This window comes from Bidens hawaiensis, unplaced genomic scaffold (assembly GCF_021521415.1).
Source record: "Bidens hawaiensis isolate Kalapana, Puna unplaced genomic scaffold, B.hawaiensis_p1.1 tig00012076_1, whole genome shotgun sequence".
Taxonomy (NCBI): domain Eukaryota; kingdom Viridiplantae; phylum Streptophyta; class Magnoliopsida; order Asterales; family Asteraceae; genus Bidens; species Bidens hawaiensis.
In genome coordinates, this window is record NW_027491970.1 from 504,241 (window position 1) to 576,329 (window position 72,089).

Consider the following 72,089-nt stretch of genomic DNA (forward strand, 5'->3'; position numbering starts at 1 on the left):
ACTACTCGGCTGTCCGGGTGGAGCTTCCTCCACCTCGGTATAACTTCATGGTCCTCCAAGAAACTACATCACGATACGACCACTCACCAATCTTATTTCAGTTATCTCCAACTTCTCCAAACTCCATAAACTTTTGCGGACCACCACCACTCTCTCCATCAAACTCTATCAACTCTCGAGAACTCGCGACCTCTCTCTCATCCTCCAAACAAACTCTGACGTAACGGGGGTGAACAAGATGTGGATCCATGCCTGGAATAAAAGACTTGATTGCATAAACGGGATGACATGGATCAATGAGACCGTGTTGACCACTCGGGTGTCTCATGGATTTAGCAACATAAGTGACACTATCATCACCGGCTTAAGAGTGATCTTACCTTCAAATGCATCAACGAGTGCCCAAGCAGTACGCAAGAATGGACGACCTAAAGTAATAGGAACTCTCCCATCGGCCTCCATATCTAAAACCACAAAATCTACGGGGAAAACCAAATTATCGACTTTCACGAGCAAGTTTTCTATGATCCCCCTAGGATACTTCACCGAACGGTCAGCTAAAGGTAATGACATACGGGTGGGTGTAAGTTCTCCTTTGCCTAGCTTCTCAAACAACGAATATGGCATTAAGTTTATGCTAGCTTCTAGGTCCGTTAACGCTTGGCATAAGGTATCCCTACCAAACAAACATGGAATGGTGAAAACACCGGGATTAGGTAACTTTTCCGGAACTTTATTGAGTACTACCACAGAACACTCTCCGTTCAGTGGAACGGTCGAAATCTCCTCCAGACTTTCCTTTCGTTTAAGAAGATCTTTCAAAAACTTGGCATATTTAGGCATATGCTGGAGGGCCTCGATAAACGGAAGGTTAATCCTAAGCTGCCTAAACATATCTAAGAAGTTCCTGTACTCTCTACTAAATTTCCGATTCTTAAGACGGACTGGATACGGGACGCGAGAATGATCTATAAATGGTGAAGGCCTAACATCTCTCGGTTTCTTTTCATCACTTCCTCTAACTATGGGCTCACTGGTTGGTGCGGTACTTGCTGGGCCTAGTGTAACGTCCGTTAATTTCGGTTCCAAGAGTGAAAGCTTGTAAAGTATGTATAATCCTCGGGATTTAACCGACGTTTCTCGGAAGCCTTTACGTCATCTCGGTACGTTAAACCACTTAACTTTATTCCATAATGCCTTATACTTCAATTTGGAGGGACTTGGATGTAACTTCTTTTATTATATCATAAAACAAAAAATAAACTCTAACTTTAAATCCCACCAGCGCCGATCGGAACTCAAGACCCCCCCCCCTCGCGAAAATCTTCTGTGCAGCCAAGTTTGAACCGTAAAAACTTCAATTCAAGTTTGGTTTTATGATTCCCCATGTCTTTTACTCCTTAATTGATCTTTATATTACGCGTATTGATCGTTAAACGACTTGTTTTAGGTTAACCGGGTGGCTGTCCAATTGAGAATTTCCGGGACTGTTTTGGTTGAGGTTTTTGCACCAAAATCTTCCTAGGTATGTCTAGTTTAACATATTTGAGAATCATGTTCGTTGGTGTTCGTTAGGTCGGTCAACTAGTTGTAGTTTGGTTGTTATGTTCGGTTGACTAGATTTGTAGTTTGGTGCGTTTAACGCGAGAGTTAAAGTGATTAATGACCAATTCAGCTTGGGGACACTCGGTTTGATGTACGGGCTGTTTAAAATTCATTTTTATAAGTTATGGGGCTGAATTGGTTGTCGGTTGCTCCAACAGGTCGGTACAACGCGCAATTGCGTTTATTGAATAATTGGTGCGTTGTACTTGCGGGTTATCGACCCATTTGACTCGTGAGGCGTAGCGTGGACTTGTTGGTTGTGATTTTATCATAATGGGTCCACACGGGGCTGAGTTGGGTGCTAATGGTCTAAACGACTCTTAAACGCGCGTATTGGTATCACCTAGTGCTTCCGGGGTTAATTTGGGAATTCTTTATTCCCGGGAGTACTTAAGGGTCGTTTTGGTGAATGTGAGACCTCGGGGGCTGTTGTGATTAAGTTTGATGAGGTCGAGGGTTTAGGTAACTCGAACCATGTTAGAACGTCTCGTAGGATAAACGAGTCACCTTGATGTAATTAGTATTGATTGAATGTAAATCAGTAGGTGTTTGAGTTTTGGGATTACTTAGGGATTCTCTAGCTCGTGGTGAATCCGCGTCTTGTGTCAGGTGAGTTCATGATTGCCCCTTTTTACTCTTTTAAGTTTTGGGCTAGCATGCACACTATAAGGCCCCGAACCCCGGGAATCCCACCGTTGGTAATCATTCAAAACACTTGTAAAAATAATTAAACTTAAAACCATTCTTTTCATTAAAATAAGCATCAAAGAGTATAATTCGGCAGAAAACGTAAATAATAAATAAGTTCCCAAAACCCGGGAATTTTGCCCAAAACCAACATAATTATCTTTAAATAAAATTTTTAAAAATAAATGTTTAATAATAAAATCTTCAAATCCCGTATGCCCTTCACCGTCCAAGTAGCTTCGTGCACGTCCAAGCGATAAGGCATCCTCTTCCTAACCTGAAATTCACACTAACATGCACACAAAGTCGGCTTAAGCTGAGTGAGTTCAAGTTTTAAATAAGTAACAAAAGTCCTAATAATCATTCCAACGGTTTTAAAACTATAAACGGAAATACATCAGTTAGATCACCACATTCAATAAATAATCATCCTTACGTATGAGTATCTCTATACGTGCATTCCTATATATATAACTATATATATAAAACATTCAATAATAACATTCAGGGCCGAGAAAACGTACAACCCAAACACGTAACATTCAGCGCATGCAAACACAAAGTAAGCATACACAACATTCAGTAGTTGAGACGACTACAACATTCACCAAATATTGGCCATTCTAATATATATATATATATATACATACATACACACATTCTATAACATTCCAAGGCCTACCAATACTAGCAAGCCTATGTAAAATCGTTTAAAACATTTCATCAAGCAAAATCGCTTAGGTGTGCATGCTAGCCCAAAACTTAAAAAGAGTTAAACGGGACATCAAGAACTCACCTGACACAAGACGCGGATTCACCACGAGCTAGAGAATCCCTAAGAAATCCCAAAACTCAAACACCTGTCGGTTTACATTCAATCAATACTAATGACATCAAGATGACTCGTTTATCCTATGAGACGTTCTAACATGGTTCCAGTTACCTAAACCCTCGACCTCATCAAACTTAATCACAACAGACCCCGAGGTCTCACATTCACCAAAACGACCCTTAGGTACTCCCGGGAATAAAGAATTCCCAATTTGCCCCCGGGAACACTAGGTGACACTAACACGCGCGTTTAGGAGGCGTTTAGGCCGTTAACATCCAACTCAGCCCCGTGTGGACCCATTATGATAAAATCACAGTCAAGAAGTCCACACGACATCACACGAGTCAAATGGGTCGGTAACCCGCAAGTACAACGCACCAACTATTCAATAAACACAATTGCGCGTTGTACCGACCCGTCGGAGTAACCGACAACCAATTCAGCCCCATAACTTATAAAAATGAATTTTGAACAGCCCGTACATCAAACCAAGTGTCCCCGAGCTGAATTGGTCGTTAATCACTTCAACCCTTGCGTTAAATGCGCCAAACTACAATTCTAGACAACCGAACATAATGATCAAACTACAACTAGTTGCTCAACTTAACGAACACCTATGAACATGATCTTTAAGTATGATATACGGGACATACCTATGAAGATTGTGGTGCAAAAACTCACTTCAAACAGCCCCAACAAGAACACAATTGAACATCCACCGGTTAAGCCTAAAACGAACTTATCAATCAATAACGAGTAAAACGTGTAGATTTTAGCATGCGAAGATGCATTTAATTACATAGGATAACCTTTGAAATAAATTATTAAATTTTTACCAGACTTTAATAAATATCTTAGGTTTATAAAAATATTTTTATTATATTTCTATTGGACACAAAAATTATAAAAATTCCTCCAACACAGCAAGGTACGTGCAGCCATTTCAGTGTGCAACAAAATGGTTTTATTTTTATAAAATTCATTACCGAACCAAATTAAACGATTCCAATTGGGTTTGGTTCCTAACTCAAAATACTAACTTACAGAAATGGAACCAACCAATTTGAACCTGTCAAAAAAAGGTTATGACGTTGGGAAGACAGACCAGAATCCGTCATCCCGCATCAGCTTTGACACTCGATTTTATAAATTCATAAAAACCACTCAAATCTCGTCCAAAAATTACGTATTATACCTTTCTGGAAACTAGACTCAAAGTAGAACATCATGGAATCAAGAATCGATCAAAAACAATGGATTATCATCGCATTACAGACCCTACAATAAACGTATACGAATATATCAGCAAACTGTAACTCAACCTTAACGACCAATAAGCGCATTAATATGATCAATTAAGGTGTAAAAGATATGGGGAATCATAAAACCGACCTTGAATTGGAGTTTTCATGGTTGAAACTTGGCTGGGCAGAAGAAAAACGAGCAGGGGGGGTTCTCCTTGCGATAGGCGCCGCTAATGGGTTAGGGTTAGGTTAATCCAAGTTTTATGATATAAATTAGATGTTACGCATTAGCCCTCGAAGTTTATGGGATGTGGTAACTTGGGAAAAAGGTTAGATAAATTAACGTACTGGGAAGATGGTCGGGTCAACGAAAGATGCCAGACAAATCCCAAGAAAACATGCATACTCTACAGGCAGAAAATCTTTAAACCGATAAATTAGCGGGCGTTACATTTAAGCATAGCAAATCTGGTCTCAAGAGGAATTACATAAAACCCTAGCCTAGAATGAACAAAGGACTTAGCCGAATATAATCATAATGTCAAAACACTTATCTTTGATGAACATGCAAACCCGAGATGAACCGGAAGCCTTGGAATGTTGAGAAGTCGTCTAACACAGCCTCTTTTGCCTCTGGAAATCGTTATTAGCCGAATGCGGAGGTTAAGGGGTTTATATAAGGCAAAACCTAAATTTTTGGCTGATTTAAGCATCTTCGCGTATCGCGAAGATGTCCAGGCATGCTTCTTCGTGTATCGCTAAGGACAAAATAGTCGCGACCGACATACTGCAACTTCGCGTATCGCGAAGTTGCCCTTCTTTGCATCTTCGCGTATCGCGAAGATGTAAAACTTCATATTTTTCATTTTTCTTTTCTTGAATGCCTCGTGATGCGTGCACGTCCAATCTCTCACTTCTCGATCTTCGTTCCAAGCCCGTAAATATCCTCGTTAGGCTCCATAGCCTCCAATGTCCTGAAACACGTAAACAATGCTTGAGGTACCAATGTTCATTCATTTATTTACTTAAATATAACTAATCAATAGATAATAATAACTAACTTTTACCCAACCATCACATCCCCACACTTATCTTTTTCGTCCCGAAAAAGACTTTGCAATGGAATCAGAATCAAAGATCATTCTCAACATACTTCATAGATTATCTTAATTAAGCACAAGAACACAAAACCACGATTGAGACCCACGCCTTAATACTTACCGGGAAAAATAAGGTGCGACAGCTTTATAAGTTCATATGATTAAAATGGAACCCACACCTCAAAGCCCTGAAGCCGCTTTACCATGCTTCATTATAGTTTTACCGAACCAGACCACCCCAACTTGACTTAAACCTTAAGATTAGACGATCAAAATTTTGCACATTTGTACAATTTTTCAAGCCCATATGTAATAGCTAAGACAATCTTGGATATTTTTATCGAACAAAAACCCAAACTTAAATATTAAAGTCTACCAAAATAGCCATTAGATACGATTAAGGTGAAATTAGGTAACCAACTAGTAAATAGCCCCCACTACATGACATACCCCCGTTATCAAGCAATACCCCGAAGTCCATCACCATACTTGAGTAGGCACGAATTCATCTGTAGGGCTTACATATGACGTGTCCCGTGTGGTCCGTTTCTTACTGGTAATGAGACGCGAGCACAGGGACCCCATATGACTAACAACGTGGATGATCAAGTCAGTAGTGAATTTTTACTTTTAAAGCACTTTTTGTGATCATGTTTATTGACTTATGAATTGGCAGACAAACTGCGGGTTTGCTCTTTTTAAGCCTTTTTAATATGAATAAATCCACTTAGGGTTTACGCATACCAGATGATAAACCGCATACCGACCCATGGTCTCCGTTCCCCGGGGCTTCCCATCAATACAGGATTTAAGGCCATAAAACCATACGTCTATGAAGTGTTAGCCACTTAACTAGCAGTTTTTTCATTTATGTTTATATCTCAAGCCATTTAGCATACTTTATTGTTAAGCCTATCCAACCATTCTACTATAGACTATTCATATTAAAATATATTTTTGGTGATCAAATCTAATAGTAAGGCTTGAGTATGGCCTAATATTTCATTCCAGTCCTTACACAGGCTTAGCTAAACAAACAAAACCCTGAAGGCGTTTCCCACTAAAAATCAAGCATTTTAGGTTCAATTATGTCAACAACCAAATTATCCTTTCATTCTCATGACTGAGCCTACCAATACATCTCAAATTACGTGTATTCCCGTTTTATTTATCTCTTATTATATAATAATTTTGAATAATAACCCCCGATTTTTCTATCATTTTGCATTATTGTGCAAAAATCTTAATTCAATGAACATTAAAACTTTTTAAATTTCAATTTCTCCTCCATCCCCACACTTGAGACAAACATTGTCCTCAATGTTTAAAAATTTTGCAATTAAAAAGAACATTAATAGGGACGGGGTTAAAATTCACTTCGACAATTTTCAAATCGGGCCTAATGTGATGGCGGTTATTAAATTTACAAAAATACAATTACACTTTTAACACAAAACTGATAAAACAAATAAGGTTATGAAAACAAAATCATCTAATAGAAAATAAAACTCTCATGTGCAAATCTCGTGCCCTCGGTGATCTCTCGGTGAACCTACCTCTTCAACTCTCAACACAAAATCTGCAAACTCTCAAATATGTAGAAGCAAGCTTCTCACAAATGTTAAAAATATAGGTCTTTTAAACCGCTTGCAAAACCCATTAATATTAAATTAGCAACCAAGATTAATTAATTTCATAACCAAATTTGTTAAACGAGTTAAAATGTTAAAAGACCTAACTCACTTTCTTAGGAATCACGGGTTGCATTTAGCGTATGCAACAAGCCCTTTAAACCCCCCCCCCCCAGTAGCCCAGATGGACGAGTATGGTCTCGTGAGGGTTTATAGTGAACTACACCCACAAAGTTCAACTACAAAATATACACAAACAACCACCCATAAGAAGAAATCCTATCAAGTGTCCCAACCAAACCGCCCATAACAAAATAATAATAATAATATCAGTACAACCCATAAGATAATGAAAATATAATAAAATAAAACCCAAAATATTGATCGGGACAGCTGCTTCCATCAACTCCTACTCCTCGTCTGAATCCTCCTGGTCATTATCATCACCATCTTCACCAGCTCCTGATCCTCCAGTACCTGCATAATAAAAATCACTCGACCCATACTTTCCATAACTGCCATACCCAGATCCTCCAACACTAGCTCCATACCCACCAGATCCACCATATCCTCCTCTATACACATGTCCAGCATCAAACCCAGAACCACCCATGTCAAAGCCACCAGTAGTAGGCGGCGGCGGCTGCAAAGTACCTGGCAGTGGAATATGCCAGTGATCAAACATGGTTCTGAAATAACCCCGTGACTCATCCCTGTACTCTCTGAACTCGTCCCAATACCCATGCAAATCCTCCCGCATCTGCAACTGCTGCTGAAACATATAATCCAACGTCATGGGCTCGGGGTGCTGCTCCTGTGGTTGCCTTCTCTGTTGTGGTCGGGCGGGTGGCCTCTTTACACGCTAGCCCCGTGAACTACCCTCTGCTCTCAACTCCGCCATCCGAGGCGGATCACCATAAGTCATAATGCCCGCTTTTAGGGCATCGTCAAGTGTCACAACCTCAGTATCCGGTCCCTCTGTAAAATACTCGTCCGGATAACGTCCAAATACACCCAACGACTGCGCAATCCTCGTAATCATGGGCCCCAACGCCAACTGAGTCGTGGCCACACTTGCTCTCCGACCACCCCTATTAAATGAACTTAACAACAATGTAGCCAGATTCACATTCATACCTCCAATCATAGACATCAAACACATCAGATCAAGATTATTACATTTATCTTTCCCCGAATGCTGTCCCGTAAACATAGAAGCAACCACCCAGTGTAAATACCGGTGCAGTGGGTCCCGAATATGTGAAGCAACAACACTACTCGAATGATTACCATCACCAATCGTACTCCAAAACGTAGCCAAATCATTCGTCGAAATCCAATGAGCCGAGAAGCATTTGACCCCGTGGTTAAAACCCCTAATACTCTCCCGAAACTCGGGAGTCTCAACCTCTTGCGGCGCATACAGACCCGCAATTACCGCAAACTTGGGCACCGTAAGCTGAAACAATTCTCTTCCCAACGAAAAACTAACCGCGTATGGTTCGTCAAAGTCTTTCGTATTGTACCTGTAAGTAGAGTAAAATTCGTAAACCAACTCCTCGTACTACTTCTCCCCAAAGCTTAAAATATCTCTCCAACGTCCCGGTAACAACCTATTAAGTCTCGGAACTTGACCAATAGTTTCCAACACCTCCCAATCAAACGTACGGTGTCGGAATATCTCCAAATCACGAATCTGTCTAAACAACTCATACTCGGGGGTACCGGGGAGAAATCGTAGAATGATGTGGTCCACATCTTCTCCCCCAGTAATATCCTCGATCCGCGGCCCCAAAAACCTCGATCTCAGGAACAACGTATTTGATCGGTGCACGCGTGTACTGCTGAGAAGTGTTGTCAAACACCTGCTGTTGTTTCGACCGTTTCCTCGACATCTGTAATTAAATATATCAAGTAAGTCCATGTCAATTGTCACAACGGGCGACAATCGTATAACATTTCGTTCGCGGTTGTCCCAAATAATCTAAATCATACCAAAAAAAAAAATTTTAAAATTTTTATTTTTAATTAATTTTTTAAAGCAATATACAATGCAAAACAAATAGAGACTCAAACTAAATTCCTCAAAATCGCATATGTAGTTCGTGACATAATCCTACCCGACAAGATAATCAACAAATCCACAAATACTTGTCATTTCCAAAAACTTTTTACAACCTCCCTTTGCCGGAAAAATTCTTATTTTTCAAAAACACACAACCTCATCGACACCTCGCAAAATACCATCTCAAACTCATAAACTTTTGATAAACTTTTTCAAACGTCGACTCGAAAAGTCGTCGGAAAATTATTCCGGTAACCAAAAATATTTCGAAAACACTTTCCCTTACCAAAAACCTTAACATTAATCTCAAAATCCCAACCATAACTTCAATACCCCGGTAATCCCGACCCGGAAACTTTCATCAATTACCCGTAAATTTCAACAAGACCCGCAAACCCCGACCAAACATCAACCCACTAACATGCATTCCATACCAATAAACAATATCTGTAATGCCCGATTCAAACCCGAAATAAACCAATTGCAAACAAATTTAAACACATACCTTTCAATCGGGCTAAATGTATTTGAAGAGAAAAAACAATGAAAGTGACGGTGGCGATGGTGGCGACCAGCGACGGTGGTGACACGGGTGGTGATGGCCGGATTGTAAATGTGTGGATAGGTTAAGATAAAAAATCTATGGTGAAAGTGATAGGAGAATCGGATTTTTATAAAAAAATTTTCGTCAGATTTGTGCATCTTCGCGATACGCGAAGATGCACAGCTTTGTGTAACATCCGAAAATTTTATAACCCGATGTTATACAATGTGGGTGTAAAACGTAAAAGTCATCTTTTTAGTGGGGACCAAAGAAGAACACTCATATATTAATAAAAAAATAAAAAAAATGTATATAATATAGATAAAAGTTAAAAAGGGAAATCCAATCTTTAGTCTTGAATTGGGGATGCAATCTGTGGCTAACAGTTAGCCGAGGAAACCGGATCCCTGCCGACCTCGCACCTCAATATAATCCGAACCAGCTCTGCAAATTTTTCACATTAATTTAGAGAGCATACAAGATAGGCGGCCGTGCATTAGGGTTTTTGGATATCGATCAGAAATTCAAGTAAATAAGCAACCGAAAGTAATCCAAACCCTAACATGTGATTGAGATTTGTTTAGTAATCTGCGTTGAAGAAGAGTTTTGGATTGGTTGAGTTTAGGATTAACATGAATTATGAATGGGGTTAATTATCCATGAAAGTGAAGTAGGTTCTTAAAATAAAAAGAAGTGTTATATATTGCATCACAGCGGTTTCACGTTGGTTAAAAGAGATGTCGATACCACTGTAGATTAAAAGTCGAAACAAGGTTTTTGTTTGGATGGCTGAACTATATTAATATTATCACTTTCTAGAGTTTTGGGAATTTTGGTTGACTAAGGAAGTGAGAGCTAGTAAAGTTGACTTTAGTGTTCAAATGAAAACATATTTTATTGGCTTTCTTTCAATCATTGAACCGCAACACCTGTTGTGATTTTCTAGCTTTCATATGGACCCTCAACCTATTTTATTACATAAAGTGAATTTGTTGCAAACTTTACTTCAACAAATTAGTATGTTTAAAAATTCGTAAGAGGTCAGTTTTACAGAATATTAATTGCATAAGTTTTATTTTATTAAAATTGACCTTATATTTAAATGTTTTGGAGAATGGTAAAAGTATATATATCTATAGCTATCTGTCTATCTATATAGTATGTAACGTTTTAAGAATATTAGAGTGATGAGAAAAGTTTTATTAATTATGGAGTATATTACATGGATCAACATCATGTACTAGAACTCAACCAATTGACACATCCTCCTACGTAGATTGCGAAAGTGTTATATATATATATATATATATATATATTTATTTATTTATTTTAAGTTGCTACGACTATAGGGAGTGGTCTTAAGTGAAGAGGTGTTTATCATCACCCAAGTAAGAGGCATTAAGGCCAGTTCTACGAGCCCACTTTTAAATGTTTACCACTTATATTAATTTTTTTGGGCTAATATATATGCTTAATAAAAGTATGGTCTATCCCTTCTTCACAGCAACATGGAAACAATTTATTATATGCATGTGTGTTTTCACGTTATAGCTTACGTTTGATTTTTAAGTATATGTTTTACGCATGATTGATGTATGGGTAAGGATGCTTTATGAGGATATACCTTTATGGTTATGCACGGGTTGGGTCAACCCATAGAGTCCTCTCCATGAGGCAATTTCATAGAGTCCTTTAATGAGGCAACCTTAGAGAGTCCTTGATCGAGGCAAAACACATAGAGTCCTTGATCGAGGCAAAACACATAGAGTCCCCTAACGTATCACGACTTGGTGTTTGATATGTCCTTGGGGCAAATGATGGACCCTTATAAACCCCTTTGCATTACCTTATGTTATGTTATGATAAGATTATATAAGTTATTTTATGAACTGATTGCCAAATTATTATGTTTTAAGTGTAGTTTATAAAACTCACTCAGCGTTGCTGACTTTTGCATTTATGTTAGATTGATTTTGAGGTTGAGCAGATGGGAATTACCGCTTGGACGTGCTCGAGACTACCTGGATGGTTGAAGGCATATCTAGTCGAAGAAATTAATAAAGCAAACCGTTTTCTTTTCTTTTATTACTAGACATATTTAAATTTGGTTTTTGGGCATATTTCCTGGTTTTGGGTTTTGTACTTGAATATTTTCCGTTGCATGTAACTCTAGACTTATTTTTAATAAATTGAAACTGTTTTTGACATTACTTATAAATATTTGGGTATGATGACCAACTGTAGGACTCCTGGGTTTCGGGGTCTTACACTTTGCATCTTCGCGTATCGCGAAGATGTAAGTTTGACCGTTGACTGTTTGACCATTGACTTTGACTGGTATTTTAACTTTTTGGCATCTTCGCGATACGCGAAGATGCACTTTCCAGAAACCAATTTTTTTTTCAGCTTGAAAAATGAATTTCTTGTGTGTTATTTCAGCTGATTTCCTCCACCACCCGCTTCGGTCGCCACATACCAATCACGTACGTACCTGGGGCTCCCTCTAGTGACGTATGTGTTCGCTTCCCCACACTCGATCCTTGCTCTACACTGCATGATTTGAGGAAAACTATTAGCTAACAAGACTCATTATACAAAAATAAAACCTACAAATGCCGAGTTGCCTCCCGGTAAGCGCTGAATTGAATGTCTACAGCTCGACATTCCTTGGTTCTTTAATCAACCGAGTATGTCGGCTCGTCTGCCAAAAAGCAAACTTCCGACTCGTGTATCTCTTTGTTTAAATCTACATCCTCCAAGTAAGGCTTCACTAGATGACCATTCACGGCTTGCCTTAGATGATCATCAAAATCTTCAATCTCAATCTCTCCAAACTTTCCAACTCTCTTGACTTGATAGGGTCCCGTCCACTTGCTCTTCAATTTTCCTGGGAAAAGCTTCAATCTCAAGTTATACAACCACACTCGTTGCCCTTCCTCAAACGTCCTTCTTCTTAGCTTAGCATCGTGAACCCTCTTCATCTTGTCTTTATATGCGGATGCACACTCATAAGCCTCATCTCTCAATTCTTCCAACTCACATATGTTCAATTTTCTTTGTTTACCTGCACACTCATAATCTAGGTTAACATTCTTAACAGCCCATAGCGCACGATGGGCTAGCTCAACAGGTAAATGACACCCCTTCCCGTAAACCAACCGATATGGAGTGGTTCTAATAGGTGTTTTATAAGCGGTACGGTAAGCCCATAAAGCATCGTTTAGTTTATTTGACCAATCCTTCCGATCGGGTCTTACCGTCTTTTGTAAAATCTCTTTGATTTGCCTATTAGAAACCTCCATTTGCCCACTCGTTTGAGGGTGATATGGAGTGGCAATGCGGTGGTTTACGCCATACCGTTTAAGTAATTTGCCAAAATTAAAAGTTTTTGAAATGTGAACCCCCATCGCTAATGATAACACGGGGGACACCAAAACGTGAAAAAATATTAGACTGGACAAACTTACAAACAACGGTATGGTCATTCGTCTTGGTGGTGATTGCTTCTACCCATTTAGACACATAGTCGACCGCCACCAAGATATATAGATTACCAAATGAATTAGGAAACGGGCCCATGAAATCAATCCCCCAAACATCGACGATGTCGACAACGAGGATTGGTTGCATGGGCATCTCGTCCCTCTTTGAACTACCACCCATCTGTTGGCATCTAACACAATTTTTCACGAAAGCTGCTGCATCCTTAAATATAGTAGGCCAATAGAATCTGCATGCAAGCACTCGATACCCCGTCTTCTGGCCGTTGAAATGGCCTCCACAAGGTGAAGAGTGGGCATGATACAAAACACTCCGCATCTCCTCCTCCGGTATGCACCGCCTCATTACTTGATCCGCTCCAACTTTGAACAAATCCGGATCTTCCAATGCATAGTGTTTTGCCTGCGAGAGAAAATGTTGCTTCTTCTTCTTCGGCCAAAACTCCAGAATTGTATCTGCAACAAGAAAATTAATAATGTCAGCATACCATGGCAAGGTTGAAACAGAAAACAATTGTTCATCTGGGAAAAACTCATTGATAGCCCTCTCTTCTTTCTCCTCTTCTTCTTGTCCCACAAGTCTCGATAAATGATCCGCTACCACATTTTCGCTTCCTTTCTTGTCGTGAATCTCCACATCAAACTCTTTGAGCAATAAAATCCACCTGATCAAGCGCGGCTTCGCGTCTTTCTTCTCCATTAAATATTTGACTGCGCTGTGATCTGAAAAAACAATTACCTTGCTCCCCCAAATGTAAGATCGAAACTTATCAAGTGCATATACTACCGCGAGCAACTCCTTTTCCGTAGTGGTATAATTAATTTGAGCATCGGAAAGGGTTTTGCTTGCGTAGTATATGGCAACGGGCTTCTTATCCACCCGTTGACCCAACACGGCCCCGACCGCGTAGTCACTTGCGTCACACATGATTTCAAATGGAAGTGACCAATCAGGTGACAACAAGACCGGGGCTTCAACCAATTTGTTTTTAAGTACATTAAATGCATTAAGACACTCCTCGTTAAAAACAAATGGCACATTTTTTAATAACAAATTACACAACGGTTTAGAGATGATACTAAAATTCTTAATGAACCGTTGGTAAAAACCGGCATGGCCCAAAAATGCCCTTATCCCTTTTATATTAGTAGGCGGTGGTAAATTAGATATAACTTGGATTTTTGCCCGGTCAACCTCAATCCCCCTACTTGAGATGACATGTCCTAAAACCGTCCCCTCTTGAACCATAAAGTGGCTCTTTTCTCAACTTAAAACCAAATTCGTTTCCACGCATCTTTTTAAAACTTTAGTTAATTCATTTAAGCATTTTTCAAAAAATGAACCGAAATTGAAAAATTGTCCATAAAAATTTTAAGTGAATCCCTGACCATATTTGAAAAGATACTCATCATACACCTTTGAAAGGTGGCCGGGGCATTACACAAACCAAAAGGCATTCGCCTAAATGCGAAAGTACCGTATAGACACGTGAAAGTGGTCTTATGTTGGTCGTCGGGGTGAATAGCAATCTGATTGTACCCCAAATAGCCATTTAGGAAACAATAAATCTTCTGACCTGCGAGTTACTCGATGATCTGGTCAATGAACGGCAAGGGAAAATGGTCCTTAGATGTTGCCGCATTCAACTCTCTGTAGTCAACACAAATCCGCCACCCGGTTACAGGTCGAGTGGCGATTTCCTCACCTCTCTCATTATGGGTTATCTGAATACCCGCCTTCTTTGGAACTGTTTGTGACGGACTTACCCACGTGCAATCTGAGATCGGGAAAATGATACCTGCATCCAGCCACTTCAAGACCTCCTTCTTCACTACCTCCCGCATGTTTGGATTCAACCTTCTTTGTGCATCATGAGCGGGTTTTGCCTCGGGATCGGTGATGATCTTGTGCATGACAATGGATGGGCTGATCCTTCTCAAATCCGCTATCGTCCAACCAATTGCCACGTTATGCTCTTTTAGGACTTCCAACAACGCCTTCTCTTGCTCGTCTTCCAAATTTGTAGCGATGATGGTCGGTAAAGTCTCTCCTTCCTCCAGAAACACGTATTTCAGGTGTTTCAGGAGCTCCTTCAATTCAACAGCCGGTGGACTCTCCAATGATGGACTTAACTGTGAATCAATGGTATCGGGTAACCGCTCCATTTGCTGAGACCATGGTGGTTTCCCAATACTCGCAACATACAATTCCACTGCTTTCTCTTCTTCTTGTAACTCTAAGACATGCTCAACGGTTTTCCTGCAACAAATAGCACACTCCTCTGTGGCATCATCCTCACTTTCGTGAGGGTTCAACCCGTCAATGACTTCAGCCGCGAAGAATTCGTCACTCACCAAAGGGTTAGACACGTTTGAAAACACATTAAGCCGAACATTCTTATTACCAAAAGCCATGTCCACTACCCCAGTTCTACAGTTTATCAATGCATTTGCGGTTTCCAAAAAGGGCCGACCGAGAATCACGTTTGGTTTCCGTTTCGGGTCAACCGTCACGTAGTCTAGAACCAGGAAGTCAACCGGGTAATAAAAATCTTCTATCATCACAATCACATCGGTCACAATTCCTTTAGGAAGCTTGTGTGTCAAGTCGGCCAACACCACGGTCGTGTCGGCTTTTCTAAGTGGACCAAAGTCGTACTGGTCATACAAGCTTCCCGGGTGAATACTCACCCCAGCCCCAAGATCTAACAACGCTCTAGTCATTTTAAAATCGCCCACTTGAATGGGTATAATTTGCGGTCCCGGATGTTGTATCTTGGGTGGGAGGATACCCGTCAAAACCGAACTCACATTTGCAGTTAAGTCAACTTGTTTGGGCAACTTGTGAGTTCGTTTTTGAGTACACAAGTCTTTTAAATATTTAGCATATGCGGGGACTTGTTTAATTGCATCTATGAGGGGTAAATTAATTTTTACTTGTTTAAATATTTCCCACACTTCCTCCTGCTGTGGGCCCCTCTTTCTAAGTGTCGATGAGGTTTCGGGTTCACCAATGCCCGAGGGAATGGAACGGTTTTACTCGTTGAGCCCGTCTCCTTGGCGGTTGGTGTTCCTGTCTGGTTTTATTTTCAATTTTATTTTTATTTATTTGATTAGATTTAGTTTTCGGTTCAATTTCAACCTCATCGTCACTTTTCCCATCTTCCCCCAAGTCCTCCACAACACCTCCAACAAAGGGTGGTGGAGTCACCCCATTATTATATATCTTACCGCTTCTAAGGGTACTTACCTGGCTGACATGGGCATTCTTAACACTCGAAGAGCTGCTACTCTGATGGCTTGGGTTCTTCAAAGTATCACTCGGCAGCTTGGATGGATTTCTTTTCAAACTCCCCACTTCCTTAGCTAGCTGGCTCACCTGTTTATCCCTCACAGCATTAGCCTTCTCTTGGAGCTCTAACCTTTGGTTTACACTTTTATTCTGAGCCTCCTGATCTGTCTTCATCTGCTTTAGAAAATTCATCACGTCCTTAATCGACTCCTCCTTGTTACCAGAAGAACTTCCTTGACCTTGTGTTGCCCCTTGACTTTGCTGACCCTGCTAATAACTCTTCTGATAAACCTTATTATAACCACCCGACTCTCTTTGATTATACCCGCTTTGACCGCTACCCCTTTCGTTCCCATATTGACGCTGATTCGACTGATAACCTGCTTTTTGGGAATTACCTTGGAAGTTCGGGTTTTGCTGCGTGTTTGGGTTTCCATAGCTGAAATTGGGGTGGTTTCGGAGGCCGGGTGATAGGTGTTTGAATTCATATTGTTATTTTAATGCTTCTCACCTTGAACGAAGTTCACCTCCTCTTCTTCCTCTTCTTCGTCTTCCATCACAACCCCACACGTCGCCACTACATGGCCTATTCCTCCACAGCCCTCGCAATCTGGGTACGCCTTTCCTAACTTGCCTTTCTCTTTCACTCCCACACCCATCAACTGATCCAATTTTCTCTCCAACCTAGTCATACGATCATCCGACTCACCACTATCCACTGCTTTCACAATCGCCCTTTTTACCATGCGATTCGACTGAGCTTGCCTTTTCGAGTTCATTGCATGTTGCTCTAAGTGTTGCCAATCTACATTCTCATCATTAGTCTGAAACGACCCATTCGTGGTCGACTGAAGATCGCGCACATCGTCGCTCGTCAACCTGTCATGAAACGCTTTGTTCAGCTCCCACAATGCGATACCATGATGCGGACACGTTCTCAACAGCCTCTTGAATCTCGTAAACGCTTCATGAAAATTCTCACCCGACCCTTGCTGAAAATTTCTAATGGAGGTTCGGGCTTCGGACGTTCTTTGCGGTGTGTAGTACTCGTCCAAAAACTTCTGAGCCAGATCTTGCCACATGTAAATGCTCGGTAGAGATAAGAACCACTGCTTCGCTAGATCTTTAAGACTGAACTGAAAGACCACTAGCTTGACTTCATCAGCAGTGAACCCTTGACTCGAGATAGTGGCACAAATTGCATTGAACTCGCTCAAGTGCAAGTACGGTTCTTCTGATGCTTTCCTATGAAAAGTAGGCATCCCAGTCAGGTTTCTTTGCCTTACTGAAAATGTTCTTCCTTCTCGGACCGGGATTACAATGGGAAGCGGGTTCGTGGCCACTTGTGGAATGAAGTGGCTTTGAACCCCCGAACGGGCGGTGGAACAAATGCCCTCGGAACACCATCATCGAACTCATATTCGGAAAACTGCGGCTCGAGAATCTCTTGTCGTCTTTGGGCTAGGCGGTTTCTCGGTTGTTGAACGGGAAGGGGTTGTTGTTGTGGTCTTCTATAATACTAACCCCCCCGATCATCCTCCATCTCTTCTTCATCCTCAAACTCATCAAAATCGTCAAATCCCCTCTGCCAATCATACTCGAACTAGACTCTATTGTGCGGTGGTTCGGACCTGATTGAACGATCATCTCTCATTTGATATCTTTTTTGAGCTCTCGGGTTTCGGTTTTGGTGAATGGGTGGGTTGAATGGTGGTAGGTCATGGATTGGTGGGTTTTGTGGAATGTTTTGTGGGATATTTGGTGGAATGGTTGTTCTCGATTGTGCGGCGGGTTAAGGTTATCGGGTTGAAACATAGGTGGAACCGGGTAGGGGTTATCTTCTTGATGATTCATGTCTTCTTCTTTCGGTTTTGAAGTTTCACCCCTTCTTTGTTTTGCTCGGTTTCTTCTCGCGGCTTTCTCAATCTCGGGATCAAACTGCAACACCTCATTGTCTCGAGAAAATCTCGTATGCATCAACCATAAAGATTAACTTCACACCACAAACAAGCACACCTCTCGTAAAATCAACGAAGAAAAGAAATTAAACTAGAATTAAACTAAATTACGCTAATTTAAACTAAACTAAACTAGCACTAAGCGCGTTGAGTCCCCAGCTACGGCGCCATTTTGACGTAGGCTGTCGCGGTCTACTCAAACAATTAATTTTAAGACTTAAATACCTATAATAAGTACGGGTAAGTAAGGTCATCTCCTCAGGGACTCAAGGAAAGTGCAAGTTTATTTAATTTATAACAAATTATTTAACCTAAGCGGACAGACGATGTCAAGCGGTTTTTATAAAAAGATTTAATTAAGACTAATTATTACTTAAAAAGATTTGTAAACAATATTAATTAAAAGTATTCATTCTAGGTTCGGGTAATGTGACAGTTCAACTTAATCACAGATTTACTTGTCTTGATTGCGCAGTAATTACTAGACCTAGTACTTTGATTGTGATGACAAACGATACCCTAACCGAATTGTTGACACAATTGAACTCGATCTACACAATTACCGATTTATGTTTTATGACAACTAATTAAGTAGCATGAACCGATGATTATAAGTTCAATGACACAAGAGCCTAACCCTAAGTGTTGATGAACAAAACCAAACAAGTGATGCACTAATCAATAATCGCAAATATAAATTGTTTAAACAACCAAGAAATCAATTAAACAAGATAAAAGCAATAACTCAAATCAAGTTCATAACTTTAAGCATAGCAAATATGGTCTCAAGAGGAATTACACAAAATCCTAGCCTAGAATGAATAAAGGACTTAGCCGAACATAATCATAATGTCAAAACACTTATCTTTGATGAACATGCAAACCCGAGATGAACCGGAAGCCTTGGAATGTTGAGAAGTCGTCTAACACAGCCTCTTTTGCCTCTGGAAATCGTTATTAGCCGAATGGGGAGGTTAAGGGGTTTATATAAGGCAAAACCTAAATTTTTGGCCGACTTAAGCATCTTCGCGTATCGCGAAGATGTCCAGGCATGCTTCTTCGAGTATCGCGAAGGACAAAATAGTCGCGGCCGACATACTGCAACTTCGCGTAACGCGAAGATGTAAAACTTCATATTTTTCATTTTTCTTTTCTTGAATGCCTCGTGATGCGTGCATGTCCAATCTCTCACTTCTCGATCTTCGTTCCAAGCCCGTAAATATCCTTGTTAAGCTCCATAGCCTCCAATGTCCTGAAACACGTAAACAATGCTTGAAGTACAAATGTTCATTCATTTATTTACTTAAATATAACTAATTAATAGATAATAATAACTAACATTACCCAACCATCAACAGGCAAATGAACCGATCGACTCTAGTAAAGCTAAGTAAGTCCAGATATCGAACCCACGAGACTCTTTAAACTACGTTTATTTAGACTCAATTACAGACACAACTTTATTAATTTATATTTATTTGAGGGGGGGGGGGGTTCTTAATTAAAATGCTAATTTAAAATTATTATTAAAAACTAATTTAAGAAAACAAGTAAATTAAACGAAAACACAAGTTTGACTAAATAAGATGATGATGAGAAAACTACCTAGGCTAGAATCCCCTAAATTTCAGTTGTTTAATTAACCGGGAAAATATTTAGTTATGAACTGGGATTATAAAATAGACACCTAAGAGAAAACCTGAACAGGACCCCTGACCCTTCTCAAGAGACACCTAACGGTTTCTAATAAGTTTAACGCACGTCAGTATTAAAAATCAAGTTTCCTTACGGTCACCTAATTATTTCATACGAAATCTTACCTTACAGTGTGGAAATCAAAGGCACTTTAATATATTTAATTGATTCAATAGACAATAATTAAATAATCAAACCTAGACGGACTCCTTACGAAGAACTAAATCTAGCAAGATCAAATAATAAAGATCTATCAATAACCTAGCACTTTACAGATTTAGGTTAGCAGTACACTTAGGTTTATTTAACTAATAATTATTATTCCTATGATCTTATTGCAAATCAATCATAAAATAATCAAGAACACAAAGTAATTGACCTAATAGCAACCTATCATAATGACACACAATAATCAAGGTAACTATGGAATAATAACAATTAATCAAACAATCCTAAGTATCCTTATGCATCAATTCAATATGATTAAACCTTTTACTAAATCATAAAACCATAACAATAAATAAATCCCAAATCAAAACAAAACATCAAAGTAGGTTCATCATAAGCCGAGGCAGTCTATAATGGTTAGCGTAGCATCTTAAAGTAAAACAAAACAATGATAAATGAAATCATGGCGAAAATAAATAAGAACGGAAGATTAAAGGCGATAAAACCCGTGGTCTTCGTCCTTGGATGATAAGCACTTTGCCGGCTGATTCCTTGCCTTCAAACCAGCCAAGTATTGCAATCCTAAGCTCCGGGAAACTCCAAATTCGGCTCTGGTTCGCAGGGTATGATTAGGATTAAGTTTAGGGGTGTTTATATAGGATTCCTAGGCCCAAAACTGATAAAAAAACCAAGAAAATTCTAGAATCTGGGTGCCCAGAGCGCCTCGCAGCGGCGTTTTACGCTCCCGGTCATGCGGCACCGCGAGCTAGGGATGGCTAACCGGTCCGGTTCGATTCTGATGCTCCGGTTCACCGGTTTGGCTTGTTTTTGCTCGTTTTTCGCCCTTTTTAACCACGATAAACCTCCGGAACCTACATTATTCAAATATAATATTAATATACAAATTCTAATAGAAACCGAACAAAAACTATTAAAATATTATATAAAATATACAAGGGATTTATATATATTAAGCATTATATCAGTTATCAATAAACTCGTCATGATTATAAAGCGCTTTTATAATACTTATGGGCAATAGACCTTTACTTATAGGATCCTTAAGCATATCGTGAATGCATTCATTACGAATATTTATTTTCCTCAATTCATTCTTAAACGAATAATTAATTTCATATCAAATTTTAATGCGGCACCTCTCAAACTATTACTTATTGAGAAAACATAGTAGCTGACTTTATCACAATAAATCTCCAAAATATAATATATATATATATATATATATATATATATATATATATATATATATATATATATAGAGTTAATAAACTTATGGGTGCATTGATAAATTTTCAAAAAAACTTATTGATAATTGTGTTGTGTTTAATCAACATGTTATGTCATCATGACTTAGGTTTTTGTTATCAACTCACTATGATTCCTCCATGAGATAGATTTATATGCCGACATAAGAAGATATCTCGAAAATCACATTATGTTTCTTTGAATATAAGAACGTTTAGAGTTATCAACCGGTTTGAGTTCTCACTTCTTTCTTTAAATTATAGTCTCTCATTTCCTTTAAAGATATTTTAGTACTCTTTTAGATGCTTCACATTAATCTAGTCATATATATTGTGTTGCAATTTTGAGTAATATGTGAACGAGTGTAGACCTTAAACCTATTTAAGGCTTCTACTAAATGAAGCATAAGATAATTTATCTCATTGATCATATTATTCTCTAAATAAGAACAATATTATGTGTAAGGACCCATTTAAGGTCAAACTTATGGAATAAAACTAGATCCCTATGGGTGTATCTCGGTATGTTATGATATCTTTCTCGTAAAGGATATCTCTAAAATCTATTATATCAAAGTATGTATGAACAATGCTTTGGCTTATGCAACATGTACTTGTCAAAATAATGTCATCTATATAAGGACAAGTTTGGTTTTTAGTTGCTCCCACTAATCTTGATGTAGGCACATTAATCCACTTGGTTCTTGAAAAAAAAATTGTATAAGGATTTCATCATATTTTATTGTTTCCATTAACCCATACTAAGTGTTCGTTGACCTTAAATTTAGACCTTTCAGGTTGTTTTATGAACAAATAAATATGCAAGTCAGTTAATTGTTTTAGTATTCATCTAATGCAGCTCTAAACTATTTTAATCTACTTGAATAACGATGATCCTCAAAGAAATCTTTTTTAATATATGTGAGAAAATTCTTTGATGATATATATCACTATTGAATATAACCTTTAACAGTTGTGCTTCTTAGTGTCTATAACGTTTGTACTATAGTTTTGTTTAGTTGTGAACACTCTTACGTGAAACATTATTCTGACTTATAGAATTTATTTTAGTTTGGTAATAATAGTTTAATTCTATTTAGAAGACAAATTAATGCTAATGATTAAATTAGAAGAGGTAGGATCAATAAACTTTCCAACATTCATTCAACTTTAGTTAGGAAGGTTACATGATTATTAAAGTTTTTAGGTTTTAAAACCTAGATGATCTCTTGAGTTGATTATTAGGTTATTAGAAGTTTCGGTTTTAAAGATTAGCTCTTGGTTAGGTTGCTACCAATTACAGGATTCTAAGTGTCTAAGAGTTGGTGCACTATAGTGTACAAGAGGTGTAATCGAAGTTCAATTCGGAGCAAAATTTAATGATTCTATTTGCCCACCTCTAGTACTTATGACAAGTGATTAAAAGGAATTTTACTACTCCCACTAGCATTACAACCATTAGGAATTCAGCATGCTTATGGTTAATGACATTACTCAATGTAGTTTTCCTTGGTTTGGGGATTTCTTTAATATTGGTAAGAAATCTAATTAACCCACATTTAAGCAACAATGAAACTTTTGTAATAGTAGTATTAAATTCTAAGAAGATAATTTTTGATGGAACATTGTCGTGATGGAGCAACATCTTGTACAAGAGATGTTAATTAAGATGATATCAAGTTTTCATTCCCCACCTCTTACAAATCTTGCAAGTTATGATTATGAAACTTTATGCTCCCGTTGATTTTCGATAGCTCTAGGAAAGTTACAAGGTAAGTTTCAATGATGTACATGACGTGGGAAACTGTCATTCATATGTTAGACTTGATTTGATTTCCTTAAAATCCAATTGTCATAATAAACTTAGGAACATATTAATAAGAAACTGTATTAAGTATATATGGATGGAATTCTTTAAGATCGAGGACCATAAAAGACACATTAGATATAAGTGGTCAGTCTTTTAAATGATGCAAGAATTACGTCTGAATAATCCATTTGGAATAAGTTCTATGAATGTGAGCGAAATATAGCTTCTGTGAACCCATACTTATTCCTTAAGCAAAGTAATGTTTAGCGCTTCTAACACATGATATAAAGTTGCTGAGAATGATTTTGATGAAAAATCATCCTCATCTATCATGTTATAATTTTTCATGAAATTTGGTTTCAATGAATGTAATTTATAGATATAATTTTTCTTGTGTTAAATTCTCATTTGCATGATAACAAAAGTTGTGAAAATGTTTAATATCATATAGTTCTATCTTCTAAAGATTTCTATCCATATATTGAAAATAAATAATATGAGTGTTTAAGTTAAAAGTGACTTTATGTTGGCTATGCAAACATCAGAACTGTCATAATGTAGGTTAAGTATTGATACTAAATTACGATTTATCTTCTAAATATGTTAGGTATCATAAAGCATAACTAAAAGACAGATTATTACGGTTCTTATAGACTTAACATTTAAATTTATCACTAACACTCATTTTAGTTATTTGTTGAATTTTGGTAAGGAAACGTATATAACTAGACTCAACCTATCATGTGTTAATTTAGAATATTAGCATTAGTAGACTTAAATATCATTTTGTGTTCTTGATTATTGTTTATTAGAAAAAAAATATTTAAAGTAGTATTAACATTATATAAAAGGGGATTACGTATTTGCATGTATAATCCTTTCTTGTACAATTTACACAAATAAAATTCCTTTGCAGACACTTACCAATTGAGGTTGGTATCAGAGCTAAGATCTCTGATTCAGTGTACAATCATTACTATTGCATTCATATATAAAATCCTATCACAATCACAAGTCATTTTTCAGCTAGGAGCCTACTTTCCATCCACAATCACCAGAGTCTCCTTCCACCACTATCGAACACAACTACTACTAACCATAAGATTCTTCCTTTGATTTTATACATTTATCTTCTCTATCTCATTCAAATTCATGATTCTAAGGTATTTTCTATTTAATTTTATCAAAACAAGTGCCCACCACCGGCATAACTAGGATTTCACCAAAGTATTCGCATACATGGTACTTGCATCATAGTAATTTCAAAATACAAAGAAAGCTTTAGAAAAAAATTGAAATCATAACCTTTTTAGCATCCCTTCAATTTTATGACATAGTTACTAAACCGAATTTATCACTCAAACAATTATGATGAGTTATAGTTAGCCCTTCGGTAAAGATATCATATAGATGATCATCAGCCAATCTTAAAAGTTCAAATAACTCTAGTAGAAAAGAAAATTTCCCTTTCAAATTTATGTTACCTTAAAAAGTTTCTCTTTTATCGTGGAAAAAGATTTGATGGTATCGTAATAATAACGTTATTATCACATACTAAATCTATAGGAAAAGAAACACATAACATGTAATTCACATAGAATATTTGGTGAACATTATTATTAAGTGATGTGCTAAAAGTAATCTAATAATTATTAACTAATTTAACCTAAAATAGACACTAAGTTATACTCTACACTCTCTAAAACTCGACTAAACTACTAACCGACAAGTGAACCGATCGACTCTAGTAAAGCTAAGTTTGTCCGGATATCAAACCCACGAGACTCTTTAAATTACGTAACTAGCTAATTATACTCGAATAACTAACACGACTATTTAATTTTATATTTATTAAGGGGGGTTAATCAAAAATATATTTAAACTAATTAAGAAAAAGCAAAAGAAAATTCAATTGATTTAAATCGGATGACAATGAAAAACCACCTAGGCTGGAATGCCCAAAGTTTCAGTTATCAATTAATCGGAAAATGCTTTGTTATGGAACCGGGATCATAAAATAGTCACTTAAAGAAAACCAACAGAACCCTGACCATTCTCAAGAAGATACCTATGGATTTCTATTAAGTTCTTAAAAACAACAGTTTTAATATTAGACTTCCTTACATTTATCTAATTAATAATAAATGAGTACCTTTAAATGAAATCCTACCTTGCAACACATAAATCAAATGTAGTTTAATAAATTCAGTCGAATCAATAGAAAGCTTACAAATCAAACCTAAACGGACTCCTTACAAAGAACGAAATCTAGCAACACATAAATCAAATGTAGTTTAGCAGCACACTTTTATTTATTTGATTAATAGTATTGTTTGTATGATCTTATTATAAATCAATCACAAACTAGTCAAGAATACATATTAATGACCTATAGAATCTTATTATATGAAACATTCACCAAAGACACTGTGAAACAATAAAACTTATCAAATAAACCAAGCACACATATGCATCGAATAAATAATATCAAGCTTCTTACTAATTCGTAAATAATAAACAAAAGCAAATCCTAAATAAAATCAAACATCAACGATGGTTCATCATAAAGCCTTTGCAGTCTATAATGTTTAGTCTCGCATCTTAAAATTAAACGAAACAATAATAAAAAATCATGTTGAACATCATATTTAAAATTGAAACCAATAGACTATAGATGATAAAACCCGTAAGTCTTCGATCCCTCTTAATTTAGCACTTCAACGAGCGATTCTCAACCACCAAAAGCTCCAAAATACGCAATACTGACTCTCAAATTCGTCTATGGTAGCTTCTTATTCGTATGTTCTATTGGGTTAAGGCTAATCATGTTTATATAGGAATTTCCAAGCCTTAAAACTCTACAGACGACTAAAACTTTGTGGAAAAATAGGATCTCCGCATCACGCATAGTGCATATGACATTTGGACATGGGGCTCAACTTGAACAAATTACACAAAACACACGAAAATACACCACGTCGCGCCACGCGGTGTGCATAAGATTCCTGTTTGTGTGGCGCAGCGTCCCATTGTTGCCTCGACTTTCATAATTTTCAAGCTGGTGTACTTCTAGATCATTCTGGCTCCATGTTAGCTTATTTAAACTCCAATTATTGCTCGTTTTCTCCACTTTTCAATCTCGAGACCAATACAATGTAAATAGGTTAGCAGTATACAAGTTCTAATCAAATACGAACTAAAACCAACCAAAAACAATACAAACTATACAAGGGAAACATGTGTATTTATCAATATATCAAATATCCCCACACTTACTCCTTTTTCCTTTCTGAAAAGACTTATGTAATGGAATCAAAATCGGAAAATACAATTTTAAAAGATATAAGTTATCTTAAAGCTCAGATAAATGAAAAACAATGATCATTGGTATTGTTGTCAGCTTAAACCCATGCCTTGATCTATACCAGAACAATTAAGATCCAACAACTTCATTATATAATATAATCTAAAGGGATTCATTGTCAAGAACCGTTTTATTTTAGTTTTTACTGGACCAAGCAACCCCAAATTGACTTAAACCTCATAATTAGTAGATCAAAACTTGGTTGCCGTTTTTATATGAATAGTTAAGACGATCAAGAGTATTGTTTGTCCTCCTAAATTTAAGCGTCAAAGTCTAACAAAGAAGCCATTAGATACGATTAAGGTATATTTATTCAACTAACTAGCTAGTGCTCCCCACTACATGACATACCCCCCGTTATCAAGAAATACCTTAGGCTCATTTTCACCCGTGATTTTACAAGTTTTCATCTTCCGGCTTACATACGTTGTGCCTCTTGTTGATCATGTTCTTAATGGTATGGGACGCAAGTAAGAGGACCAAATATGACTAATGACGGGATTATCAGTGGATCATATCGATTTTACTTCACTATAATTAATGTAAGTGAGTGTGATGGCAGTAAACTTCGGGTTTCATGCTTAAAAGCTTTTTAATTTTTGTATATCCGAAGATACACATATGATAAATGATAAAAAGACCCATAGTCTCCGGACCCGAGGCATCCCATCAATACAGGATTTAAGGTTATAAAACCATACTCCTGTTAAGTGTTAACCACTAACACTAGAAGTGCATGATTTAGGTTATTTCGCTGGCTACTTGACATACTCTAACGTTAAACCTACCCAAGCATCGTATAATAACGTATTCAAGTTTCTATAAAATTTATAATATTTTTGCAATCAAATAAAAATGATGTTGAGTATAACCCGGCATTTCATCTCATATTTTTCACGGACTAACATATTCCCACTAAAAATCATATTTCTTCGTTTATAACCAACTATCAAACTGCCTTTTCATTCTCAAGGCTGAGCCTACCGACACATCCCAAGTAAAGTGTGTTTTGTTTTATATTATCTCATATTAGTAGTAGTTTGAAAAACCAATTTCCGATATTTTTCATCATCTTCCATTTTAGTGCAAAAATCTATATTCAATGGACATTTTTAAAACTTTTTAATTTTTTTAACTAATACTAAAACCCTTGTATCCCATCCACACACTTAAAATTTGCATTTTCTCCAATGCAAGATTGGGAAACATGACTCAAAAAATAAAATCAAACCCAGAAAAGTATAAAGACTAAAGAAAATAAAAACCTAAAAATAAAAATCACAAAACAATGGAAAAGACTTAGCTGGTAATATGCGATATTGTCAATGCACCAGTCTGTTTCCATGGATGCCCTCCATACTGATTGCTCTCGACACTAATACCTCATTTACTCATTCTGAACGGACACGACTACTCCTCTAGACATACCAAAATGACATCAAACAAAATATCTAGAAAATAAAGTTATTTAGTTTTAAAAAGTCACCATCACTAATCCACCTTCCCGACCAAATAGTTCAGAATAATATTACTACAGAGTAACACATAATAAAAACATCATAAAAAGAAAATAAAAAATAAAGGATACAATCTTCTCCTGCTGTTGCTGATGCATCTCCACGCTCATTCTACATCATCACTTTCCTCATTCTCCTCTTCTTCACTTTCACCAAACAGATAATACGATTCCACATTCTCAAACCTACTCGAACCCTGCACATGAAACAGTGCTACATGCTCAAACCTACTCGTACCCGGCGAAGGAAATCGGGGATACCCAAATTCAACCAGGTCATCATATAACTCAAACTATCTTCCTGCGTCTACTGGCTCTCACGCATGATCTGTCTTAGGTCATCACATTACTCAGTCACATACCCTCGGATCTGGTTAAAACCAGTCTTCATTCGGTCATAAAGTGAATCTAATGTGAATATTACCATATGGAGGGTCTCTCAGATCTATGAAGAGGTCTTTGGTAACGAGTCAACATGCCAGCTTGCATAGTCGCAACATCCTTAGAACTTGGCGGTGGATTAACCTGCGGATCCCTTCTCATATCTTCCCAAGCAAGTGGATCATGCGGCTTTAATATACCGCCATCCTCAATTCTTGAATCCCCATAAACTAAAATACGGGGCCTAGTCTCACATATTTAGGCTCATACTTACTAAACACTCCCAAACTTTCTACAATCAATGTTACATATGGGCCCATATCGATTTTTGCACGCTTTTTTAGACCACCCCTTCTAGCTCTATGAAATAACCAACCAAAACACTTGCCAAATTAACTGGCTTTGTTGAACCATTACCAGCAAACAGAAAAAATCAATCCAATTTATCTTCTTCTCTCCCGAGCCTCTTCCAATCAGCGTAGCAGGTAAAATCTTGTGAATATACCGAAGAACCGGATCAAGAATTTCTGAACTCACCATGCTACTAGAAAACGGGGAACTCGCTATCAAACCCTAAAATGCGGATACATCAGTATTAACTAAACTCATCGGTTTCGGGTGTTTAAATGCACCCCTCAAGCCCGTATGAAACTTCGGTGCCCCAGCTTCTTCTCTCGTATAGAGCTGACTCGCCACCCCAATTTTGGCAATAGTAATCTGATATGTCTCTCTACCCAACACAAACGAAACTGCGTTCTTCTCCCAAAAATTTCTGTCTTTATACTTAAAATTTCACAAGAACTCCAATGTTAAATCTTTATATTGCAGTGACTCATTGCATATCGTTGCCTTAAATTTCGGTCCCAACAACTCTTCAACCTGTTCCCTTTGACCAATGGTGTACAACAAGTTCCATTCAATGGTTTTAAATGTTAATAAATCTATGGTAATCAAATTCTCCAATCTCAAATATTCTTCCGCTTGCACAGAAAATGGAAGCAACGGGCATCGTATAAGCTTCTTACTTTGACTTGTTGGAACCACTTCTTCTTCTTTTTGGGTGGGCCTCCATTAACTCTGTCAGGCCACCTCTTTGGCGTGGAACCAGACCTCGTCTATGCTTAGCTACCCCACTCGATGATACTTTACCTAACATTTTGGAAACACAACAAACGAAAAAGGAGAATTATTAGTTTAAAAACTAAAAATAAAATCTTTTTGTAATTTTTAATATTTTTTAAATAATATCAAATAAAAATAAAATATGAAAATAAACTTAATAGAAATGCGGAAATCCGGTTTACAAAATATTTTAAACCAAAACTCGCCCAAATGGATATTGAGTACGGGTGAGTGGTCGTTTGATCATTCAAAGCTAACGAACATTCAAAACTCAAACAAAGACAAAGTTAAACTAAAACAACTTCTTAAATAAATCCAACACTTCAATAAAGACTCAATGTACACTACCTCCTCCTGGAAATGTAATTGTCCCTAATTTAGCCCAAATGCCAAATAAAACGAACATTGAGTCAAGAAACGAATGGATAACCGAATATTTGCAAAACCATCTTATATTAAAAACTGTTTTTCCATTCTTTTGGATCACCAAAAGTCAATGTTCATCAATCCCAAGTCAACTCAACCACAAAATACACTCGGTTAAACCCAAACCAACCCGACCGCAACCTTAAACATTATTCAAAATCTAAACCATACTACCCAGAACCTGTAAATTCAAACAAAATCCAACCCATACTAACTGCAACCATAACATTCAATCAAATATCCTAACTAGAAACCTTAACAAAACTCGGCAACCAAACTATGAAAATGACTCAAACAAATAACTTAAACTAGGACTAAAGTACAAAACATGTAAAATAATACAAGAAATCATACCTGTTTGTTTGATTACACAAAGGAATAGTAAGCAAATAATGTGTAATTTGGAGATTGTGTGATGGCTTGTTTAATGGTTAAAAACTGAAATTTGGAATTGGGTTATGATAGTGAGGTGATATAGAGATGATTTAGTGGTTTAATTTCGTGATATATGTTGTTGTATTGTAGGAATTTGAGTGATGGTGACTAGGGCTTCGTATGGAAGAAAAAGAAGGAATGAGGTTTTAGGTATGTGTGCAAACTTGGAAATTTTAAAAATAATATACGCTGCAACTTTTGTCATATCACCGCCGCGTTGCGCGGCATGCAGATGTTTATCGGCTTCGGACAGTGGGCGCCATGTCACGCGACCTCACATGGGAACCTCGCCACATGGCACGATGTGATCGTTATGCTGCCGATTTGTTTATTATTATTTAAATGTAACGCAACCAAAGAGACAAGCCCTCCTCGCAAGATGAGAGGAGGGTATTTACAGAAAGTTTTAATGCCTTGTAAAAATTTTACAAAAATTACCAAGCCTCCCAAAATCATTTCCCTGACATTATTTTGACCTATCATAGTTACCTGGAATTTCGTTGTCTTGATGATTCCTTCTTCATGATGATAATAATTTCCTATAAACGAATCTAAGACACAAAGTACAAAACTATGAAACACTTATAGTTAGTGACCCGGAAAATATTAAAATAAAATAAAACAAAAAAAAAATAAAATAAAAATAAAAATGGTACAAGAATACAAACTCCACACTTGAGTTTTCAGTCAAGAGTCTACTTGGTTATTTGAGATGACGGTTCTAGTGCAGTTTCCCCCATCTCGATCGAGTCTACCGGCCCTCCTAGATAGTGCTTCGAACGATGGCCGTTTACCTTCCATGAATTTCCGTTTTCCGAATTCTCCAAGTCCACCACACCATACGGAAAAACTTCTTTAATCCTATACGAACCTGTCCACTTCGATTTCTACTTATTTGCAAATAACTCAAAAGGGAATTAAATAACAAAACCTTATCTCCCTTTTTAAACTCCTTGATTTCTGGTCATGCAAAATTTTCGTTTTCTCTATGATGTTCAATGACCGAGCGTATGCCGCATCTCGAAGCTTTTCCAACTCATGAATATGAAAATATCTCTTTGTAATGGCTTCAGCAAGGTCTTAATTAACAGTTTTCAAGGCCCTAAGTGCACGATGTTCTAACATAACAGGGAGATGACAAGCTTTACCGTAAACAAGCATGAAAGGTGTAGTTCCCAAAGGTGTTTTAGACACGGTTCTTAATGCCAGCAATTATCTAACTTATCAGGCCAATCTTTCCATCCCTTCCCTATGGTTTTCTCAAAAGTCCTCTTCACTCCTCTATTAGCATTTTCAACTTGACCGTTGGTTTAAGGATTATACATAGTGGAAATTCGATGAGTAACACTGTAATGTGCTAACGCCTTTCCATGATGGCGTTGCAAAAGCGAGTGTCACGAACACTAATAATAGCTCTCAGTGTACAAAAATGAGTTAACATCTTCTTAAGAAACCTTACGAAAACTCAGGCATCGTTAGTGGATAACGCTTTCACTTCAACGCACTTGGAAACATAGTCAATAGCCACAAGTATGTACTTATTACCAAAAGAGGCAGGAAACGGTCCCATGAAATCAATGCCCAAAACATAAAATACTTCAACAGATTGAATTGGGTTTAGGGGCATCTCATTTTTAGAGGAATATTACCGGTTCGTTGGCAGGCATCGCACTTCTTAACAAACTCTAGAGCATCCTTCATAACCATAGGAGAATAGAAACCACTATCAAACACTTTCTACGGAGTAGCATACGCACCATGGTAGCCTCCCGTCAAACCTTCATGAGCATGCCTAAGGATCTCCATACCTTCCTCCTTCGTAGCGCATCTCCTAAGAATCCGGTCACCCCAAATCTTGAAAAGAAACGGGTCATCCCACACATACCTATAAACATCCTAAAACTTCTCCATATGTTGAGTAGTCATCCCTTTCAACACAACCCCATTAGCCAAATAATTAGCAAAACCATTGAACCATGGCATACCTTGCTTTTCCGCATCAACAAAATCAATCGACTCATGAGTGAATGTATCTCCTATCTCCTCCTCACGAATGTCTTCCCTCTTCGGGTCCTCTAATTGGGAAAGATGATCCGCCACTACATTCTCTTATCCTTTCTTATCTTTAATTTTTATGTAAAACTCGGAAAGAAGAAAAATCCACCGTATGAGACGAGGTTTTGCATCTTACCTTTGGAAGACAAAACGCAACGCAGAATGATCGGTGCACACAGCGGGCTAGAAAGCACAAGATAGGAACGGAACTTAGCAAATGAAAAAATGACGGCTAAGAGCTCCTACTTGGTGGTGGTGTAGTTCTCTTGAGCATCATTAAGTGTCTTTCTAGCATAATAAATCGGGTGAAAATGTTTTCTTCGTCTTTGCCCCAAAACCACTCCGACTGTGCAGCCACTAGCATCGCACATGAGCTCAAGGGGTAAGCTCCAGTCAGGTGAGCAAGAATGGGGCACTAACGAGCTTCTTTTTCAAGTATTTGAACACTTTGAGACACTCTTCAATGAAAACAAATGGAACATCTTACTCGAGGAGTCAGGTCATGGGGCGAGTGATCTTCGAAAAATCTTTAATAAAACGTCTATAAAAACCTGCATGACCAAGAAAACTACGAATCGCTTTAACACTCTTCGGCGATGGAAGTCTGCTGATCTATCTTCGCCCAATCAACCTCTATACCATCCATCAATATCTTATGACCAAGTACAATCCCTTCCATCACCATAAAATGACACTTCTCCCAATTTGACATCGACATCGTCTCAACACACCTCTTCAACTTTCGTTCAAGATTAGACAAACAAGAATTACCATAAATTGAAAAATCATCCATAAAAACCTTCATGGACGTCTCTTTCATATCCTGAAATATGGGAACCATACAACGTTGAAAAGTAGCCGGAGTGTTACATAACCCAAATGGCATGCGACGGTATGCATAAGTGCCATAAGGGCATTTAAAAGTCGTATTCTCTTGATCCTCCGGTGTCATACGAAAATAACCTGAAAAACCATCAAGAAAACAATAAAACTACTAACCCGCTAGACGATCCAACATCTAAAGGAATAAGGTCGTTCTTCTCGTTAATCACAACTGTCATACCCCCTTTCTTCGGGATGACTTGGGTCAGCCTCCCCTATGGAGTATCAGAAATCGGGTATATCATCCCGGCATTCATCAACTTCGAAAATCTTTCTTTACCACTTCTTGCATATTCATATAAGACGCCTTTGGGGTTGCACCACCACTTTATATTCATCTTCCATTAAAATCCGGTGAGTAGAATAAGCAGCGCTAATACCCTGAGTATCTAAATGTCTCCATGCAATTGCCCGTTTAAGCAACCTTAAAACTTCTAACAACTTTGACTTCTCTTCCTCCGTCAACTTAGAAGAAACAATGACAGGCAAACTAGAACCATCTCCAAGATAAGCATACTCTAAATGTGACGGAAGGACTTAAAGCTATAACGGAGCGGGTGTCTCTAAGGGAAGTGCATCTTTCTCACAAATAACTACACTCTCCTTCATTACCTCGGGTAACCCTGAAATCTCCTCCAACTTTTCTTCTTCTAACTCATCGGCAACTCTACCTCAAACAAAATCTGCTCTGCATATGTATTCAAAACATGTATCATACCTTAAATAAATGAGTTAAGAAAATAAGCGGAATGACATGGACTACTAAAATCGTCCTAATCACTAGGATGTTGCATAGATCTCGCAACGTCATATGTGACACTCTCATCGACAACACGAAGGGTAATCTTCCAGTCAAAAACATCAATAAGTTCCTTTGCGGTATGAAAAAAAAACAACCAAGAATGAAGGGGACCCTCTCGTCGGCCTGCATGTCATGATTAACAAAATCCCTGGGGAAAAGGAACTTATCAAATTTTATGAGAAAAGTTTCTATGATCCTCCGCGGATACTTAATCGAGTGTTCGGCTAATGACAAGGGCATGAGAGTGGGCGTAAGTTCACCCAATTCCAACTTTTCGTATAAAAAATGACATAATATTAATACTTGCCCCCAAATCCGCCAACGTTTGGCTCATGGCGTCACTACCTAACAAATATGGAATCGTAGAAACTCCAGTATTCAACAACTTTTTCGGTAACTGGTTTGAAACAACCTCTGAACAATCCCAGTTAAGTTGAATGATGGAGAGCTCCCCCAATCTATCTTTTCATTTAAGCAAATCTTTTAGAAACTTATCTTACTTAGGCGTGTGTTGGAGGGCCTCAATGAAAAGAAGATTAATCTTGAGCTATTTGAACATGTCAAGAAAATTCCCGTACTCTCGATTGAATTTCTACTGTTTAAGGCGGGCAGGATACGGAACACGAGAATGATCAATAAGTGGGGACGGCTAAACTTCTATCCGTCTTTTCTCGATGCTTCCTTCCACTACGGGCTCACTAGTTGGTGCAAAAATTGTTGGACCTAACTTTTTTTGTATCATTCCCCAAGTCTCCATCTCTAACTCCTCATCTACCAGCTCCTATTTCTCTTCAACTCCAACTTCTTCTTTTCTCAAATAGTGACCTAAAACTTTTCCGCTGTGTGTGGTGATTGCTTTTAACTGAGCGGTCGGATTTGGCTTACTGGAACCTGAAAGCTGACCAAGATGTCTCTCATTTAAACGCCAGGCTATGTCACAAATGGATCTCTGACGGTCAAGGAGTGATGATTAATGGTTTTTAAAAAGCAGATCATGTTTGGATAAAGTTTTCTGGTTGGCTTGATCTTTAATAAGTATTGTTTGCATCATCTCCTCTATTCTTCGCAACCCATTACTCAAACTCAGACCATTCTGACCCCCTTTATTAAACTAACCTTGCGCCCGGATAGGATTGTAATTGTATTGAAATCCATGTGGTGTACCGGAGGGATGCCAATTTGAGTTATTCTAATTAGGGTTCTTGTAGTTGTTCCAATTTGAATTATTATTACCGTTGAAAGCATTTTGGAACCTGTTTTGACTAGCTACGAAATCCACCTGCTCTTGATTCATCAATGGACACTCTAAAGTATCATGTCCACCTCTACACAATTCACACATGTCCACCCTATCTTTGAGCTCCTTCATCTCTCAGGTTGAATTTTCTAACTTAGCATTCGCACTAGTGTCCCGAGTGATCTGGTGCACACCTCGAGAAGATAAGGGTGTACTAGTGACATGAGTAGAATTCCTGTTAAGTGGCTTTTGCGCATACTCATACTGGGCAAAACTCACAAAAAGATCATTGCATTTGGTGACATTTTTCTTCCCCATAAGATTACCTCCTGCTGACGTGTCAAGTTAGGCTTTAGTTTAATAGTTCAGACCGTTGTAAAAATTCTCAACAAGTTTCAATGGAGTTAGACCATGTTGGGAGCAACGAGATAACATATTTTGAAATCGCTCCCACGCTTGGTAATAATGCTCATCTAACTCCATGTGGAAAGAGTGAATCTAAACTCGAAGGCAGGATGCTTTGGTAGGCGAAAAATATTTTTTAAGAAAATCGGATCGAAGCTAATGAGCTGAGTCGAGCCAAGTGGCGGCCCGTTCCACAAGTGAGAACGGAAAAAGATGAAGAAATATAGCATCTTATGTAGCACCTTGGAGATTGAATGTTTTGAGAATATGGTTGAGGCAGGAGATGTGTGCAGGTGCATCTTCATCGTCATGCCCATGAAACTGACAACCTTGAGTGATACCGGTCATGATGTAGGATGGAATCTGCCATGAGTTCGTTTACCAATTTTAGGAATGAGGATGGGCGAGTGATTTCTGGTGAAAACCTTGAATGCTTGTTGGTAGACAGTTTGGTTGTTGTCGACCATTTGAATATCTGGAATAATTCTAGGGCTTGATGGCAGTTATGTTTTTTATCTGAAATCAATATCGATGGGCTATTTTTCTGAAAATAATGAATCTGAACCTGATGATGAACTGGATTCGGACATCAATTGAGTAGATCTAAGATTTCCCGCTGGTGATCCTTGTGATCGAAGATGGAAGATGTGTCATAAACCTAAAAAACAGACAAGACCAAATAAGTAGACTCTATGAAAAACTCAAAAATATAAACTAAAAAATAAACTTGATGAGACTCTTACGACTCAAAAGCAAAACAGTAGCACGTATATATCAAGAAAGTCTATTCAAAGCTAATAAATGCAATCGCCAAGTGTCCCTGGCAACGGCGCCAAAAACTTGATGTTATATGAGTAGTCTAATAATTACTAACTAATTTAACCAAAAATAGACACTAAGTTATACTCTAGACTCTTTAAAACTCGACTAAACTTCTAACCGGCAAGTAAACCCATTGACTATAGTAAAGCTAAGTAAGTCTGGATATCGAACCCATGACTATTGAAATTACGTAACTAGCTAATTAGACTCGACTAACATACACGACTATTTAATTTTATATTTATTAAAGCAGTTTAAGGAACTTAGACCACCTCGACCGGATCAGAGATGAAAACTAAATTTAAACTAATTAAGAAAATAAATAAATAAAAGTCAATTCAATTGATTTAAATCAGATAACAATGAAAAACCACCTAGGCTGGAATCCTCAAAGTTTCAGTTATAAATTAATCGGATAACGCATTGTTATAGAACTGAGATCATAAAATAGTCAACTAAAGAAAACTAAACAGGACCCCTGACCCTTCTCATGAAGACACCTATGGATTTCTATTAAGTTATCAAAAACACCAGTTTTAACGTTAGATTTCTTTATAGTTATCTAATTAATTATAAACTGTTAATACCTAAAATGTCTATCGCTTAGGTCTTGTGATTTAGGTATTTATATTTAGTGATATGCAATGTATTGTAAATGTGTTGAAAACAATAGTTATATGCCGTTTAACTTACATGGCGCATAAGTTATGCGCTGTGTATCTTACGGTGTACAAAGGAGCCAATATATAGGTTACTTGGCTATTGTGTTTTTTTGTCCTTTTGGTCCAACTTGTACCTGTTCTCATATTGTCATATCTAGTTGTACTATCACTACTATCAATGAATAAAGAGTAGTGAAAGAGATATCTTTAAGTTTTTCACCTTTTTATGGTTTCCGCAGATAACATTGTAGAGTAGATATCATTGTTGGATGTTTCTATACATCCATGTTTGATCCTCAAACGTTCTTTCAATTGATATCAGAGCTATTAGCTCATTATCTACTTTGAAAAGCTAAATTTCATCTCTTTTCTACCTAGTTTTGATTATTCTAGAAGATGCAGTCGTTCAAAACATACCAAAACTTCACACAATATCATAATCTTAGTTTTGTACAGTATACTTAAAAGTCAAATCATTACATCTTCATTTTCTCCACAAAAATTTTCAAAAATATTCATGTCAAGCTTATACGGGCGCATAAGTATGTAGCACACAAGTCATTCACGTCATATAACATCAAGTTTTTGGCATATCTGGCGCATAACTTCAACGTATAACTACATATACGCCGGGTATTCTCTCCGCATAATTTTTCAACATAAATCATCTACGGATAAGTACTTACACGCCATATATGTCTTTTGGTTCAAACATACTTATATGGGCGTATAACTTATATGCCTTATAACAAACTTACACGTTGAAGATTGAACAAATACGTTAGTGTTACTTATACGTTGTAAAGACTTATGCGTTGATGATTCAAATTTGATTTCTGGAGAGAAGACATGGGATTTGATTGATGTGGTTATTCCCATGTGGTTGGTTATGATAAGGGAATGGAATTTAAGATTTGGGATAAGATTGATGGACCCCCCTTGTGATCGATTGTTGAAGATGATATGAGTCAAGCATAATTAACATCAATGTCTACTTCATGAATGCTAGGTGATTCATTATTGTTGTATGTGGGAAAATTGTTGGAATGTGATAGCAGTGAAAAGAATGTTGATTATGGACTCATGAAAGATAGAAGACCTGATCTTAAGCCGATAGGGAAAGACTTAAATGTGAAAACATTTGAAGAGGTCCGGAAGGCTTAACATTCAAAGGGTCTGTTAGTCTTAATGATTGAGTCATTGGGTGACCTAGTCTAAGCAATATCCAAGGGGGAGATTGTTGATGTATGAATGTCTATTTGTTTAGACAACAAGACTAGGAAATATCAAAGGAGGAGGTTGTTAGTACATAAAAGGTCTATCACTTAGGTCTTGTAGGTCTTGTGATTTAGGTATTGATAGATAGTGATATGGAATGTATTGTAAGTATGTTGAAAACAATAGTTATATGCCGTATAACTTACACGGCGCATAACTTATGCACCTGTGCATTGACTATTTTGATAATATAAGAAGATTTGAAAGATATTTCTTGTGTGTTTAATTTTCGAATGGATTCCACATATTGATTGAAGGGTAGATATCGCATTATATTGGGAAACGTCGATCATACACGTCATCATACGTCAACCTACAATTTCTTACATTTCGATTTATGTTTGTTAAATTTACGAGCGATATTAGTATAAAAGATGTAAATGGTGTAACATATGTAAAACACCGTTTATTATATAAAGGTGAAGAGAGAAAACCATGCACGTATCCCAATGTTTCTTTTTACAGCTATTTTGTCTTCTTTCCACATATATCTCTTTTCTTTTTTGCCCTTGCCTAATATTTTAATCAAAAAGTGGTCAAACTATGTGGGCCTATCACCTTTGAATTGATCTCAACCATAGGGTTTGAAAATGGATGGCTAGAGAATAGGTCTCAAGGGTTCATTACTTAATAATGGGTTTCATGCTAACCATTCCCTATATATATGTATGTATGTATGTATGTATGTATGTATGTATGTATGTATGTATGTATGTATGCATATTACCTATACGTAATATTTCATATCACATTAACATGTTACATATACTTTATAACCCAATAAAAGTGTATTTTGGGCCCTTTTGCTTTTATTTAAAATATGTAACTCATATGGGCTTACATTATATCATATTAGAAGAAAAAAATAACAAAATCCAAGCCCGTGCACGCTTAAAACCGTTCAAGCCCTTCCCCTCCTTCTTTGGATCTTTTTCTCCCCATTCTCCAAGTCTAGCCTCCTTATAAATTAACTGTAAATCCCTAGTAGTCTCTCTTGTTCAATTCTTTTCTCCTCTTACATATTTTGTTTCAAGGTAATACTCTATTATATATTAGATTATTGTATTGTTCTTCTTAGTTTGTTATCAAATAACAAGGTAATCTAGCTTATATAACAATAGTTGTAGTTGTATTGTCTTTTCCTTCTTGTTATTTTTCAGCTAACATGTTTACAAAACCATCGTATTATCATGTCAATGATCCCACATAATCTATGCACCATGGTGTGTGTTGTGGAGGAGATAAAGAACTAAAGGTTGTAAGATGATCTTCAAGGATGACATCTTAACAACGTTCTTATATTCCTTGTAACTTTCTGTTATAATTTGATTTTGATACATATTCTTTATATGATGTATTTATCAGTCATCAATAGCTTATAACTTATTTCCATCAAAAACCATTTCAAAATGTTAATGACATTACTAATTGCAATGATTTAGAATTGACAGAATTCTTCGCCAACAAATGTTAAGCCATAACTTTGTCATAACAAATTAAAATGGTGTAAGAACAAAGCCTATGACTAACTTCATTGATTTTTGGTGAAGTTTTATTTGCATTTTAATTCATTTGTATAGCTTCATGGTGGTCAAAATAAAATTAGTGCGCAGATCTATACCATTAAAAAAGAATGGTTGTTTTAGCCAATCTTGGGTACGAATCTGACCAAACTCTTTGATTGAGAGTTGTTCCTAACACATTTATTTAGTTGTATAGAGTTTTTTTTTATAATTTTTAGGAATTGTTTCATATTTATAAACAATTAATCTATAGTGTGACAGCAAGTTGTCCAATTCTGTTTTCAACTTTCTTTTCCTTTTTCAATTACAAGTTATCATATCATTATACCATTACCATCCTTTGTTATTATTCGTCAAACAAAAACTAAACTGGTTTTATTACTTTTCTTTAGGGCTTATACTTTTGGAAATGCTTAACCAAGATCTTAATCTTTCAACCCACCAATTTCAAGGTGAGTTTACACCCGTTTGTCATCTTTTATATATTGGGGGTAGCATGTATATCATATCAAGTTTTGTTAATATTTTTGCCATATCTGTTTCATATACAATATAATCTCATGTATATGTGTGAGTATTGCATTCTCTATGACTATGCACTTTGTGTCTATGTATTTATTTTTGAAGTATTGGTTTGGCCTCATCTATCCTCATCTATTATGATCATACACTTACCCAAGTACGTTGATTTTGTATTAAGAGGAATGGGTCCACATCTATTTATTCATTTACATGCTCATAGAGATTGTAAAACTCATCAATTAGTGTGAATTGTAATTTTTATCCATATAACATATTTAAACTTATGTGTTCTCACCAACATTCGTGTTCACAACTTTATTTGTATACATGCTACAGGTTCATGTATTTGATGTAATCAAAATCGAAGACATTTAGTTCGGCCTTATCTCAAATTATTGCAATAGTGTACTTGATTTAATGTTAATAAATTAAATAGTTATTGCCTTTTTAATTAGTGTCTTTTGAGCTACTGTCCGATCAATGCGTTACGCCCCGGCATATTCCGCCGTTGGTCAAGGTGTGACAGATTGGTATCAGAGCCGAATGCTGTAAGATAATCCATTATTCGTAATGACCTAGTATCATGCTTAGGGTCTCTATACGTGATATGCCTTTATATGTTTGCAATAAATTATCTTATTGATTGCCCGTAGCTTAAATATTATTTGATTATTTAATATTATCCTTGCACATAAAAGCATACACTATTTCAAGGCTATGCCTTATCTCAAAATATATATTTTTTCCTTAATTTTTTTCTCAAACCCTAGTTGTTTCCTTCCCACAATTTTTATCTACCCTCCTTAAAGCTGCATGACGGGTTTTCCTAGTAACTGGAGGGGGGGGGGGGGCAACACTATGAGTCAGACCTTGGTATAACGATTTTGATATTTAAAGAAAAGATGTTATTCCTTTCCTGGGGGACTTTCGAACATACTTTTTGATTCTATAGGCCAAACTGAATCATACGTCACATGATTCAAAAACTCTAAGTTATCTCGTGGCTATCTTGAATAAAGATAGCTACATTTCTTATGTTGTTTTATGAAGCATAACATGGTGATTCATTGATGCTTCACCTATCTCAAGGAATTCAATTAAAGAATTTAAGATATATAGTGATTCATGGACACTTCGAATCTTCAACTCAATTTTAGTTATTTTATTTGTTTTGAAACATGAGAACCCATGATGATTCATGGATTTTTTTCCCTTTTAACTTTTCATATTGATTTGTTGAAACACATAAATTCTTGGTGATTCAAGAATGTATCAACATTTCAATATTGATTTTCATTTGATTTATGTGGTTAGGACAAGTTCATGGTGATTCATGCACGCCTCAACCCTCAATAAAAGTTTTAACGATTTAATTAATTATCAACTTCCTTAATACTTCAAATTAAGATTAATAAAATCTTAATTTCGTATCCTCATGAATTTTCGCAAAAATTTCTCATAGTTACACTATTAACCCACAACCTCAAAATTTTTCTCATTTCGTCTTTGCATCATGTCTTTGTCCCGTCGTCGTGACACCGGTAACTCAAGTCGCAGTATTTCCTCTCGTGTTACTAAGGGGATTGTGGAAGCCCTTCCAACCCTTATCTCCCAACTCCAAACTGTTAATTCCACCGCCACCACATTTGCAACCTGCACCTACAAGAGCTTCATGAAGCCAACCCACCAAAGTATGTTGAAAAAGACTAAATTTTCTTCAAGTGTCTTCAATTTAAGGACTCTCACATGGTGGAATGGTTTGAGGAATACCTAAGGTGCTGAAGTCGCCATGGCTCTTCCATGGAACGAATTAAAGAATCTCTTGCTTAAGCAATTTTACTCCAAGAACGAGATCTAGAGGTTGGAAACCGAATTTTAGAAACCCAAGCAAGACAGTGGAGACCACTCAACTTAACCACTTCCATGAACTAAGCCTCCTAGTTCCACACTTGGTTACACCACTCAAGAGAGCCATTGACAGGTACATTTCCGGTCAACCCAGGAAAATTCAAGACTCCACTTGAGTAGCAACCTTAAAACCTCCACAATGTTATCACCCTTGTTGCCACCTTCTTAGAAAATCACGTTAAGGCCGGGACTTTAACGCGGAAAGACTCCAACAAGACCAAAACTGGAACTAACCTACCCAAGAGGTCAAGACCGAGTCATCTTCCAAGCTTAACCAAATCCGTGAGAAGAAGAGATAATTGAACCACCAAAATTGTGCTTTAACCGACTCGTAACCGGTTCAAACTCATCCTACTCAAATTCAACCCACCAAAAAGCCCTAGGCATGACCGCATCCTTTGTGTATTACGTCTAAATTTCACCATTCTCCTAACTCCAAGTGCCGTCAATGCACCAATTTTGGTCGTTTTGGTCACCTCATTAGCACATGCCATGAACTCAACCAACCCATGGTTTAACCATTTACCTCTTCTCTTACCTAACCTCAAGCTTTATGTTAGGACTTATATTTTAGACCGACGCAACGAATGATTATTATTGTGGGTGAAAAATAATTAATATTTTTTGGTCTCAACCAAGGGTGGATGGATTGAAGACCAAGACATGCTAGACTAGTATAAATAGATGTATTTGCTAATTTGTCTAGGATGAGTGAAGGAGTGTATTGTGTATTGTGTGAGATCTAGGGTTTATCTCTTTGAGAGAGCCGCCGCCTCCAGGATGAGCTCTCCTGGAGGTGGCTGATCTTTACTGTATGTATGTGTGTATGTATGAGTGCTTTGTAATGACAATTTTTTGATGAATGAAATCATACTGCCACTTCTTTATATTTGTGAATCGATTGCATATGTTTGTTCATCCAGCTTATTGTTTATTGTAATCGATTCAGGCTCTCTCCCAAACACCACTCATCCGTCCAAAACCCCCTTTCAAGTACGAATACGATTCGATCCTTGCTCAGATCCGAGCTCCACCATTAATAACGACCATTATTCACGCTTCCGCACCAGGGCTCGGATCTCACAATTGGTATCAGAGCGAGGTTGCCGAATCGTTCAGACTAACCGTTGAATCTGATTCATCTCGCTCTTGAATCCACCATGGACGTTAAGCCGATGAGGTTTGTTGAAAAATTTTAAGGGTTTTGAAATTATTTGATGATTTGGGTAAAATTTATGTGGATTGATGTTTGGGTTGATGACTCGTTCGGAGATTCAACATCAATTTCATGTTTCTTTGGTCATATCGGTCCTGATCTGATGTAACAGTGTTTTTAGCTCGTTTTGGGGCAAAACTGTTATTGAAGATGATTTTCAGATCTGTAACGGCTGTTGATAGATTGAAGATAGATGGTTGATATCGAGATGACTGGGATATTGCTACAGCGATTAATTTTAGATGAAGAAGCTTGGTTCTTGATCTGAAAATTAGGGTTTTATGTGCTTAAAATTGTTTCTGATATGAGTGTGCTGCTTGAACAGTAAAGAGAATATTGAAGAACATTGCTGCTGGGACAATCTGATATGCAGAAGTCAAGAATGAATAGGTACCAGGAGCAATCTAATCATTGTTTGTAGCAGCAGATGGAAGATGCAAAGGGAATATTCAAGCAGGTTCTGTATTGGAAAATCATTGATTGATGATGCAGAAATGAAGTCTGGATGTCTCGAGCATGATAAGAATGGTCTTGAGTATGTAAAATGACTTAAGTGTTGCTTCGAGCATAGCTTATCTCGAGCATATCTTGTATCGAGCACATCAAGTTTGGTTTCAAGCACATGAACCCCGAGCACATCCTGGTTTATCTCAAAATCTATCTTTTGGTCTCGAGCACACTTTGTTCTACTCGAGCAAACCTTCTTCGAGCACACTTTGCGTTTGTGCATGCTCAGGAAAAGAAAAGAAAAACTGAGTTTTTCGAGCATGGCCTCGAGCATACTCGATGACAGACAGAAAGACAAGTGTTTTCTTGAGCAAGCTTTCCAGCAAGCTTGATGAAAGAAAAAGACAAGTGTTTTCTCGAGCAAGGGCCTCGAGCAAGCTTTCCAGCATGCTCGATGGAAGAAAAAGACAAGTGTTTTCTCGAGCAAGGGCCTCGAGCAAACTTTCCAGCATGCTCAATGAAAGAAAAAGACAAGTGATTTCTCGAGCAAGGCCCTCGAGCAAGCTCCCCAGCATGCTTGAGTAAACACTGAGTATGCTCGTGAAGGGACTTTAACTTATGTGTGCTCGTGGACTGAATCCATGCTCGTGAATGACTTACACTTGAGATTTTTGGTGCCGTTGACCGTTTGACCAAGCTGAGCTATATGGAAGATAAATACCAAGGGTATTTTGGTAAATTTTATCCGATCATCAACAAGCAAAAGGAAATCAAAGCCTTATCAATTTTTCACAAACTTCATCAAAGAGCTTTACAAGAACAAGTGTTGACAAGCTTACGGATTTTATCCCTTATGAGTGTCAACCAACATAATGTTTTGTTTATCTTTGTTTATTACAGAATCAACAATCTTGATATGGATGGTCAAGGTTGTTTCACCCATACTTGATTTGAAGACACAATTTACAAAGACAATTGCAACGAAATTGGGGGAGTAAAAATTCTTGAATTTCATTGCAAATTGCTTGCTTCAAATCAAGTGAAAAGACTCAAGTTAAGGAAAAGTAGATCAATAATCCAAGATTCTTTAGAGATGTTTCTTTGTTTGTGAGTATGGTACGATCGAGCATGATTTACTACTTTTAGCAAGGATCTGAACCTTAAATGGTTGGTTATTCTAAGTGTTAAAGACTTCGAGCAAGCTACACTTCAACGAGCAAGAGTATTCTTCTATCAAGCATGGATTGCCAATAGAGCAAACAACTTGATCATACAAGTTCTAACCAAGTGTTACAAGCACAGGATGATCGAGCACATGGGGACGAGCATGGATGCAATAAGAGGATGTCACGTGAATCAAAGCAAAGACTTTGAGCACAGTTCAGTTACCGAGAAAGATTTACATCCGAGCATGCTAAAGATTGCTGAATAAGAAAAGCTGAAGACATCAAGAAGAATGAGCTTGCTCGATGGACTTATTCGAGCAAAGCTTGAACAAGTCAAGAGGACCGAAGCTTACTCAAAGGGAATATGTATTTTCCGAAAGAGAATATATTCCAAGTGAAGTCTACTCGAAGATACTCATCGAGCATACCTAGCAAAGGAAAGGTTTGAAGATGACTTACAAGGAAAGAAACGGATTTGAAGAATGGAAGATTATTTGCTTATCAAATAGAGTTGAAATTCGATGGCATCGGTCTAAGGGGGAGATTGTTGGGACTTATATTTTAGACCGACGCATCGAATGATTATTATTGTGGGTGAAAAATAATTAATATTTTTTGGTCTCAACCAAGGGTGGATGGATTGAAGACCAAGACATGCTAGACTAGTATAAATAGATGTATTTGCTAATTTGTCTAGGATGAGTGAAGGAGTGTATTGTGTGAGATCTAGGGTTTATCTCTTTGAGAGAGCCGCCGCCTCCAGGATGAGCTCTCCTGGAGGTGACTGATCTTTACTGTATGTATGTGTGTATGTATAAGTGCTTTGTAATGACAATCTTTTGATGAATGAAATCATACTGCCACTTCTTTATATTTTTGAATCGATTGCATATGTTTGTTCATCCAGCTTATTGTTCATTGTAATCAATTCAGGCTCTCTCCCAAACACCACTCATCCGTCCAAAACCCCTTTCAAGAGCGAATACGATTCGATCCTTGCTCAGATCCGAGATCCACCGTTAATAACGACCATTATTCACGCTTCCGCACCGGGGCTCGGATCTCACACTTTACCATATTCTCAACCGTTTACTCAAGCACCCTCAACTATTAGAGCTTGTTACAATTGCAGAGATTCTAGCCATTTTCGCAAGGCTTGCCCAAGACTCGCACATGTGAACCAAATTCCATCCAACCCAACCCAAGCCACCCAATATCAAGCTTATCAAACTCAAGTCTATCCGACCCAAGTTACCTAAGCCCAAGTGAATCAACTTCAACAAATCCAAGCTTAACCCATTGAAGCAATTCAAGCCCAACCTACTCAAGCTATCCAGGCCAACCAAAACCCAACCAACCAACCTCAAGTTAACCAAGCCACTCAAGGTACTTAGGGATAAGCATGTTACATCAATGGTTTCCATGTGTAAGCCTCACCCTTCAAGAAGAAAATGTTACGCAAGAGACCTTTATTTATCTCATTTTTGTCATTTAAATCTATTGTAATAACTTCAATAAATTTCAAATTTTTTTATGAATGGAAATCATGGTTATATATGTTTGAATTCAATTTCTCATCCATTATATTATGTCGTTTATTGCATTATTTATTGTTACTCAATTTATCATTGCAATTCAAGCGGCTTATGACCAGTTATTTACCGGGACTATGTTCAGGCTCGTTCGGTTGTTGTGTTTGTCACTGTCTTCGATCTGTATTTCATGTTTGTTATTGTTTTAATTGAAGACGTGATGGTCGTGATCGAAAAGTTTAACGTTTTTGGACTTCGGTTGGTTGGTTTGCCAAGAGAACATGGATGTGGTGTTAACGTTTGATAAACCTGTGAAAATGGAACCAAAACATTTGGAATATTTAGGAAATTAAAGCAGTGAGGTGATTACTCTTGATTGATAAAGAGTGTTGCTTTCGGTATCATGGAGACCATGGTTTGTGGCATGATGGGGGATCTGTCAACCATGTATGAGGATTTATCTACGGTTAAAGTATTCCTGTTGTGTGTGATGGTGGCGACATAGTGAAATAATAGCTTAGTGGAAAGTTATGTGAACTATTGTTCATTTTGGAAGAATCTTTCTGTTAGGGTTTATGTTAACTGATCATTTTTACAGTTATAGAACCCTTGGTAGCGATTTCTTTCATTGAAAGCTCAACTGCTGTTATAACCGGTTGCCTGTTAGTTGGTCTATCACTTCTCGTTTATATGGAACTATGAAGTTTTTTTCTTGTTTGGTGGTGATCAGTGGTCTGACAATTGGAGGGATCTTTGTATTGGTACTTGGTCAAGACTTTCGTTGTGAAGTACGAGTGGAGATTTTACTCATGAGTGTTGGTTTGGCAATGTGTTAGGATAACATAGTTAGTGGGAGCTAAGCATAGTTGACTTGTTGGGCTGCATGGAGGTGTGGACAATCTTTAGGGTCATGTTCAAAGATAGGAAATACTGATTCTTAGAATGTGTCTGGGTAATGCATTAGAACTCAGTGGACAGGACCCTTGGGTTCGAGATTCTGGTATACTTCATTTCATGTTACTTACCGTAGTGACGTATTCGTGAATCTTATGATTGAAGATTTTGGGAAGATACATGTTTATGTATCACCGGTAGAAGTGAACCAACTTTCGAGTAGTAAAGTCTTGGCTAATTGAATCAGGTTCACCTAAATGGATTCATTTTACAAGCATGAATCCTGAAGCCATAAAGATGTCAGCTTAGATGTATTCGAAGGTCTAAATTTAGATGGGGATTTTGTAATAGCGGGAAGGTTGGTGGTGTTTCATCAAAACTACATTATGGCATTGGTTTAGAGATCGGGATTCCGAAGGGTAAATCATGGTTTCTTCTAAGTTTTTGGAGAATGTTCTTTCCCTTGAAAGTCTCTAGAGACGGTGGTACGAATCATTAATAGACGGATGAGATTGAGGATGAGTCATCGGCAGGTTTTGTCATGATTAGATCTGCTATGACCGAATTAAAGCTCTTTTGAGTTTCAAAGGGCCTTTTGGGAAACTGATGCAAGGGCTGCTACAACTAGGTGGATTGGTTGAAGTCTAGCTTGTTCTTAACAACTGCAGGATTGGATAACATCTTAGCTTGTTCCTAGGTGATGTGATGCAAAACACGTCCGTTTTCACACACATTTTAATGATATTTCATGCTATATTATAACATATTTTGTTCAGGTTTAGCATAGATTTAGTGTTTACATGTTTTTATAGGGGTTCGGGTGCAAAATGAGTGAAAATGAGGCTAAAACATGAAGAAACGAGCACACGAGAGGATGCACGAAAGTGAAAGATTAAATCTAGAAAATCAAAATGGATTGGAAATGAAGATATCGGAAGATGACATGATAGAGGGTTGAAATCGTAAGAAAAATAGGGAGGAAAACGGAGATAAAATGAAGATTTTTTGAATAAATTTTTTTACTGGTTTTCAAATCCTTGGTGCGGCGCATAGTGTGATATTCGTGACAAAACCAGGTACACCTTAGAATGTATTTACCGAGTAAACGATTAACCGCTTATTGCGTAACGAACAAACGAATAACCAAACAACCAGACCCGGATATCCCGGGGGGGGCAGCTATAAGTGATGTACGTGTATTATAAGCTAACATATTGATGTTATGGCCTTAGTACAATAGCAAACCAGTAAAATGAAAACATACTCGTTTAACTACCCGCTATGATTTTAAACGCGAAAGAAAGTTACGAAACAAGTATTGTACCATCCGTTAAGACGAAAAAGACTTACAAAACACTTATTTGGGATGTTTTAGCGATCCGTGAAAATATTTTTGATTTTTATAAACGAATAGTATGTTTTTCTAAATTTACAAGAAATTGGCCGAAAAACACTCGTTTTCGCGCTGTTTGCTGTACCCGATATATTTTTCTCGCCAAAAACCGAACCCGAAATAAATTTGGACTCGGGATTTCACATTTGAACATGCAAAATGAGAATATTGGTCCAAATTTGGGCCCAAAGGGGGGAGGGGGCAATAGTCCGGCCGCAATATTAGAATAACACCGCCATTTGAATTTTTTTTAATATTTAAACAACATCATAACATAAATTAACATCATTTTCACTCAAAAAACTATAGAAAAACTTCTAGAGCCTTCAACACACCTAAACCCCAAGGTAAATCACCTTATTTTGATCATTTTAAGCTTGTTTAAAACATAGTTTTACATAAATATTGATCTTTGATTATCAAAAACCCATCCTAACCATGCAAAAACCCTAAAAATTGTCCAAAAACATGTTTTAATCTTACACATGGTTAGGAATCTGAATTGATAAGTTTTTTTGGCAATAAACACGGATTTTAGGGTTTAAATCGCGTTTTTACGGTTCAAAAGTTCGGTTTGAAACCCTAACCAAAACCCTATGTTTCAAGGTTGATCTTCAGATTATACATGCTTGGTATTATGATATAGGACCTGTAGTTACATTACTTAGAATATTAAGGACCTGGACAATTGAGTAAAATAGTTGAAATGAACGAAAACCGCAAAGGTATTGCCGAATTATTCGTTTAGGGGCTGTTTAGGATTAGATTATAACGTGCTTGTTGTTAGTTTGTGAAACTTTTCAAGGATATCAGGGACCATATGAATGAGTCCCTGTCCAAATTTGGTAATTTTTCGACCATCCGAAAGTATTTGGCGAATTTATTACCGTTTAGGGACGTTTATTTGGGAAAAATACTTAAAATGCTTGAAACATTATGAAATTTAGTGAAGAAATCAAGTATGGAATAATATGATCACATATAAATTTTGGGGTCATTTGGAGAAACCTAGTTATGTTTTCTGGATTTGCATTTATTCGAGTTTTTATAGTCATTTTTGGCTAAAAATGGTAACTTGGCAAGATTGGTAGGTTCTAGAAATTTTACAGGCAATTTTGGGAGTTATTTGGATCACTTAGTAAATTTATTGGATTTTTCAGAAATTGTTTGGTATAAACGGATGATTTACGGGTTAAAAATAGCACATAAAATGAATTTTTATAAATTATTAAATTAGCAAATAATTCCAGAAATATTTTTATAAAAATCTAGATATTTTAATTAGTGAGTGTATAAATTTTTAAAATTTAACGATAAACGAATAATTAGTTGTGATAATTTGAAAGTTAAACAAATTCAATTATAATAAAAACCGACAGGTTTGCAATTAACGAACTTGTTGAAATATCAGAACATCAAGAGTGATCAAAAATCATATTTTTGGATTAATTAAGTAAAACTGAACTTTTTGTGAGGAATCCAGAGAATTTGGATGAATTATGCGCGTTTTTCTCCAAACCAAGCTGAATAAACAGAAATGAGCCCCGCAGTGAATCCAGACATCTAATCTATGATCTTTCTTTATAAATTTAATTATTTTATCAACCAACACGTTTACCCGAGTTTATGTGGTCATACATGTTTTCTAAACGCGTAAACGATCAACTACGCCCAACAGGTGAAACTGAGCCAAGTTTGGTTATAAACATTAGACATTGAGCAACGTCACAATCTGAGCCATTGACATGTTCTGGGCGTGACAGCTATTCCCAGACTAAATATACAGCCCAATTTAGTATGAAGATAATAATATTACAATATTGATATTATTAAATATTGATTATAGGGACTAAGTAAGAGTGAGTGAGACGAACAACGAGCTGATACAATACTGAATACCTATTAAACAGTGAGTTTCATGACCCCTTTTTCTAAACTGTTTCACAAACTTTTGGTGTGAAAAGCATGTTGTTTATACTTGTATACTTGAAAACATGTGATGATGTGAATTTTCTAAGTGCTAACATACAAAAGTCCCCACTACCACAGTGATTGACTTCGAGCCGGTGGCTTGTGAACAGTACTATTGGTTTGACAAACCCAAACGGAATCGGCTTTGTTGCCGTGTCACACATAACGCCGTTTGCACATGACCATAATTATACGAAAATGCTATATAGTGTTAGACATAGCTACTTGGGGCATGTTGTGGGTGGAAGGGGAGCCACAGTGGTTGATTGTGCGTGAGAAATGGAGGCACCCAACATGAACGAACAGTGAAGTCTTCACTGTAGCTTAGCATAATTACATACATACATACATACAAACTATGACTTGTGATTACGCATAACTGATTTCTTGAAACTCATGAAGCTCACCAACTATATGTAGTTGACCCGTTTTAACGTGCTTTTCAGGTATACCAAAGTTGGAATGAACTGATGATGTGCTGAAATGTGATTGGTGCTATGTGAATAAATACAAGCGTACTAATAAGGAGTGGGACAGTTAATGAACTGATTTTGTTTTGTATCACCTATATTGTAAACAAAGACAGAACGATATAATATAATGTAAATTAGTTTGTAATGTTTCTTTATAAACAATGTTGTTGATAGTAGAGGTGTCTGTTACATTCTCGTTTTTCGCTTCCACATTTGCTAGTCGGGGTATGACACATAGCTCTTAATAAAATCCCCTACGAAGCTTAGGGGGGGGGGGGCTCAGAATTTACCAAAATAACGTTGGCCGACTTTTTGTCGGCCACGTGTCGTGGCAGGTCAAGCGCAGTCCCACGCGACGCACGGGGGATCGAAATGTCGGCTAAAATTATTGGAAACTATATTCAAACAATTTTTCGAACCCTAATCATCCGCACCACCAGCCACAAAACCTACTGCCTACGAACGATTTTGAAGCTTGGTTTTTATCATTAAGCAAGTCCCGGGTTTGATTTAACGTTTACTATTGCTATATCTATTGGTTTCTATTTATGTTTGCTACTGATTTGAATGTTTATCTACTTTTGATCATGATTGTAGGCTAAAACTTTGGTTGTCTAGGCTTCACTACAAAATAAATGCCATTTAGTTGCACACATTTTAATGGCATTTAGTTTTTGTGCCACTAATTTACGTTTTGAATGACACTTTGTGTATGCCATCTTTGCTTGTAACATATTTTTAGTGACACTTAGTTTTAGTGCCACTAATTTATGATTTCAGTGGCACTTTGCGTATGCCACTAAAAATCTACTATCTCAAGTTTTTAATGACATTTAGCTTTTGTGCCACTAATTTACGTTTTTAATGGCACTTTGTGTATGCCATCTTTGCTTGTAACATATTTTTAGTGACACTTAGTTTTAGTGCCACTACTTTATGATTTTAGTGGCACTTTGCTTATGCCACTAAAAATCTACTGTCATACGTTTTTAATGGCATTTTGTTTTTGTGCCATTAATTTAAGTTTTTAATGACACTTTGTGTATGCCATCTTTGCTTATAACACATTTTTAGTGGCATTTTATTTTAGTGCCACTAATTTATGATTTTAGTGGCACTTTGCGTATGCCGCTAAAGATCAAGTGTGACACGTTTTTAATAGCATTTAGCTTTTGTGTCGTTAATTTAGGTTTTTAATGACACTTTGTTTTATTGACAAGAATCGATGACATAAAATTACAGTTTATACATAAAAATAAATTTAATGAATAACCACCCCTCCATCATAAAAGGATGCAAATAATAAAAACTTAAAGCTAGCATAAAAAAACAATACACGAAATGAAAAAAGCTAACATTAAAGTATGGTTTTGCTTAACATCTCATTACAAACCCTAGTTTTTCAATCTATCTATCGCTCACATCTCCAATTCCAAAACACTCCGGCGACGGCAATATTAATGTATGATCCTACTTCGTCCTTGCCGTTCTGCGTCTTCACAACTCCGGCGTTCCTTCGATCAGTTCTGCCATTAATCAATCGTCAAGGAAGGTAATCAATCTTCTTCAATTCGTCGATTTCACTATTTCATTTTGTTTTGTAGTTGCAGTCTATTAGTTTCAGAACACGTTTGGTCGCTGGTGGAGGACCTCCGGCCAAAGACTGTTCCCTATTTGCTTTTGCTCCTTCTCTGCTCCTTTCATGGTACCGCGGTATGTTAATATCCGTTTGTTCATTTGCGTACTTGAGTAAAAATTAGGTAAACATTTGGATTATTTTGCTACTATGTTTTCATTTGAAATATTTTGCTGCTGGATTATATACTCAATTTATCCTAGAGATCCACATATCTGCATTAGGTTAGGATTTTATTTAATGTGTTTTTTATTATTTATTGGATCGGATTATCATTGAATCATTGGAGATTCTTGTAATGATTGGGCTAGGGTTTTGTACACATTGGGGCTTGATATGATTGTGTAGTGATATATTGATTGATAAAAGCAACAATGATGCATTTGAGCTTGTGTTCTGACCTGCCACTGTGGATTAAATCAGTAACATTCTATTGCTTATGGGATGCTTAAATATATTATTAATGTTTACACTAGTTATTAAGAAACAGAATAATTTTTGTTAAGCGTCAAATGCGTATTAGACCTTAAATTGCAATTTTACCCCAAATTCTGTTGGTATAGCCAATTAATCATTACTTTTGTATTTTAGATCACGAAGAAGATAAAGATCATGATATGCATCTATGTTCCGGTTTCAAAAAAAAAGTTTAGTGTTCACACAGAGGCTAATTGTCTTTCATGAACCGAATTACGTGTCTCCTTGTTGCCTTTTTTGGTGTTGATCCCAGTAATTGCTCTTTCTTAGTACTGATGTCTTTCTTTTTTCTCTTCGCAGGTTCATCTCTGATCATTGTTACCTTTGTCGTTCCTCTTAACTTGCAGGTGTGATTTTCTTTTTTTTTCTTCTTATTTTGTGCTTTCTTTTACTGCATTTGTTTCTTTGTCATCTTATATTCCAAGTGCATGTGTTTGTTCTTATGAAATTAGGCTTTTAGTGTTATTGTATTCATTACTGATTCGGTTTTATATGTTGTTATGTATAGTGGTTTTTGGAATTAGCCTTTTTAGGGTGTATTTTGGTTTAGATACTCTTTTTTAGGTGCACACCAGATGTTCGACCAAATGCCAGTTATTTTCTTTTGTTGTTGAAATAGTACTCTAATACATCAATGCTGGTAGTCTTATGCATCGGTACGATAACATGCTTACCTACACAAGTCGTATGGCATACTAACAATAAATCGATAACGTCCACGGGTGTGCACTGTCATATCCTTAATTTTTGTTATGTTATTGCAACTTACCGTGGTTACTTTTCTTACGGGGCATTTAAGACACAACTCCATAAGGTAAGAAATGGCTTCTTATATGTTGATTTGCATTTAAAATTGTAAACAATATTTTACAAGTTTCTTTTAAATTTTACTGATCACGTGATCTTAGGACTACATTTGCATGTTAATTTGTGATTTATAAGTCATTTCATTTATCCAGATCGAATCAGTAGACTATAAAATAAAAGGTAACTTAAAGGAATGGATGTGTAAGAATCTCGGGCTCGCATGTGAACATTGGGAATGACCAATGTGTGATCAAGGGCTTTGGAGGCTGCCAAATGTATATGTAATGTTGCACCATATTTCTTGTATTTGTAGAGACTTAAATGCTATAAATCTGTAACCGTACCAGTACATGCGCAAGTAAAAACTACTTACACATGATATAGAACGTGAAGTGGATGTCGAAGAAAACATGATATAGAACGTGAAGGGCTTTGGAGGCTGCCAAATGTATATGTAATGTTGCACCATATTTCTTTTTTGACTGCACATTAATAATATAAGTCTGTAAGTATTCTTTTTGAGATATTAAATTGTTTTTTCTTTCTCTTGAATATTATTTTAATGTTTTATGATTAATATTGATTTATATATTGCATGTTTTTTAGCAGTATGGGTTGAAGAAAATTTTGAAGACAATAAGGCCTCTTAAACTCAAGTGATCATACCAGTTAATGCGGTCAATCAGATTCTCCAGAATGTCTGTCTACAAATGAACCGGGTACTGAATTAACCTTATTGACTGTTTAAATCTCTAATACACTTTTTGTTGCTTTACTCCATTATTCCAAACTGCCCCTATACATTCTTTGATCTACAGTCTTAAATTAGGCGCAGTTTAATTACAGAAACACAATCTGACCAGTAATGAAATTTCCAGAAATACCCTTGATGTTGATGACGTACACCAACAATTTGACCAGTAATGAAATTTCCAGAAAACCTGTAATGTGATCTGGATCTAAAATTACATTTAAACCTGTAAATTCGCTGCATATCCTTTTATTTTAACAGTTTAATCCGTTTGATGACATGCACCAACAATTTGACCAGACGGCCCTTCTTATGCTAAAACCCATAATGTGATCCGAATCTAAAAATTACCTTTAAACCCGTAAATTTGGTACGTATTCTTTTATTTTAACAGTTTAATCCGTTTAATGCGAGTGTGTGATAAGTCTGATCTGCTCAATTTTACAGCCTTTTCATCTCTAAAATTTCAGTAATCCCAGTTTTACCATTGTAAAAACAAAGCTGTAATGCAAAGTTATATAAGATGCCCTCCTAACTGAAAATTTAGCCGAGTAGTTGCCAGAAACGCAGATAATAGCTGACCCGTAGTCAAAACTATTGCACCCCATATGTAGCTTGAAGCCTTGAACTTCTGTAGACATATATTTGACTACTTTCACTTCATTCCTAACAGGCTAATAATGCTCTTATTGTTTGCATATTGAGAAGTCCTTATTCTTTTATTAGGTCTTTCGCATGAAGATTGATGATTGTGAAAGAGGTTCGTGCACGCAATGAAGTTGAGACTTATTAGATATTCGTTACTTTTCCTTTTTATATGTTTGATATTTAGACTTAATTTGAAACTTGTTCGACATTTGGTGTATACACGGATATGGTTGAACTTTTAAACATGATTTCTATTTATATGGTTTTGTTTTTGTTTTTATTATATATTGTAAATAAATATTGATTTCAATTAATCAAAATTAATGGTATTTAGCTCTTGTGTCACTAAAAGCCCTAAGTTTGCAGTGGCAAAAAAATAAGCCATTAAAAGCCAAAAATTTTGTAATGGCAGATGAAAAAAGTGCCACTAAAGTTTAAAAGTTAGTGGTGGCAGATGAAAAAAGTGCCACTAAAAGCCTAAAAAGTTAGTGGCAGACGAAAAAAGTGTCGTTAAAACTCTAAAAGTTGTCGGAAAAGTGCCACTAAAAGCCCGAACAGTAGTAATGGCAAACGAAGAAATGTGTCACTAAAACTCAAAAAAGTTGTAGTGGCAAACCAAAAAAAGTGCCACTAAAACTCTGAAAAGTTTGTAGTGGCAGACGGAAAAAGTGACACTAAAAGGCTTTAGTAGTAGCGCTCCTAGTGGCACTTTTTTTTGTGTCACTCATTCCTACAATGTTCTTTAATGGTATTTTTTTGGTTTCTTGTGGCACTTTTTGTATGTCACAAAATGGCTTTTTGTTTGTAGTGTTTGTGTGATGTTTTGTTGATTGTTTGAGACTTTATCAGGTTTTCGGGTTTTGTTTGGGATTTTGATTAATTAAAAGTTTTATTGCATGCATACTTCTGATTGAATGCCTGATTGCTTGTTTCACATGTTATCTAGTTAAATGTCATTCAATAATAGGTGCTTGTTATGTTGTTTACTATGTGTTTATAACCCGTTTATGGTTTGCTGAGCTCGTTTACCATAGAAACTATTTCATAGCATTTTATTAGGGCTATGTGTTCCTACCTACATAGATATACGATGAGTCATATGTACTCGGGTTTGTCTATGTTGTTAGGGTTTTAGGTTTAACGCTATGACAGGAGGTTCACCTAGGGTTTCCTTAGTTCCATTGTTTACCTGTGTCCTTTAGACTATTATTCAACCACCCCGTACACTTAGGTGCATAGAGATAGTGAAATCGACAAGTAATATGTCTTTTAGGGTAATTAGTCAAAGTTGGTGATGCTGACAGGTGAATCGATAAGCCGGTGTTTTTACACGACCTCTAGGGTTTCCTCTGAGGTGACACCCGGAGAGTGATTAGGGATCCATCAGGTTTCCTAGGATGTCGTATCATTAGATCCCGGTACCCGTAACAAATTCCCATAGCCGATAAAGCCAGGTTGTCACAATTCAGAATTCTTGCCTGTGTAACCATTTAAAAAAAATAATTTTAAAAGAGCTTTCATAAGTAAACTCATCTGGTAACATTCCATAAAACTTTTCGAAAGCCTAACTAGTTATCTTCCCGAATCTTGATTTCAACTCTTTCTACAATTAAAGTGCTTTTGTCTTTTTACAATTGTTATATTAATTTCATAATCAAAATTACTTTGTTTCATCCACTAAATATTGATATATAATTTAATATCAAGAGTCAATTATGTTCATGAATTGATATTCAGTATCTTACATGATTTGCTATACTATATAATGATTGGTACTAGATCCTGCATGTACATGTGTAATTCAATATTTTTGGTACTTAACCTTTTAAAACTAAGCTTGTGGATTTTATTAATTTTCTCTTATTATTTGAACACGTTTGCTACTAAACCCATTTATCACTAAACAGTTATGTGGAGTGATACTTAGCCCATTGGTAAACCTATCATTTAGGTGATCGTCTAAGTTAATCATAAAAGTTCGAATAACTCTAGTAGAAATTTTTTTCCCTAATGACGTGTAAGTCTACCTTAAAATGTTGTTGTTTAGCATTGAAAACAAGATTTGTTGGTATTTAGATAATAGTATTTTATTATACAAAACTCATTTCCTTCATTGGCTAGTGACCCTTTCAAATATTAAAGAACACACAAAGTCCAATTCATATGAGAAGAGGACGGTGCATATGCTGAGTTAATACGTGCACAACATATTCAATATTCGGCCTCATAAGAGTGAGATACATTTACTTACCAACCAAATATTTTGATACGTGGTGATATTAGATAATAACAAGTCATTCTTGTCTGTCGACTCGAAAAGTCTATTTCGATATTTAATTCTATTTCAAATGTGATTCACATGCATTCCAGTTTTTAAGTTGTGGTTTGGATGGTCCACTAGCAACATTTAATTAACTACACAATTTGATGTTTCTGTTTTCAAAATTTAATTTGTGTGTTGTTGTAGCCCTGGTTGAATCGACAATAATATTGATACGAGTTCGAAGTTTGCTCTATTGAATCATCGGTTAATACAGGTGAAGTGTGAATTTCATACAAGAATTATATACATAGATCTAATATGTCCCCCTTTTTAGTGAATGTTCACCTCTCTTTATATAGGCAGGAATTAGGTCTCATTTTAAAAGTTTTTGATAATATGTAAACGATAATATAAAGGGTAACTGGATGAGTAATAGTTGACCCAAAAGATTAAGCAATATTGTGGGTGAGCACATAGGGTCACATCACCTTTTTGAAAAACATAACTTTCCATCACTTTATTGTTCTTGTAAAACGTGAAGCTTGTTTGAAAAGTCAAGCACAGGGGATGTTTGGGATTCCTTATTTTGTCTTCTTATAACTTTTCATTAAGTTAATAAGTTACAAGATTATAACTTATGAAACTTTTACTCTCACAATATAAGCAATCTCAAACATCTTATTACTTTTCAAAAAATTAATAAGTTATTAGTTGATGAAAATAAGCAATCCCAAACACACCCTTAGACTATTAGTTATGGATGTCTCTTTGTTTCCCACTTTACAGTGTCACGTCAACGATACATCACACCTCACTCCACTCTACTCTCTTTCACAATACCAAAAAAAATGGTTACTAATTTACCACTTTCATTCTTTTTCAAATAAAATAATGATTTTATGCATTTAAAATCAATGTTGTAAAACTCGCTAGGCGGTCCCTAGACGGCTGACCCCCTTGTAGGGAGTACTCGGAGTACTCGGGGAGTACTCAGACAATATAAATATAACATAAAATAATTATTGGATATCATATATATGTTAAGACAAGCATAATTCATGTCAAAATAAACATAATTTATATGAAAAAAAAACATAATTCAAAAAATTCATGTTTTGTTGTTGTAAAACTCGCTAGGCGCTCCCTAACGCGGCTGACCCCCTTGTAGGGAGTATTCGGAGTACTCGGGGAGTACTCGCTTTGCACTCGGACAAGATAAATATAACATAAAATAATTATTGGATATCATATATATGTTAAGACAAGTATAATTCATGTCAAAATAAACGTAATTCATATGAAAAAAAAGCATAATCCAAAAAATTCATGTTTTATTGTTATTTTTAACATTTTACTAAAATAAAAAAAAAATTGGTGGCCGAGTTAATCTTGGAGGCCGAGTAATCTCGACTACTCCAACTTTTGACCGAGTTGGACCTTGGCGAGTAATGGTGGCCGAGTTGGAAAAAGACGGCAAGGTTGATGTCCGAGAGCCTTGGAATCGCCGATTCCAAAGCCTTGGAATTCGACTTTTACAACACTGTTTAAAATATTAAAAAAAACGTAACATAATATTACATATAAGATATTAAATAAAAACATAATCTTTAATAACATTAAAAATGATTATTAAAATATTATTATAAATTTAAAACGTTATATAAAAAACGTTATATAAATTAAGTACATAATACTAAAAACATAAACATATTAATATATACTATTTAACAAAATTTTAGATGAAAATGGTTTCCACAAAAGTCCAAAACCCACCCACCGTCTTCGTCTTCCCCAAACTCACGTACCACCCCTATCAGTTCGTTACCACCGGTCCTCCACCACCACACCATAGTCTCACAAATATTGAAAATGGTATATTTTTTTGAAAATTGTTGAAGTGGAGCGAGGATTTGAGCGGTGAATTTTCCACAGAGATCTTGTCGCTGGGTGACCCCGACAACGCTGGGCCGGTGATTGTCGTCGGCACCGCCTACCATGTCATCAATTCAGCGGTAATTCGGCGTCTACACCCATCAGCCTTATGAACAATTGCTTTATGTCAAAACATAAGCATATAATATTATTTATTAAAAGTTTGGAATAGACATATGCATTCACCCTTTTCCCCTTTACTATTAAACTTTTTGTAGGATAAATATCAGGGAAAATTCCCAAAATAGCCCTTTTTAAAGGAGGATTCCCAAAATAGCCCTTTTTTCCTCAAAATCTTTTACAATTTGGACTGGCCGGACGCTTTGGGAAAAGAGAATAATAAAGAGGGACCATGCCAAATTTTGAAAGAAAGTCAGGTAGGAGAGGAGATTTGGAAAAATAATGAAGGTAAAGTCCAAATTATATTGTAATCTTGGATCAAAAGTTCAGATTTTTTCAAATCTTTTTTATTCAAAAGCCGTCTTGAGAGACTGTTTTATTATGTTTCCTATCTTTTCCGTCCATATTTTCAAATTCTTGGAAAAATATATTTTTTACAATTATACCCCTGAACCACCACCACCACCTTGAACCACCACCATCATCGACGCCGTCGGCCCCACCCCATCACCACCACCGATGCTGTTGAGGCATGCACGGGTGTGAATGTAGCAGTCATGGTTGGTGGTTTCCCCAGGAAAGAAGGAATGGAAAGAAAAGATGTTATGTCAAAGAATGTATCCATTTACAGGTCCCAAGCTTCCGCTCTTGAGAAGCATGCTGCTGCTAACGACAAGGTAAATATTACTTTTATGATATTTTACAAGTCCCAATTAAACCTGTGGTGGCCGGCGGTGGCTGTGACAGGTCGCGGAGATCCAACATACCCATCTCCGGGATCCCGTAGTTGATTTGCCGGGCCGACGTCGAAGAGGACGCCGACCACATACCAGAGGTGACAGGTCCGCCACATACCGGCGGTGGCTGTGTGGTTCAAGGTGGTGGTTCAAGGTGGTGGTGGTGGTTCGGGGGTATAATTGTAAAAACTATATTTTTCCAAGAATTTGAAAATATGGACGGGAAAGGTAGGAAACATAATAAAACAGTCTCTCAAGACGGTTTTTGAATAAAAAAGATTTGAAAAAAATCTGAACTTTTGATCCAAGATTACAATATAATTTGGACTTTACCTTCAATATTTTTTCAAATCTTGTCTCCTACCTGACTTTCTTTCAAAATTTGGCCTGGTCCCTCTTTATTATTCTCTTTTCGCAAAGCGTCTGGCCAGTCCAAATTGTAAAAGATTTTGAGGAAAAAAAGGCTATTTTGGGAATCCTCTATCTAAAAAGGGCTATTTTGAGAATTTTCCCTAAATATCATGTTCTTTGTAAGGCCCCGTCACCGGTAACCCTACTTTCATGTTGGATTTACTCATAAACGCAGTTCTAAATATCAGAGTTAATTAAACATTCGCGGAATTTAAAAACTTTCATAAAACATTTCATAACAAAACACGTCTTGTCTTAAAACATCATTTTGTCTTTCAAAATAAACGAAACATTAAACTTAAACGTCTTGAGTCTTTCGATGCCAGCCTCTTATTCAGTGCCACGTGTCTCCTCAAGCGAGCTGCCTCATCCTACTCACCTGCGTGCATACTAAAAGTCAGCTACGCTGAGTGAGTTCTAGTTAATCACATAATCATACAATACATTCTTACATTTCATACTTAACCTCTTAATTTCCTTTCGTACACACCTAAGTGCATATACTTTCATTCTTACCTTCGTACTTTCTTTACATACATAATCTTACGTTTTAAAGAGCCTTTCGCCCTATAACCTCACAGATATTATAAGGGTCTGGTCCCTAACATCACAGATATTATAAGAGTCTGGTCTCTAACATCACAGATATTATAAGGGTCTGGTCCCTAACATCACAGATATTATAAGGGTCTGGTCCCTAACATCACAGATATTATAAGGGTCTGGTCCCTAACATCACAAATATTATAAGGGTCTGGTCCCTAGTTCTCGAATATTAGTAGGGTTCGATTCCCTCTTCGTTACCATACAACCATACATCATACCTCGAGTATTATTAGGGCTCGGTACCCTTTTTGTAACCATACAACCATACAACCATCTTTTCCTTCTTTTATTAACTTTATTACGTTCATAAACATAAGCATACATATCATACTTACCTTATACATAGCGTTACAACCTGACGGTACGTGCAATATCCGAAGATCGTTCACGTACCATCAAGCAATCATTCATACATATCACATATATATCACATATGGCATACACTTATCACTTAGGATAAATGTATTAACAACACATCGAGTATGCATACAGCCCCAAAAACATAACAAGGAATGGGGCTAGAAACTCACTTGAACACGGTTACGTTCACCGTTAATCGTAATCCCTTTCTTCAGTTGTGCACGGCTGACTGTATAACAAGTATACGTATCAATTAACTATCACTACTCATATTGTATTTCTATCTTTATATGACCCACAACGAACGGGGGTCCGGGGCAGCGCCCCTGGCAGCGTGGTCTAGGGGCGGCAGCCCCTGGCTGGGGTCGAGCTGCCAGGTCAGCTTGGAAAAATTTTATTTCCATAAACTGCCTTAACACATTTTTCATTAGGTTTTTAATTTATTTCCTAATCGAACTTGACTTTAAGCGAAGTTAAACCTTAGGCGAACTTAGCTTTAAGCGAAGTTAAACCTTAAGCGAACTTAGCTTTAGGCGAAGTTATCAGTTAGGCGAACTTGGCCGTAAGCGAAGTTATCAATTAGGCGAACTTGGCCTCAGGAGAAGTTACCAGTTAGACGAACTTGGCCGTAAGCTAAGTTATCAATTAGGCGAACTTGGCCTCAGGCGAAGTTACCAGTTAGGCGAACTTGGCCGTAAGCGAAGTTATCAATTAGGCGAACTTGGCCTCAGGCGAAGTTACCAGTTAGGCGAACTTGGCCGTAAGCGAAGTTATCAATTAGGCGAACTTGGCCTCAGGCGAAGTTATCGCTTTGAAGGCGAAGTTATCGCTTTGAAGGCGAAGTTGCCCAGTTCTACCGCTGTTTGGTTTCTATCAAGCATTTTTGGCGATTTTAACACCCTTGTTATGGTTCGACATCACCCACTACGCTCCCCAACCGATTTCGGTCGTATAAACACTATAAAGCTTGGATCTTTAAACTTCAAATATCAAGAATCATACCTTTTTGTGCTTGTTTGGATCTCGTTTAACTTGCTTAATCACAACTAATCGCTCACTCTCTCTCGGATCTCGCTCGATTCTCTCCCTCGGCCGCCGGCGGTGCGTGTGGTGCGGGTGTGTTTTGGAGTGTTAGAGAATAAGATGGAATGAGTGATGGTTTAGGGTTTAGGGGATATTTATATCCCTTAAAGCCCATGGACCTAAGGCCCATTCTCATTTAACCCATCTCAGTTAATCTAAGTCCATGATCCGCTCCTTACTCGATATTAATTAATCAATAACGCGAAATCACTAAACATAACTTTCTTTATTCAACATTAAAATTTTAGGATGTTACAAGTCTCCCCTCCTTAAAGAGGTTTCGTCCCCGAAACCTAACTATTACATAAACAAACTAGGGTAAAACTTGCTCATCTCATCCTCGGCTTCCCAAGTAGCATCTGATCCCTTGCGGTGTTTCCATATCACTTTTACCAAAGGTATAATCTTGTGACGAAGCTGCTTTTCCTTGCGATCAACGATCTCTATCGGTTGCTCAATGTAGTTCAATTGTTCATCAACCTTAATGTCCATCAATGGCATGTGAGACGTGTCATCAGCTAGACACTTCCTCAGATGGGAAACATGGAATGTTGAATGAATTCCTTCTAACTCATCGGGTAAATCCAGTTTATAAGCTACTTCACCCACACAATCTACAATCTTGAACGGTCCAATGTACCTCGGACTCAACTTCCCCCTCTTTCTAAAACGGATAATTCCTTTCCAAGGCGAGACCTTAAGCATCACATTGTCGCCAACGTTAAACTCAATTGGTCGTCGCCGCTTATCTGCATAAGACTTTTGTCTGTCTTGAGCGGCTTTCATTCTTGCTTTGATCTGATCAAACCTTGAAGACGTTTCTTGAACCACTTCTAGGCTTCCCATTTCTTTCTGACCAATCTCACCCCAACACACCGGGGTTCTACATCGTCTACCGTAAAGCATCTCGAAAGGTGGCATACCAATAATTGAATGGTAACTGTTTTTATAGGAGAACTCTGCCAGATGCAGATGATCATCCCAACTTCCACGAAAATATAAAACACAAGCACGTAGCATATCCTCAAGGGTTTGGATCGTCCTTTCAGACTGTCCATCGGTTTGAGGATGATACGCCGTACCGATGTTCAACCTCGTCCCCATAGCTTCATGGAATTTCTTCCAGAACCTCGAAGTAAACCGTGTATCTCTATCAGACACGATCGATAACGGTACTCCATGCTTGGTTACAACTTCTTTGATGAACAAGCTTGCTAACGTTTCTGACGAGATGGCCTCTCGTATGGGCAGAAAGTGAGCACTCTTGGTCAAACGGTCCACAATCACCCAGATGGTATCATGTTGCTTAGTTGTACGAGGTAGCTTAGTTATGAAATCCATGGTGATGTGTTCCCATTTCCACTCAGGTATCTCTAGCGGTTGCATCTTCCCATAAGGCTTTTGGTGTTCGGCTTTGACTTGTAAGCAAGTTAAGCACTTACTGACATAATCTACTACATCATTCTTCATTCCAGGCCACCAGTAATCTCTTTTCAAGTCTTGATACATCTTTGTAGCTCCAGGATGGATGGAGTACCTTGACTTATGAGCTTCATCTAAGATTCGACTTCTAAGATCACCATGGCGTGGGATCCACATACGGTCGAACCTAGTCTTAACTCCATGAGTGTTTTCCATCAACTCATCTTGCTGGCCATAAATCCTTTCTTTCTTTACTAACCCTTCATCTACTAACACTTCTGACTGCACTTTGATGATTTCTTCAAAAAGGCTTGGGTTAATGATCAACTTGTATGACTTCACTGTTGCAAGGACTTCCTCATTCTTACGACTTAACGCATCAGCGACCACGTTAGCTTTACCGGGGTAATACTTAATCTCACAGTCGTAATCCTTAATCAACTCCAACCATCTTCTCTGCCTCATGTTCAATTCTTTCTGCTCGAAGAAGTACTTTAAACTCTTATGATCTGTATAAATAGTACACTTAGTACCGTACAGATAATGCCTCCATATCTTAAGAGCATGCACTACAGCTACTAACTCCAAATCATGCGTCGGGTAAGTACTCTCATGGACTTTCAACTGTCTAGACGCGTAAGCTATCACCTTCCCTCGTTACATCAATACGCAACCTAACCCTTGATGTGAGGCATCAACACAAACAACGAAATCCTCGTCACCATCGGGTAGAGCAAGGATTGGAGCTTGCGTGAGTCTCTTCTTCAATTCTTCGAAGGCTTCTTCCTGAAACTTTCCCCAACTGAATACTATCGACTTTCGGGTCATACCGGTCAGCGGTGCGGCTATCTTGGAGAAACCTTCGATGAATCTCCTATAGTAACCAGCTAACCCTAGGAAGCTTCGTATATATGTCGGATTCTGCGGAGTCTTCCAATTCGTTATCGCTTCAATCTTAGCTGGGTCCACGGTAATCCCCTCTGGATTAACCACGTGACCTAAAAATTGCACTTCTCTTAACCAGAACGCGCACTTCGAAAACTTGGCATACAACTTCTCCTTCTTCAGAGTCTCCAATACCTCTCTCAGATGCTCAACATGGTCAGACTCGCTCTTTGAATAAATCAATATATCATCGATGAAGACGATAACCGACTTATCCAACATCGGTCGACACACCCTATTCATCATGTCCATAAATGCTGCAGGAGCATTGGTTAGACCGAATGACATTACGAGGAACTCGTAGTGTCCATACCGCGTTCGGAACGCTGTCTTAGGGATGTCTACCTCTTTCACCTTCAGCTGATGGTAGCCTGATCTGAGATCTATTCGTGAGAACCAACTTGAACCTTGCAGTTGGTCAAACAGATCATCAATCCTTGGCAAAGGATATCTATTCTTTACCGTAAGCTTATTCAACTCACGATAGTCTATGCACATTCTCATACTTCCATCCTTCTTTTTCACGAACAATACTGGTGCGCCCCACGGGGAAACACTCGGTCTTATGAAACCTTTGTCGAGGAGTTCTTGCAGTTGGGACATCAATTCTTTCATCTTGGACGGTGCTAGATGGTAAGGCGCCTTTGCGACAGGTTGGGCTCCTGGTATTAAATCTATCTGAAATTCTATCTCTCGCCCCGGTGGCAACCCCGGAAGATCCTCAGGGAATACTTCTGGGTAGTCGCGCACAATAGGAACATCTTTCATTTCTTTCGTCTCGGCCGTAGCGTTGACGACATACGCCAGGTAGGCACAACACCCTCGCCTTAGCAAACCCTCGGCTTTTATCATCGAAATGACATTAAGCCCAGAACTTTCCTTATCACCATAAACCGTTACCGCACTACCATCCAATTACTTTAACCTTATCATCCTACTCCTACATACTATCTGGGCCTCAAATTCAGACAACCAATCCATACCCAAAACCACATCGAACCCTCCTAAGGTCATAACGTACAAGGTAACCGGGAACTCATGTCCTTCCAATTCTATCTTATAGTTCTTAACCATTTTTGTTATTTTAACCGAAGTGTCACTGGCGGTTTCTACTAAAAAAGTTTCAGGCACTCGGCAGCCTTTCATTTTAGCTAGTTTACTAAATGTCGTAGCTACAAAACTTCTATTCGCACCAGAATCAAATAATACGGCAGCAGAAATGCCGTTTACTAAGAACGTACCGGTCACAACATCAGGAATTTGTCTAGCTTGCTCTTGGGTCAACATGTAGGCCCTAGTCCTCGGCCTTGCTTGATCAGCATCTTTCTTCCCACTACCTCCAGCCTCACCATCGGTGCACTCTCTCGCCATGTGGCATGTCTTGCCACATTTGTAACATGCTGGCTTTGCACTGCACTCATTGGCATAATGCCCTACCTTCCCACACTTATAACACACATTAGACCCCATCCGGCATTCCCCACCGTGAGCCTTTCCACATTTGAGACAAACACCAGAATTTTTACCCCACTTGCACTCACCACCATGCATCTTTCCGCAGGTCTTACACGATCTCTTCTCCCACACTCTCTGCTTCTTATCTTTGGGGTTCCATAACTGAGTACCGGGTCGTTTAGCAGGAGAGGCCCATTTCTTCTCTTTCTTCTCGTCTCCCACCACCACATCATCCACAGCCAGGTCTGCATAGACCATCTCTGCGAGTTCGACAGCAGAATCGAAAGTAGCAGGTTTACTTGTCCTGACTAACATGCGGACTCTCTGTGGTAATCCCCTCACATAACACTTGATTCTCTTAGCCTCAGTGCTGACCATATCGGGTACCAACCTAGACATTCGATTGAACTCTGTAGTGTACTCACGATGTGTCATCGTCCCAGCTTTCAAGTTTAGGAACTTCATCTCCGCCCTTTCAACCTCGGCGTCAGCACAGAACTTCTTCATCACTAACTCCTTCAGATCGTCCCACTTTATCTCTTTGATCTCATCTCGGGTCTTCCTCTGCTCCACACTCTCCCACCAATACATAGCCTCATCTTCAAATGATTGGGTGGCATAACCGACAGCTTGGTCAGGACGACACTCGCTGATTCGGATAATTTTATCCATGGCGGTTATCCACTGAAGAGTAGCGATTGCGTCTCCTAAACCGGTCAGCTTAGGCGGGTCACAACCTTTGAAGGACTTATAGTTGCAACCGCCTCGGCCTCTCTTCCTATCATCAACTTTCACAGACCTTACCTCACTTGAATCACCCTTTTCCCCCTCATCATCTTTCCCACCATTACCACATGCCCCTTCAACAGTTCTTTCACGGCTTCCAGCAGACCTTCCCAGGGTAATATTCTTCACAGCAGTGGCTACAGCTTGAACAATGGCTGCTTGAATTGCGGGATCCAGTTGAACTCCTTCATTGTTTTCCGGGTTTCTTCCAGCTGCGCTTCCTTCAGCTTCGGTGTTGGAAGCTGTCTCAACCGAAGGTTGCTGGACACGACGAGGCCTGCCGCGTCGTCCAGTGCGACCTCCAGCTCCAACAATGTCTCCAGCTCCAGCCATCGTATTCTAAAAGGGAAAACACAAACATCATCACTCAAGGAACTATTTAGTACAAGGATAGCAAGGCTAACAGGTAATAACAGTGGCCAGTTGTGATTAGCTGATCACGTTACTTTCCGTGTCCTATACACTTCCCTTTATGAGTCTATTTGTGCTGGTTCTACTTAAGCAGTTAGTCAAATCAAACAATCAATTATTCCTATCCCTGACGTTCACATATCTTTTCTTTCTCATCAACATATATCATTTAATCATACACTTTACCTTTACTGATCTTGCTTGAGCGACACATGGCATTCTTGAACTGGCATCTTCTTTCCTTTCTTACTTAAATCCCATTCTCTGTTCGAGTCTAAGCATGTAGGATGCTTAAATCTCTCGAACTTTGCTCTGATACCAACTTGTAAGGCCCCGTCACCGGTAACCCTACTTTCGTGTTGGATTTACTCATAAACGCAGCTCTAAATATCAGAGTTAATTAAACATTCGCGGAATTTAAAAACTTTCATAAAACATTTCATAACAAAACACGTCTTGTCTTAAAACATCATTTTGTCTTTCAAAATAAACGAAACATTAAACTTAAACGTCTTGAGTCTTTCGATGCCAGCCTCTTATTCAGTGCCACGTGTCTCCTCAAGCGAGCTGCCTCATCCTACTCACCTGCGTGCATACTAAAAGTCAGCTACGCTGAGTGAGTTCTAGTTAATCACATAATCATACAATACATTCTTACATTTCATACTTAACCTCTTAACTTCCTTTCGTACACACCTAAGTGCATATACTTTCATTCTTACCTTCGTACTTTCTTTACATACATAATCTTACGTTTTAAAGAGCCTTTCGCCCTATAACCTCACAGATATTATAAGGGTCTGGTCCCTAACATCACAGATATTATAAGGGTCTGGTCTCTAACATCACAGATATTATAAGGGTCTGGTCCCTAACATCACAGATATTATAAGGGTCTGGTCCCTAACATCACAGATATTATAAGGGTCTGGTCCCTAACATCACAGATATTATAAGGGTCTGGTCCCTAGTTCTCGAATATTAGTAGGGTTCGATTCCCTCTTCGTTACCATACAACCATACATCATACCTCGAGTATTATTAGGGCTCGGTACCCTTTTCGTAACCATACAACCATCTTTTCCTTCTTTTATTAACTTTATTACGTTCATACACATAAGCATACATATCATACTTACCTTATACATAGCGTTACAACCTGACGGTACGTGCAATATCCGAAGATCGTTCGCGTACCATCAAGCAATCATTCATACATATCACATATATATCACATATGGCATACACTTATCACTTAGGATAAATGTATTAACAACACATCGAGTATGCACACAGCCCCGAAAACATAACAAGGAATGGGGCTAGAAACTCACCTGAACACGGTTACGTTCACCGTTAATCGTAATCCCTTTCTTCAGTTGTGCACGGCTGACTGTATAACAAGTATACGTATCAATTAACTATCACTACTCATATTGTATTTCTATCTTTATATGACCCACAACGAACGGGGGTCCGGGGCAGCGCCCCTGGCAGCGGGGTCTAGGGGCGGCAGCCCCTGGCTGGGGTCGAGCTGCTAGGTCAGCTTGGAAAAATTTTATTTCCATTAACTGTCTGAACACATTTTTCATTAGGTTTTTAATTTATTTCCTAATCGAACTTGACTTTAAGCGAAGTTAAACCTTAGGCGAACTTAGCTTTAGGCGAAGTTATCAGTTAGGCGAACTTGGCCGTAAGCGAAGTTATCAATTAGGCGAACTTGGCCTCAGGCGAAGTTACCAATTAGGCGAACTTGGCCGTAAGCGAAGTTATCAATTAGGCGAACTTGGCCTCAGGCGAAGTTACCAGTTAGGCGAACTTGGCCGTAAGCGAAGTTATCAATTAGGCCACTGATAACTTGAAGATCATCAGACCCACTCTGTCGCATTCGGTTTGCATTTCGGTTATGTAGGTTGGTAAATAATCCTACAAACTTACGAATATCGGACCACTGACCCGATATCATATTATCGGTTCGGTCCCTACTCCCCACTTGCTCATAAAACAATTCCCGAACTTTGCTCCAAAATACTCGACGTTTATGAAAGTCGGCTATAAAAAAAATAACAAAACTTTAGTAAATTGCAAACAAAAACTAAAAATTTAAATTAAAAAAAAATGCACCAAAAAATAATTACCCTCGTTTCGATCTTGAGATATCTCAATCCAAGTTCTAGCCAACGCTAATTTTTCATCCTTTTTCCAAGGAATAGACTTTCGCTTCGTCACAGCCGGTGTCGATGAACCGCCCGCTTCTCCGGTTTTATTCGTTTTCTTACCTTTGTGAGAGCGTTTTGTGGGTTTATCCGGTCCCGGTTGTGTCTCCAGAACGGAAAACTCGGGTTGTGTATCCGAGTTGAAAAAAGTCGCGTTTTGAGATGCCATTAGATCTTGAAAGGCCTCGTCAGACATGTAGTCCAACCCCTGCATTTGAAATTGAGCGTTGTAGTTGAAATTTCCCGAACCCACATGATTTTTTAACAAACTTTGGAAAATCAAATGAGACGTATTAGTAGAAATATTTAGAGAAAGAGAATGAGATGTGTGATTTAAAAAAAATGAATTGTGATATTTATAAAAAGTTTGAAATTTTTTTTTTATTTTAATAGCCCAACGGTTACCAACGGCTATATTCTTCACGCGGACAGCCCCGCGCCGGCCAACCGCGCCCCCATCCGCGCCAAGGTGGTAGCGGTGTTCGCGAGCCAGGTGGCCACGCCGGGCCTCCGCACCCCCTATCCGCGCCCCACTACCCTTAGCCTAATTAGTTAGTGGTTCGTAACACTTTACGTCTTTACACTAACTGTCAGACTTTTTGGTTAAATCCATCTTAAATTACCAGTTCGATGTAGAAGCTACCAGATGAATTAAAGGGACTATGTGAGAAACTAAGCAATGCACAAGAAAAAGTGGAGGTGATTGCTCTAGGCAAAGAAATTATAGATGTTTTCAAGACATCTTGTAAATGAATTCAACCATCCTTACAAAATTTATAATTTACTACTAATGAAATTAGGAAGTGAAAGATTGAGCAGCACTCTTTTCTTATTTCATGTGTACAAAATATAAATTGTCTAGAATATACAAGAAGATTATAAATTCGAATCGATTAGCCTCAATTCTAACATGGAGTAAATAGATAACAAGCATTTACAATATTCATTCTTCATAAACGAAATGAAAGATTCAAACTTTTGCCAAAGTAGAAGAAGCATTCTCAACTGCGGGATCTGTAAAACAGTATGCGGGTGCTTGTACTACCGAATCCGGCAACACCGCTCCAATCTCATATGTCATCACATGTGAAGATATCCCTGTGTTGCAAAATATTGAAGTTATTTGATAGGTTTCATTCGTTTCTTTCTTTAATAAGATACTTTTTTTACTACAAAAGAAAGATAACTTTAATAA

At 37.5% G+C, this 72,089-nt stretch overlaps 1 protein-coding gene across 1 annotated transcript in view; it reads right to left on the reverse strand.

The window, feature by feature from the left end:
- Positions 1-71,721: 71,721 nt before the first annotated feature.
- LOC143539862 (uncharacterized protein At4g14100-like) overlaps positions 71,722-72,089 on the reverse strand; it is a 2,150-nt gene continuing 1,782 nt past the window's right edge. The window contains exon 2 of the mRNA XM_077033056.1: positions 71,722-71,992. Within this exon, the coding sequence (XP_076889171.1) occupies positions 71,865-71,992 (128 nt within the window). The 3' untranslated portion in view covers positions 71,722-71,864. The remainder of the gene's footprint in view (positions 71,993-72,089) is intronic.